Source organism: Micropterus salmoides, unplaced genomic scaffold (genome assembly GCF_014851395.1).
Source record: "Micropterus salmoides isolate LMB-PRFRI ecotype aquatic unplaced genomic scaffold, ASM1485139v1 Ms_hic_scaffold_10, whole genome shotgun sequence".
Classification (NCBI taxonomy): Eukaryota; Metazoa; Chordata; class Actinopteri; order Centrarchiformes; family Centrarchidae; genus Micropterus; species Micropterus salmoides.
The window spans coordinates 5,938,873-6,010,961 of NW_024040041.1; the positions used below are offsets into that span (position 1 = coordinate 5,938,873).

Here is a 72,089-nt window from a genome sequence, read left to right on the forward strand (position 1 = left end):
TTGGGAGAAATCCTGGTTCGCAAGACAATGTCCTGGTACGCCAAAGATTAAGATGTCAAGATCAAGGGCACCGCCAGGAATTTTGGGCCCCATGACAAACAAAATCAAATTGGGTGCTGCTGACTCATTTGTTGTTAGGTCTGCTACAAAGGGCAGGGACAATGATTTAATATGAATATTTTGCTAAACGTTTCCTTGCACTGATTAAATGTTGATGAAATGTAGGCTAACATTAGTCTGTAGCTAGCTAGCTTATTTCAATATGGACATTAAGCCAACAGGTCAACACCACTCACAGACTAAAGGTTGCCCACCTTGCTTGTTGAAAAACTGGGTTCCAGATCCTCTCAGTCTTTTCTCTCTTTCCTTTTTTGAAAACCAGATTTTGGTTTACTAGCCAACATTGTGATCACTGTTTCTGGTGCATCTATTGACTGCATCTACACACCATCACTGATCAGTGTGCTAAGGCAGGACCAAACCATTTCATGTCATGTCAATATGGAGATTTACTTTTTGATTAATGGGGATATTTAACTTTTATTGCCAAAAACTAGTACAAATAAAATAAAGAGATCATATATGTGTGTGTGTGTGTGTGTGTATATATATATTTTTAAGTTAGGGCTGCACGATATTACAAAAAACTGACATTGCAATATATTGCGATATGAAAAAATACAGGAATTTTCACCAGATGACTTAAATAGCAATATCTGGAATTAATTAAAATCCTAGAATTATTGGGGGTGATTTTTGTATGGGAAATGTATAGGAAATAAAAAATAAACAGACTTTTTTGATTTCACCATCCTTTCTCTGTAATGCAATAAACATATTTTAAACAAAATTATTGTCAAGTGCATTCACTTTAGTGAAGTTCAACCCTGCAGTTTCCCCCACTTGATAGGGTATGCTTGCCTCTGAAGGTTTGGACTGGATTTTACTCAATGACCAGGAATCAATTCTTTCTTTTCCTTCTTTTATTTGAAAGTTGTCGTAGCCATAAGCAGGTAAAAAACCTTAAATACAAACACAAGTAAATCAATGAAACACATAATAAACTCAGGTAACCATAATAAACATCACCATCCAACATCAAAATACTTATTTTAAATCACTGCTCACATAATTTAACTTTAAATCCTAACAACTTTAACCCTCTACAAACACAATCCTACACTTACAGTTTTTCCCTTTTAAACTTTACAATACATTACTTTTAACCATGCTTCAAATCTCCATGATGTTAAATGTACAACACTTTAGCTTACAATTCAAACACATGGTTTTATACAAACATTTTTTTCCTAAGTATAATTACATGATTCACTTTAATATTAAAATCCACCACATTTCACAAACAAACAAACGCTCACCGACTCCTTCCTCGTTCAGACAAGCTTTAGTCCTGCAGTCTCTTTTTTTTCCAGTTCCTCAACACATCTTCCCAGCCTGCTTTCTATCCTGTGAATGACTCCAAATCTCCTAATTACCAGATCCCTCCCACCTGGTGACTAACTAGCTGACTGCAGCTAGGCACCACAACCAGGGAAAAAAGGGCGTGGTCTGCAGCTCAGCTTGATAGAAAATAAAAAAATAGAGCAGCTATACACCAGCCCCCTGAGATGTTTTAAAAAAAACATAAAAACAAAGTGTTGGTCATAATGGTTGAACAAATTAAGGTAAAATTAAACTTATCTATTGTATAAAATCTGGTTTGGTTTTCACGTAGACATCTTTTAACAAAATTATAAAACTAAAAGAGCAGCAGCACGACCAGTCTTCTGAGTGGTTTACAAACATAAAACGTAAGATAAATATATATTTTACTGCAATAAATAACAGTATCAACTAATAAATATCAATATAAAACCATTTTTTTCACAAACTATTTTTAAATCAACTTTTCTTAGCAACAAAGGGAAAAGTGTTGGGCACATTGTTCAAACAAAGAGAATCTGCTTTCCTAGCAGCTAAACAAGTGTTAACTGTCATTTCACTTTCTCTTAAGCATCTGTATGCATTGCTCATTCAAGCTGAGAGGTTTTTAGCCAAGAATACCAGTCTGTACACCATTGCAGGCTTGAGACAAGAGCGTTGACAAGTGATGATGTTGCCACTTGCACTGAAAATCCTCTCTGAGGGGGAGCTTGTAGCAGGAATGCACAGATACTTGCGGGCAAGCTTGGCAAGTCGTGGAAAGCTAACTCTGTGAGTTTTCTACCATGCAAGTGGATCTTCCTCTTTCTGTGAAACGTGTCAGCAGGTAGTTGTTTAACTCTGCTTCCACAGCATTCTTAAGGGTCAGAGAGGAATCACCCTTTACTGCAGCTCCGCTTTGTTTAAAGAAACTTCCCAAGGACTTCTTGGCTTTCTTTGTCTGTGATGTGTCAGGATCTTTTGGCTCAACTTCAGTGCTCCAGCTTGGTGTCTCCTGGCATCCCATCATCTCTGATGCCACTCTGGCCGTGACTTGGGCCTTGTTATCTGCATTGATGACATCCATCTTGAACCGGGGGTCCAAACAAGAGGCCATGTCTAGCAGCTCCTGAGTAGATTCATCTTCATATTTCACGTTGATGTAGTCCAACATCTCGTTCTTCAGCTTCTTGGTCAGGTCTGTGTCTTCCTCTTGCATTAGCAGGATTGAAGTGTTGAAGAGGTGAAGAACTGGCTTCACACAGGAGACACTAACGTAGTCTACCCCTGAAAGTGCATCTGTGAAATCCAGCAGTTGGCCCAGTGACTTGCTGACAGATTCCAGGACATCTATATCTTGCCAGGTTGGAATTAGATGCCTTCTTGTCTGCAGAGAGGACCTGAGTTAAAGCCTTCTGCTGCTCTAGTATCCTGCTGATCATCATCTGCCTGGAACCCCATCTTGTTTGGCATTCTGATACAAGGGGATGTGATAGTATATTGAGTTCCTTCTGGGCTTTTTCAAGAGCACATCTGGCCTTCCAGCTGTGAGAGAAGTGACCCACCAGCTTCTTGCTGCACGGTCAAGGTGTTCATCTTTTTTCAATGGAATTTCTAAGGGAAAAAACATTAACAAAACAAAGTACATATTCATTCATTTACACAATTAAATTTTGAACTAAAAGTGATTATGAAATTATGTTTTGCATTAATTAAAGATGTTGTGTCTAATTTCTGAATGTTTTTTCAAAAAATGAAACTTTTGTCTCATGGGTTTCACATTAGGAGTGTGTGTGTATGTGCCCTCCAGTTAAGATATTAGTATGCCTTTAAAAGTATTTGCTCATAATACTTACATTTATGAAACTGATTAGGCTACACTTTAGAAGACTGTGGTTAGAATGCAGAACAAGTTAAGTCAAACAGTAAAAAAAATATAGCATGGGCATAAGCATAATTTACCAACTGCAAGATGCCATCTGTGGCCAAAGCACTGCAGCCTGGTCCACTTGTTCAGGGCGGCAGCTTTTACCATGTTCGCCGCATTGTCTGTTATACAGACTTGATGTCTCATCTAGTACCCAAGCAGCCACCGCTTCTCTCATCCCCATTGCAATGCTCTCACTCCTCCGGGAAAAATGCCATTTGCAAACAGCAACTTTTGAGTTGGAAGTCCTCATTAATAAAGTGGACGGTCAGACTAATGTAGGGCTCTGTTGTCCGGCTAATCCGTGGTAGCGGCATAATATTCCATGCGTGACAGCTCAGTTTCAACTTGTGTCTTGCTATTGTCGTAGAGCTCTGGGATGGCAACTTGAGAAAAATAGATGCGTGATGGTATTTTATATCAAGCGTCTGGATCATGTTTTTGAAACCCTCTTTGATTACTGTATTGATTTGTGCCATTTCTTTAGCGAGGTGCAAAGTTATTGCATCAGTAATTTCTCTCTGCCGTTTGGAACCTTAGTCGTACAGTGCAACACTGGCAAAAGCATCCGAAATACTTTGCTGCTTTGGATGGCCTTCACTTCTCGCTTTGCCCTGGTCATACTGAGGTTTGTGGTGCCGATTTAAGTGATGGAACAAATTAGTCATGTTGCCTCGTGTTGTGGCAACAACTACAAGTCACTGGCGACAAAGTACCTGGGTTTGGTTAATTTCGTCCTTTCTGTAGCCAAAACACTTCCAAACCACTGAAGTTGCTTTTCGTTTTGGCACCAAATCCACTTTTTCGTTGGTTTTCTCCTGTTCCCCACTCATTTTCAAGTTGTCTGTAAATAGCAGGGGCGGTGCCTGCTTTGATAAACTGATCAAGATATTGTGATTGGAGGTGAGCTGTGCAGAGCCTGCTTGTCACTCACTAGCAACAAACTCCGTGTATCGGAGTAAATTCTGTCACATCAGAGAGACTTGTAGATTAGTTGTGCAAAAACTTTGCCAGTATTCCTGTTGTATCAAGCAGCAAAAATATTCTACATTTGTGGAGGCTAGTTCAATGACTCTCCTCAGGAAGTCCACCAGTCTGTCCTGTCATTGGTGCCTGTATGAATGATGATGTGGCTAGGTGAGCCTAGTTCAGGCACTGTTAACAGCTCCAGGGCTCTCCTGGTGTTGGGGCACCAGATCTTCTCCGTTCTGTGCCTTGGGAATACGGTCTTTTCATCCAGGAACTTTCCATTAGAGTCCATGAGGAGGATACAAGGAAGGAGAAGGAACAACTCGAGGCTGTGTTGTCCTTCAGCAGGTGTAGTGGGAGTTTGGCTGGATGTGGTCTGGATCTGAGAGGTGCCCCAATTTGTGTAATAACACATGATTGGAGGTGTCTGGCATGTGTGCTACTTGACACAGTCTGACAGAGAGCTTGCACCCCAGGAACTGGAATTTCCTGCCATTCATCATCTGGTGTTGTGCTATCATGTGGACGCCAGTACAGTGTCAATGTTCTGGTGGCCGGGTCTATATTTCAGGCTGAAGTTGTAGGTGGACCCGTGGCATGCAGTTTAGCTGATGTCAGGACGTATGTCAGCGGATTGTTATCTGTTCTGACTTGTACATTTGCACCGTAAAGATAGTCATGGAGCTTTTCCACAATTACCCACATAAGAGCCAGAAACTCCAGTTTGTGCGCTGGATAGTTTCTCTCAGATGGCGAAAGACTTCTGCTGAGGAATGCAACTGGGCGCAGATCATCATCATGCTCATGCACATTACTGCGCATGTGCATTACTCTGACCCAAACCTCCAGCAGACTTCCGCAAGCATTCCATAACAAGTAAATAACCTTAGTTGCCAGTGTTACGGTAAGTGGTGGTAAGGCAGGATGGAGGACCCAAACGCAGGACGCAAGGCAGAGGAGGTACAGTTCAACGGGGGTTTTTTGAGGGAAAACAAACAAAAGGCGAGCACACTTACTGACAGAGTGGCTGGTAGCAGAGTCCAAAAAACAAGATAATCCCAACAGAAATCCAAATTCCAAAGGAAACAAGGTGACAAGACGAGCAAGGCAGACAACAGAAGATGGAGCGTATCCACATGACAGACAAGGGGTAACTCGAACAATGACCGGACCAGGGCCGAACAGAAAGACCACACATATATACCAGGGATAACGAGCAGGGCGGGAGCAACACAGGTGACAGACATGAGGCTAACGAGGGAGGCAGAGAGACAGCAGGAAAACAGAGAGGCAGGCAGGCAGAGACAACAGGGGTAACAGAGAGAACACTTAGACAAGCAGACATGGGTGAATAACCAAGAATGCACAAGTACGAGCTAAACAGAACCAGTAAATGAACAAGGGAATTTACAAAACTAAACAGGGAACACAAGACCAGGAGTAAACACAAAACATATTAACTAATGTACAGGACTAGGAACTAACTGAACAAGACTACACAGAGAAACACAAAACCAAAAACAGACTTAAACAGGAAAGACATGAACACAAAAACCACATTCCTAACAGGCAGTCGAAGAAAAGAATCGTTACTTGGCCAAACTGAAATGTGGTATGGTCACACTACCAGACCCGTTGAACAAAAATTTGAGACAAGAATGTGTTACTACCGACCTGTCTGATTTACCACAGTGTTTCCCCCAGAATGACAGCGTAACTGTGGCAAGCGCGGCAGGGGGGGATCTCAGACATTGATGTTGGATAGATTTGTGCAGCTATGTTCATGTGTTCATGATACTAACCATTCAATACAGACTGGTCTGCTGTCATTGTGTTTGCGGGAGAGAGAGAGAGAAGGGGGGGGGGGGGGTGCTGAGCCAATATGCGTATGCAGCTCTGCAATTAAATACGTTTTCCCATCTTAAATAGTAAAAAAAAATGGAAATCAATATGTGGCGGTCAGCCACAAATAAATGAATGTATGGGAAACACTACTGGATATCACTCACCGTTTTTGCCAGTAAACGCAAACCCAGTGATAAACAAACAGAACGGAAGTTAACTTTGGGCCGGGTGCGTCACCCTGGTCAAGATGCAGATACTGTGTACTGGTGCATACCGGCCCACTTCAAGCACTGCTTCTGATGAGATTCTGATTGAACTAATATGATCATAATTATAAAATCCTTCGTGAAGTGGGGGAGACCAGGGGCAGTTTTTTTACCTTTCCCTTCACAACTCACATTTAATTGTAATCTAGTGGTACCTGGATTTATTATTGACAAACCACTACAAAGCTGAGTAAGTGCAAGTGGACCAATGTACTCACTGACTCTAGACTGATTAATGGACTGAATATTAATTTGCTGAATTGAGAACTGGCCTTTGTAAAATGCTTTAGGTGATGTACTAAGTACATAACTGCATTTCTGCTGACATGTGAGATGGCATTAAACTGCAAGATTTGTGAATGGAGTTTGGTGCAGTAATTCATAAACAGCATACAGGTATCAGCCATAACATTATGACCAGTGACAGGTGAAGTAAAGAACACTGATTATCTTGTTACCATGGCACCTGTAGTGCGTGGGATATATTAGAGAGCAAGTGGAGATTTTGCCCTCAAAGTTAATGTGTTTAAAGCAGAAAAAATGGGCAAGTGTAAGGAATTGATCGACTCTGACAAAGGCCAGAGCATCTCCAAAACTGCAGCTCTTTTGGGGTCTTCTCGGTCTGCAGTGGTCAGTACCTATCAAAAGTGGTCCAAGGAAGGAAAAGCGGTGAACCAGCAACAGGGTCACGGGCGGACAAGGTTTACTGAAGCATGTGGGGAGCTTTGAACTGAACTGGACCATGGAGCAATGGATGAAGGTTGCTGGTCCGATGAATCACATTATCTTTTACATGTTTGGTGCCAGATACCACAGTACACCTTCAGACGGGTCAGGGCCGTTTTGGTGGCAAAAGGGGGACCTACACAATATTAGGCAGGTGGTCATAGGGTTATAACTGATCGGTGTAAGATTTGTCTTTGTCAAGGGTTGAATAAGTGCAATATAAATAAACTAGAAATATTTATTATTAATAATCTTCAAGAAGTTCCCTAAAATAACTATGTACAGGTAATATCACACAAACTGTACAAAAAGATAGGAATGTCCTCCAAAGAAAAGCCAAATTTAAACTCAAGTATAATTTATTTATTATTTATGTGTTATTGGAAACATTACTCTCTGTGGTTATGGATATGTTTACACTTGCCTCAAGAAAATGTTCCATTCCAAGTTAAATAGTTATTTTGAGGAGATTTCTCAAAAATTTGGCAAGATGGCAAGTGTATAAAAGAACAACATGTCAGTAACTTGATTGATTGTGCTTAAATCTCACAAAAACATAAGGTCACAATGTGCATGTGTGTCTTAGTGTACATTGAAAACCTTTTCTTCAGAATAATCTGCACTTACCAACACTTTATAATAGTAGCTAATGAATTATGCATACATAAATATTTTTCCCTACATTAGTGTATCCATCTGTTAATCTAAGTGGGAATGAACACGCACTTGTCAGGAGAGAATGGCATTAACCCTTTCATAGATGGTATCCACATTTGTTATTTTAACTCCGTTTTGGGTTATATATCATGGTTATGTTCTTCAAGCCACTTGAGGGCAGTGTTAGTTGATTGATAGCAACAATAGATGCATTTGACTTCATGAGGCGGTGCGCAGTGTTGCCTTAACGTGATGCATGTTGGACTTAAAATAAGGAAAGCTGCAAAACATCACCATGTCACATGACATTAAAACCGTGTGGGAGCAAGGCGGCTGCTTTTCTCCGACAGCACAAAATTGGAATATGCTACTAAGTAGACAATGTCAATTTCAGGGACGGCCTCGTTTATTTAAGCAAGACAAAGCCAAACCACTTTCTGCACTAATTACAACAGCATGGCTCCATAGTAAAAGAGTCTGGGTGCTAAACTGGCCTGCCTACAGTCCCCAGCAGGGGTCATTAACACGTCGATTGCAAGTTAGAGTGTTTCCCTTACAAAGCTTTATCAACTTGCCACCTGTATATAACAGATATTTCATCCCACTTGAACATTCCCACGTTTCTACTACTGAAACTTCCAAAAGTTGGAAACATCTGAAGAGAATAGCACCAGAAATACCAGAGCTGATGAAGGGTGAGGTTGGACTCACTCATCTTCAGCAACATCTTTTTCTGGGTAATTATACCCACCCATTAAAGTAAGATAGAAGTATTTTGCACTCGAAAATGAAAAATAGCATCCCTCAGCTGCCAACTTCATCAGAAAAAATGTCTATGTTGATGATGGCCTCATTTGTGTAGAATCTGTGGAGACAACCATCAAACTAGTGAGAGAAGCAAAATGAGTGCAAAAGGGAGATTACACCTCCAGAAATGAATCTCAAACATCTTGGAGTCAATTCCTGACAGTGAACGAGCCAGTGGAGATCAGGATGTAGAGCTTCATTATGATGAACTCTCTGTATGAACAGTGACACCTTCTCCTTTAAAGTTGCCCCAGGTGAAAAACCAACAACACAGTGGGGAATCCTCTCAACTGTAGCATCTGTACATGCCCAACAAGGCTTCCTGGCTCCATTCCTCTTGCTGGGAAAGAGAAAATCCAGATTACAAGATGCTTTGCTCCTGAAACTCAATGAAACATCCAGAGAACTGAACTGCATCACTTTTTGGATACGAGTTGCCATGGTACTCACGGTCAGCAAATTAAGCAAGGCCCCTCGTCACTCTCATGTCAAGAGAGTCAAAAGAAGAGTAAAAACTCAATGAGAGTAAATTGCGGAAACAACAACCGGCTAAACTTGTCTGTGTTATTTTATGCAAAGAGTCAATAATTACTGTGTTAGTAAGTTTGATGTCATTGAATAAGAGTAATGTTAAGTTGTAGGTTGCAGTGAATCTCACTGTAGTCTGTCACTGACAGGCAACAGTTTTTATAAAGTACAGTTTAGAAAAGATAACCCCGTTGCTCGAGAACATGTGTTCATTTGCGCATGCACGAAATAAAACCTGCGCATTCCAGCAGTGACTCCTTGTGGACCAGTCCAGGCAATGTCTGGACGTGATGGCACTCCTCATTTTAACTAATGCAAGATGGAAAGCAATGGATTGACATTGATTATTGATTATTAAAATGTGATTAGCAAGGCAAACAGGGCAAAATAGATGCACATAAATCAGTAAATAATAACCAAAGCGTATTCAGCCCAACCATATTTTACATTTGAAAATGTAAAATAAAAACTAAATTAAAACTGAATTAAAACTGAAATGAAAACCTGCAGCTGATAACAAAAATATCTAGCTAGTATTGTTATCTATAATACACAGGGCCTATGCTATAGTTTTTCAGCAGTAAATGCTGGATCATCAGTCAGTAGACTCCACCCAGTACAGTTGATCCATTTCCAGCCTCAGCCAACACCAGCACAGACCCAGTACAAATGTCTTACATCTGTACTACAAGTCTAGCAAGTCACACAGACCCAGGTGAAGTATAAGCAGCCTCAGCCAGTGTGAGCACAGCCAGCGATGTAGAGCCAGCATCAGATTAAAGCAGCTCAGACCCTAATGGAACAGTTGCTGCTCCACCAAATGACCCAGTAGATTGGCTCCCAATCTTGACAAACCAGCTCTGGATTTTTCTTAAACCCAAAGGCAAGTCTAGAAGACGTTTCCTTTCAGGTTTATTATAGAGAGGGACGATTGTAGTGAGACCTCTACAGTGTCAGGTGTGACTGTACAACAATGACAAATTGTTTACATGAGTCCGGTAGGAGGGCCCCATAGCAGAATCTTGCTTGTTGGCCCCAGGGAGGTCAGGATCAGATGTGACTATCAGTGCTCATACATGTTGGTTGTCAGTGAAGACAAAGTGCATTGCTCCTTATTCATAGTTAAGGTAAACGTTGCACCCACAAAAGTTGTTACCGTACCATGGCTGGAGCTGACGGCAGCAGTGAAAAGACTCACAGACCGAGAATAACCATTTGCACTGTAATTGACTTTCTCATGTTTAACTTTGTGCCTTTACATGGAAAATGTCAAACCTTTCAGATTTTTTCTGATTTCATCAAATTTCAGTTGTGCTAATATGTTTGGGCCTGTTTATCAATGGACGCTAACTTGAGAGAGTTTAAAATGTCTTTTATTTTCTTGTACTTTTTTAATATTCTACTGATGAAAGAGAAAGAAAAAAACATTATATTTATCTTGCAAAAGACAACAATTCTTGCCAAACTCTTCAAACTCTTAAAACTTGTATTTTTGGAACAAAACAGTACACCCAAATGCACACAAAGCAGCAACTACAAATAAAAATGAAAAAAACACTTTTGCTTTTGCTCATTCTGTGTGAAGGCATAGACCGGTGTTTACAGTTTTGCTAGACGTGTGTTACTGAATTGCAGAGTGTAAAGCAGTAAGTGTGTTTACGGTATTTCAAAAATATTATATTATATAAATAAAATAACGTATTATTGTTATTAAATTATAAACTGAATGTAGGGCGTGCATTCAGTTTGGCACACTTGGTTAATGCATTGGCTATAAGTGGTAATAGTTTCAGAAGTAGTGCCTCAAGAATCAGGATCCAAAGACAGAATCAGAATGTTAGTGTTTAAGCATTCAGGGAAAAAAACTGTAACATACAGGTGCTGGATCTCCAGACCTTACTGAAAGCAAGGTTAAACAGCAGTGACTCCTGGGGCATTAAACAGTAACACATTTCTTCTTCTTTTGCACAGAATCGTAGGACCTTTGTGAAATGGCTTTTTTCGAGCTGTTTAAATGTTTTATACTTGCATACCTTGCACTGTAATACTAGTGTTTCATTTTAAAGAAGATTTCAACTTTTCAAAAGTTTTGTTTTGTATTAGGCTACATAAATTGACCCAGCCTAAATGAGAATATGACCTTTAAAAAGGGTTTTATGCAAAAGTTCTTAGGTTTGTATCAACATACACATAAACCTTTAGTAAGAACAGGATTAATATGAAATCCTACTCTTTTTATGTATTACTTTACCTTTTATCATTTTGATAGAATGAAGCTGTTATGAGCTTAGTTTTGGGTTATATTTGTGTGTTGTACTTTTCCCTGTGTGTTTCTGGTTTTGCCATTGTTTCATATGTCTATATCTATTTGCCTTCAGTTCTTCTTGCCTTAGTTCTTAGTTCTGTGCTTTAGTTCATGTTAATGTTATTCCTGGTCTGTGTGTTTCTGTGTTTCATTATTTGATGAAGTTTAGTTTTGTGTTCATTCGCATGTTTAAGTTTTCTTAGTATCTGTCCTGTCTTTTATCTTAGCTCTTAGTCCTGTGTCCCCATGTAGTCCTGTCTCCTGTTTGGTCCCGTCCATGCTCTGATTTTGCGGTCTTTCCATGTTTGTGTTTTACTTTGGTAGATCTAACTTTCTGTTTTATTTTGTAATCTTCTGTGCCTGGTGTTGTCTAGCTTTGCTTCCTGTTCTGATCTCCTTGATGTGATCCACCTGTTTTATGTTCCCACCCCAGTCGTTTGGCTCACTACTTAATGCCTGTGTTCTGTTCAGTCTGTGTTGGTCCAGTGTTGAGTGTATCCCGTGTTGGTCTGTTGTCTGAGTTGGTTCCTGCTGTTTCTGGACCTCTGTTTCATTTACACCCCTTTGGATTCTATTTGGACTTAGCCACAGTTTGCAAGTGCACTCTCTTTTTGTTAATAAGTCTTTGGACTATATCTGCTCAGTTCTGGTGTCATGCACTTGGGTTCTCAACCTGCTCCACCACCACTGCTTATAACAGAAGGCTGTATTTACTGGCTTAAATGTTGGTTAAAGAGGTGGTATTATGCTCATTTTCAGGTTCAAAATCCTATTTAAGGATTGCACTAGAGCAGGTTTACATGATTTAAAAAGGTGGTAATATGCTTTTTGGCTTTTCCCCTCTCCTTTTGAGTTATATCTTTTTTGTGCATGTAACGGTAAGTCCAGCCCTAAGGGAGTTCCCATCTCCCACAGAAAACTTTGCCTGAAAACAACTTGTTTGTAGTCCAGTCGTTTCCCTTCCTTCACTGTGATGTCACAATGAAAACGCCTCATAAAGCTTACCAAGCAGCTAGCGGGGTCAGGCACGCCCTCAAACCAAGCTAGTCTGAGCAGAGGCCCTTTGGCTCGACTCGCCTTTGTTTGGTTTTCCATTGTAGAAATGTTGCACCTGTACCTGCTTCCAGGTACTTTTTTTCACATCACCTCACCTCCATCGAGGTTCCAAGCGAGCTGATGGATACTAAAATGTAACGTGAAAACACGACAGACTGCTGACTGGTCAGAGAGAATATTCACTATTCACTGCATCATCACTGCACCAGACAGAGGCCAGCAACAGAAAGTTTTATATTTTACAGTTTTCATGTGTAATTCCATCACTAAATCAACTTCTGAGAAGTTTTCAGGTGAGAAATCAGCTGTGTAGATTTCCAATATTGACAGTTTTTTTGTGCTTGAATATTTTCGGAGTTCAGGAACTCCGCAAGTGGCTGCGGGGGAAGCCTGTGCCAACCCGCGGGAGGAGCGTGTGAGGCCGGTCAGTGTAAAACGGAGCAGGGCCAAGTAGAGTCAACCAATTTTTATGTAAAATTGAGTTGAAATATTGATTTGATATGATGTGAATATGCAGTATTAGAAAATATGGTATTTTTTGAAAATTAAACCATGTAAACTTGTTTTGGTACAACCCCTAAGATTTTGAACCTGAGAATGAGCATAATACCACCTCTTTAATTTTCAAAAAACACCTTGTTTTTTTTTCATACTGCACATTGCTGTAGCTCCTCTTTTCACCCTGTGTTGAAGGCTTCATTTTAGCTATGGAGTGATACATCTCGTCTCTGAATGATCTTTGTTGGGAGTTGCACATGCGCAGTTCCTAGTTAAGAACTACTAGCCAATCAGAAGCAGAGAAGGGCGGGTCAGTGAGAAGCCGGTAAACCGCTTCGATTCAGCTGTAGGCATGGACTGGAGCAAGAGTTTCAGAGTGGAGAATTATTAATCTGTAACAAAAGTATCTTTCATCCATAAAGTTTTAACTGAGCTCTGTCTCTACATCACAGTAACAACTTTATGTCCACTGACTGCCTGGAGGGTAGCTAGTGAGAGGAGAGGTGTGCAGCTCAGTGTTTTTTCCACCGGCGTTTTTGAGGGCGTGACGGAGTAGCTGCTTGGCAAGCGTTATATGAGGCACTTTCAGCTTTCATGCCTGTGTCGTCAGGACACAGGCAAGAAAGGGAAACGGCTGGACTACAAACAAGCTGTTTTCGAGTTTTCTGTGTGAGATGGGAACTCCCATTGGGCTGGACTTTGGGCTTTTTCACTTTTCAAACCTGTTACATGCACAAAAGATATATAACTAAATGAAGGAGAGGGAAAAAGCATAATACCACCTCTTTAAAAAAAATAAATCAGTAAATTTGAGTGCATTTGATTCAGTTTATTTAAATCCAATATCTTAATATTTCATTGGTGGCACCTTTGTCATTATACTACATTACAATATTGTTATTACAGCAACTTCTAAAATCATAATGTTCTTTTTTGGGTTATTAAATAATGTGAATAAAGTCAATAGGTACAACCAGTGACTTCAATGTCTTCCAGTTGTGTTCTATCCATATCGGATACACTTGAGGTTGTTTTTGAAGAAGTGAAGCTGCAGTTTGAACTCTGAGTCACTGTGTGAAGGATTTCTGAAGCTGGCGTAGCGAGCTGCATCCTTTTTGTTGGCTGTTTTGGGCTGATGGCCAATGGACACATGGTCACAGCTGGCAACCAGTAAGGAGCCCAGGCCATCCATAAAGAACTCTAGAGTCAGAGACAGATATTAGAAAAACACATCTTTGTATCATGGCCAACAAAAACTGAAAGAATATGGGCTTAAGGCCACTTGGAATCTAAATTCTGTCTGGCTCTAGACCTACCTGAATGCGCTACCCTCTGGAGCTTGGGGACTAATCCCACCCTCTGTACAGCATCTGTACGAGCCAGGAAGAAGTTGACCACCCCACTGGCCAGAGAGCATTGTGGGTACCCAGGAAGTGAGTGGAACTTTGCATTAGACTTCCTGTACAGGCAGCCGCCCTCCATTTCCTCTCCTTCCTCATATTGAAGAGAGAAGTAAAACCGGTTCCCTTGTACTGACCCGCCAAGCTGTTAAGAACAAAGAGACCAGAGAACTGGTTAGGGTCAAGGAGCTGAAGATATAGGGTGTTGGGGTTGAAGTATGCTGGGTCATGCTCATTGTAAATCGGTTGGACTAAGTTCGTGTATAAAATCCAAAAATTATCAAAAATCAAAACAGCTGACTTCCTGTTGGGTGTCGGGCATCGATCCCAGAGGCTTTTTTGTACATCTGGACATGATACACGTACCACAGAAATTTCATACACGTAGGTGTAATTTTGTCCAGGGGCTGCTCTGTAGGGTGCGCTAGGGAGCCATTTTGCCATGCCCAAGCGCGAAACCCATAAAATACAAAATTTTTCACCGTGCCTCAATTATGTGCAAAATTTGAGTATGTTTAGGGCCCCAAAATTGAGGTTACTTTGCAGGAAAACAAGAAAAATAATCCCTCACACGTTTCGTGCTCAGGTCCTAATTAATCAAATCGAAGATTAAATACAGGTGGCAAATTGGCTCTTCGTTAAGATACCAATATTTAACATTCTTTCTGCAACACATTGAAATAGTATGTCCATATTGATTAAGAAATAATTACATAAATATACTGACACATTATGTTTCATTGGTTTCAAATATAATAATAAAAATGTAAAAAAAATTGTAATTTGATAATTGTTATGCCTTTCTTTTTTGTAGGCGTGGCTTCACTCTGGGCACCTGGGGGAATGGCAAACCTATTACCAATCAACTGATAAACACTGAAATCGGGTTTATCAAACTTTGAGCCTAACCATGAGCTCTGAGTGAAAAACGTCAGTTCAGTCCTTGCTTGAACCGGATGTTGTTCTGATCCGCCGTCTTGCAGACTGCCCGAAAGCTCTTATTTTTGCTCCAAGGAGTGAAAGGGCCTTTCTCACTTCCCAAATTTCTGTCTCCTCAACTCCTCAATCCTCGAGCGTGTGACCCGGAAATCGATCTCAGCACACCATCTTGAACGACATCTCAATTCTTAAAATGCACATCGAGGAGGCTTGCTGGAGGAGCTATAAGAGGATCCACCGGTGTATCCTTTGCGGAAGTCTTTTCAGCCGCTGTGATGTTTACAAGAGGCGTGACAAGCATAGCCGGAGCAGGACGCTGCAGTGTTTTGTATTAGTTAAGCCTATTAAAAATAATCAAGTGCGCGATCGAACTTTCTGCCCTTCATCGTTTGTGTAACACCTCCATATAGGGGCGGCTGTGGCTCAGGAGGTAGAGCGGGTTGGCCGTTAATCGGAAGGCGGTTCAATCCCTGGCTGCCCCTGGTTGCGTGTCGAAGTGTCCTTGGGCAAGATACTGAACCCCGATTTGCCCCTTTGTTCCGCCAGTGTATGAATGAGTGTGAATGCTAGTTCCTGTTTGAGCACTTAGGCTCAGTGTATGAATGTGTGTGACTGGTGAATGCAGATGTAGTGTAAAAGCGCTTTGAGTGGTCGAAAAGACTAGAAAGGCGCTATACATTTACATAAAGCGCTGTTCTAACCGCATTCCTTAATGTCATTTCACTTTGATATCACTGATGTTGTTGTTGAATGTGATGTGTGGATGGTGAGCAGGGTTGTAAAAATTAACATTAAATAGCGGCTGTATGAAGCGTCTCCCCAGTGACACTGCGCATTTACCCACGAGCCACAGTAACATAATTTAATAATAAAAAATCTCCCGACAGAATCTGTCAAAATCTGATGTTAATTCATGTTCTGTGTTCTTCACATCCAAAAGGTTTCTCACAGTCCAGTTTCATACAATAAAACTGTTAGCCGTCCTCCTGATCAATGCTGAGCTCCATCAGTCTAAACATGGATTATAGAAGCCTGAAGTTTAATTCTGTTTCCTCTGTTTTCTCTGTCTGTCCTGTCAAGTTTATTACAGTTTTTTTTTTGTTTTGTCTTGTGATATTTGCTGTGACATTACTGCATGGATGGAAACGTTTAAATGACTGACAGCAGCCTCTCTGATTAGCAAAGTAAATCATTAAAGATAAAACTCATAGTAGCTACAACACACAAGAAATCACCTGGAAAGCTACAGAGACCGGTGGAGGTGGGGGTAAAACGTCCATGCAGATGCTGGTCTCTAAATATGATAATTAAATAAATAATAAAATATATGATAAATAATTATTTGGTGGGGGGGCAGGTGGATGACTTATGCGGATAGGCCTATATGAGTTCCGTTAATATCTGAGCCGATCCGCGCACAACACAAATTCAGCTCCAGTCCTGTGGTGACAGTTTTAATTAGGGCTATATGAGATGAATGTTACGGTGTCATTTTGTAAAGGTACTGATGATGAAACTCTTACCTCATCAGGCTGAGAGTTGAAATAATCTCCTCTTTACAAGCAAAAGGTGCATCGCAAAAACAGAAGTAGCCTACTGTGTACCCCAGTGAATGATTAGGCTGCTGTAATCTGACTGTTTTCAACAGATGTTATAATGTTTATTGGAATAATAAATAATGTTAACAGACATGTTTCTGGATTGTGAAGATCTGATCTGTAGCCTTTAGTGCCAAATGCAGGTCTGCTGCTCTGACAGAGATCACAGCTCAAACAGTGGACAGATGATGCAGCTGTGCAACAGGTCATATTTAATTGACGTCGCTTTAAAATGATTGCTCCGAGGAAAGGGCATTTCATTAAATGCCTGTTTCCTCGACTCCTCTCTCCTCGCGTCTCCTCCTCGACTCCTTGAGCTCACATCTTGGGTGGGAGGGACTAAGAGGAGGTGGAAATTTAGGGAAATGAGAAAGGCCTGAAGTCTTTTACTGAATGACATTCCCCCTTATTGGACGCTGCAGCTGATTGAACTGATCTGATACACCACAACACTACAGTTTCATACGGACGTGTAGACAGATCAAAGACAAACCGTGAATAAAACCAGCTGATTATTATGTTTATTAAAATGGGCTGTTGTATTTATATGATGGAACGCAGTGATCGATCAGTGACAAGTCATGTGACTTTCAAATAAATTGTATGGAGTAGGCTGGAGTTAAAGGATATCAGAAAATAAATGAATAGGAAGCTTAAAACTGAGCGTCGGCTTTGATATGAGTTCCATCATTTCAATTTCCCCTTGAAACATCTAATGAATCTAAAGACACCATGATCATATTCTGGTTTATTCAACAAATGTTAACAATCACAAATCAATCAATTAATAATAGAAGCATTGTGCCAGTAGAACTGATTCTGTGCCTCTGAGCAGGACACAGTATAATTGTGAAAAAGCAGGTGTTTGTAAAACACTACAGAGGGAAAACATGCTGCTCTGCAATGAGACTTTATTAGTATCAGCACAGTGCATGTGTGCAAACCCATCAAAGTTATCCAAGATGAAATTATGGATCAAACAGAAGACACAGTTTACTCATTGACCTGTTGTTGTAACAAATGACATTATTGTTCATTGATCACTTACACCTTCATACAGATTAGTTTGACTTAAACTGATTACTGCAGTAATGCAGCCCACGCTAAATGTTTCAGTGCAAATGTTGCCAACCTGACAGCTGCCTTAATGTCCACAGAGTCACAGTGTTATAAAGGACAACGTAGGCCATAGATTTTTTTCTGAGCTGAGGTGCTTTCATCGATGACACATGGATCATAAAAGTGGTCATGTTAAAGATCATGTTTGGGTATAATACTAATATCTAACCGGGATTTTGATATCTCTGAAGATGTAAACTTCTGCAAATGAATGTTTTTCATTCCGTAGGTGCTTTAGAGAGAAACAAATGAGTGGAAGGGGGGGGGGCACAGGTAGACAACAAAGAAAGAATGGTTGAGGGTATTTATGATAAAGGATAAAGGAAATGGTAATGAGTGGATCAGTATCAAACCTATATTTCTTTTAATAAACAGATCTGATTGTTTTCTTTAGGGAAAGTTGTCCGCATTGTTTGTATATTCAAATGCCTAAACACACACATGATGTGGTGTACTGCCTCAAAGGTGCATGCATGAATGAGGCAGTAAAATAGTTTGTCAGACAGCTGCTTAGGCTACCAGGATGGGAGTAGTCAGAGAGAAACTCAGTTTGTTCAAGTAAAAGTCCTCCTGAACAGGTTAGCTTCTGATCTGGGGTTTATCTGAACTCGATCTCTCAATGGATAACCCAGTTTCCCTCATCTTGGTTTGTTTTTCATATCTCAGGGCTCCCGTCTGTTTCCTCTGCGTCTCTCTCAAACAGCCTCAGCCACCTTCACCCTGACTGCTCCATCTCAAGCCTGTATGTCTCTTGCTCTAGTCAGCCCCACAAGCCACCACTTCTTCAGTACGTTTGTTAATAAAGACTTAACTTTTACCTCACCTGCTGTGTTCTCTGTGACGGCAGAAAATTGTTTTCTTCTTACACTTATAATCTTTTATGCAAGTACTTATAAGAGTGTTATTATTCTCCTTATATATTGTTTTAAATCTTTAACCTGTTCCCTCTTTATTATTGTTCATGTCTGTCCACATGTGTGGGGTTTAGGTCAGGGATGTGGCGTTTTTGTTTTGTTTTTTCTCCCTCACTCCCTCACACTTCCTTGACTGGGACCAGTAAAGGATCTTTTGTTCCCCAAAATAATAGATGCTCAGACTGTGTAAATGATCATGCAGCCCTTTGAGGCTCTGGTCCAGCTGATTTATATCTCATGCCTGAGTGATTTACAGGACCCTCTATCTGCTTGTAAACTGACAAGTGGTTGCTGTGTACCCGAATACAGACTAGCTAGAGAGAGAGACAATGGGGAAGTGTCAGAGTAAAGTGAAGACTGGGTGGGAAACCACTTCACTATTATCCTCACCAAAAATGGATGACTGAAAAACATGCAAACTCAATGGGACAATTTGATAAGTGGGTTGAATTTGGGTTCCCAGCAATGGGGGGAGCTTTAGTCTACATCAATTGCGGCAACTGAAGATACGTTTAGAGGTGGAGGAAAGGATGGTGGCGGAGAAACATGCAGCCTTGTCCTCCTCCCTACAATCCAGCTTTGAACCAAGCGCAAGATCCAAACCAGCAGCTCCAAGTAGCGCACTTTTGAAACCCGGAAGAGACTGAAACCAAAGCCGCAAAAGCTGTGGCTGCGGGAGGGCCAGTAACACTTCAAGTCGCAACAAAGACTGAGGGAGTGGGCCCTGGAGGTGTTTGCAGAGGTACAGACAGGAAGCCGAGGGCACTATCTATAGAGCGACCGCGATACGCGCTGAGAGTAAAACGGATGACCAAGTGAACATGGAAATGCCAATGATGGAAGCTGCAGGGCACGCAGGCCCGGTGCTAGTTTTCCGTCCCTGGGCTGAACCAGATATTGCAGACGCAATGGTTCATGTGACCAGTCCCAGCCTTGAAAATTTTGAGAAACAGATGGATCAGTTTGTCAGATGACTGAGCTAAAGCGTATGATGAGCAAAATGCTCAAGATGGACTATTACAAGATCGCATCCTACTCTGCTGGTAGAGGTAGTTTACAGCCATGCAGATAATTACAGAGACTGTCACTGGAGTAATTGCCGACTGCAAGGCTGCTTTTCCGATGCAGATGAATCTGTCAATTATCACCTCGGTGGCGCAGGAGCCAACGAAGACCTGTCAGGCTTACCTAGCCCGTCTGACAGTGGCATTCAATCTTCAAAGCGGAATGACACTGGGCCAGATGGGGGCTGTTCCATTAATAATAATAATAATAATAATAATAATAATAATCCTTATTTGTAGAGCACTTTTCAAAAACAAGTTACAAAGTGCTTTAACAAGTGTAAAGAATAATACTAAAAAACAAGTTAAGAGCATGAAAAATTTATATAAAATTAGTAAAATACAATAAAATAAAAGGGATAAAGTAAAGTCAAATGGGATCGGGAAAAGCTCTCCTATAAAAGTATGTTTTAAGAAGGGACTTAAAAGAGTTCACTGATTCAGCCGACCTGATTTCCTCGGGCAGGCTGTTCCAGAGCCTCGGGGCACTGACAGCAAACGCTCTGTCCCCTTTAGTTTTCAGTTGAGACTCTGGAACAGACAACAGACCTCTGCCCGAGGATCTCAAGGTACGTGCTGCTGCGTATGGGACTAAAAGGTCAGAAATATAACAAGGCGAGAGGCCATGAAGAGCTTTAAAAGTGATCAATAGAATTTTAAAGTCAATTCTAAAACATACTGGGAGCCAGTGTAATGAAGCTAAAATAGGGGTAATGTGGTCATATTTCTTTGTTCTGGTTAAAAGCCTGGCAGCTGAGTTCTGGACAGTCTGGAGTCGATCAATAGATTTTTGGGTTAAGCAGGTGAAAAGGCTGTTGCAATAATCCAGGCGTGATGAGATGAAGGCGTGTAAAATGGTCTCGGTGTCCTTAAAAGTTAACATAGATCGAATTTTTGCTATATTTCTAAGTTGATAAAAACATGATTGAACAAGCTTTGTGGTGTGCTGCTCGAAATTTAAATTACTATCAAACCAAACACCAAGGTTCTTTGCCACATGCTTAATGTGATTTACTAGGGAACCAGCAGATGGCAGTATTTGCCATCTGCTGATATTTGCCATCTGCTGAGACCCGATGACCAGGATTTCTGTTTTGTCTGAGTTCAGCTGGAGGAAATTATTTGACATCCATTTTTTTACTTCACAAAGGCAGTTGTTAAGTGAACTCAGCATTCCAGGGTCTGTGGATCTGACGGGCAAGTATATTTGTGTGTCATCAGCATAAATATGAAAAGAAATGCCATGTTTATGGATAATATGTCCAAGGGAAAGCAGATACAAGGAAAACAAAATGGGTCCTAAGACCGACCCCTGAGGCACACCATATTTAACAGGACAGAATGAGGAGACATAGTTGTTTACAGACACACAAAACTGCCTATTTGACAGGTAGGATGAAAACCATTCTAGGGCAGTACCAGAGATCCCCACCCAGTGCCTCAGTCTGTCTAACATGATGTTGTGATCAATGGTGTCAAAAGCAGCGCTAAGGTCCAGGAGTACCAGGACTGAGCACATGCCTTCATCAGCAGACATTAAAAGGTCATTGGTGACTTTAAGCAGGGCAGTCTCAGTGCTGTGGTAAATCCTAAAACCAGACTGAAACTTTTCAAATAATTTGTTATTTTCCAGTACAGTGAGCTGCTGTTTGGACACAATTCTTTCTAGAATCTTTGCAATAAAAGGCAGTTTTGAAATTGGTCTAAAATTATGTGGGAGGGAGGGATCTAAACCAGGTTTCTTTAAAAGTGGGTTCACGCAAGCCATTTTAAAATAATCAGGGACACAACCAGTAGATAGGGAGCTGTTGAAAACAGAGGGGGCCCAACAGAATCTATTACTTTCAGTAAAAATTTTGTAGGTATTACATCAAGTGGGCTGGAGGACACTCATTTGTGATACTGTTTTTAAAAGCTCAGACAAGTCGATGGGTTAAAACTGGTTAAAACTCTGTTGTTGCTGGTGAGGGACCTCTGAGTAAGAGGCCGCGGGGGTAATAGAGGCTCTGATTGACACCACCTTATTGGTAAAATAAGATAAAAACAATTCACAGTCATCATTACTTCCAGCTGAGGCACAAGGAGGGCTTGGGTTTACCAGCTGATCCACATTCTTAAACAGAAACCTGGGATTGTGTTTATGTGTAGTAATGAGTTCAGAAAAATAGTGTGTTCTGTGTGCTCGCAACCTTAACCATGTCATTGTAGTTAATTAATAAATCCTTCAGACTGAGGTAATGGACTTGGAGACTGGATTTTTTCCATCTGTGCTCTGCTTTCCTGCATTCCCTTTTGAGGCTGCGAATGCTGTCATTTATCCAGGGTTGCTTACTAGCTTTAGACGTAGGCCTAACCTTTAGAGGAGCAGTAATACAGTGGGGGAAATAAGTATTTGACCCCTTGCTGATTTTGCAGGTTTGCCCACTTACAAAGAATGCAACAATCTACAATTTTAATCATATGTACATTCTAACAGTGAAAGACAGAATCCCAAAGAAAATTCCAGAAAATCACATCATATGAATTTATAAAAATTGATAACCATCTGATGAGGAAAAACAAGTATATGACCCCCTACCAAACAGCAAGTATTCTGGCTCCTACAAGCCAGTTAGTCTTTCTTTAAGACACAGCCCCAATCCCAACCAATTATCTACATCAAATACACCTGCCTCACCTCGTTACCTGTATAAAAGACACCTGTCAACACCCAAACAACCAGCATCCAACATCACCACCATGGGCAAGACCAAAGAGCTTTCTACGGACATCAGGGACAAGATTGTTGATCTGCACAAGGCTGGGATGGGCTACAAGAGAATCGGAAAGCAACTTGGAGAGAAAAGATCAACTGTCGGTGCAGTTATCAGGAAATGGAAGAAGCACCACACCACCGCCAACCTCCCTCGGTCTGGGCCTCCACACAAGATCTCGCCTCGTGGGGTGTCCCTGATCATGCGAACGGTGAGGAATCATCCCAAAACCACAAGGGGGAAACTGATGAATCAACTGAAGGCAGCTGGGACCACAGTTACAAAAGAAACGGTTGGTAACACACTACGCCGTCATGGATTGAAATCCTGCAGCGCACGCAAGGTCCCCCTGCTCAAGAAGAAACATGTACAGGCCCGCATGAAGTTCGCCATTCACCACCTGGACGACTCAGAAGAGGCCTGGAAGAAGGTGATGTGGTCAGATGAGACCAAAATAGAACTTTTTGGCCTCAACTCAACTCGTCGTGTTTGGAGGGCAAAGAACACCGAGTACAACCCAAAGAACACCATCCCCACCGTCAAGCATGGTGGTGGCAACATCATGCTTTGGGGGTGCTTTTCAGCCAAGGGGACGGGACAACTCCATCGTATTGAGGGGAGGATGGACGGGGCCATGTATCGTGGAATTCTGGACCAACATCTCCTTCCCTCAGTGACAGAGCTGAAGATGGGTCGAGGATGGGTGTTTCAGCACGACAACGACCCTAAGCACACCGCCAAAGCAACAAAAGAGTGGCTGAAGAAGAAGCACATCAAGGTTCTGCAGTGGTCTAGCCAGTCTCCAGACCTGAATCCAATTGAAAATCTTTGGAGGGAGCTTAAAATTCGAGTTGCCAGGCGACAACCTCGGAACCTGAATGATTTGGAGGCTGTCTGCAGGGAGGAGTGGGCCAACATCCCTGCCGAAATGTGCACAAACCTTGTCACCAACTATAAAAACCGTTTGACATCTGTGCTGGCCAATAATGGCTTTTCTACAAAATATTAACATGCTGTTTGTCCAGGGGGTCAAATACTTGTTTTTCCTCATCAGATGGTTATCAATTTTAATAAATTCATATGATGTGATTTTCTGGAATTTTCTTTGTGATTCTGTCTTTCACTGTTAGAATGTACATATGATTAAAATTATAGATCGTTGCATTCTTTGTAAGTGGGCAAACCTGCAAAATCAGCAAGGGGTCAAATACTTTTTTCCCCCACTGTATTTAGTGACGACAAGCAGATATGATTGAAGTGATCGACCAGATTGTTGGTGTTGGCTTTGGCTCTGAAAGAATGCGCAAAACTTTGAAACACTTTGTTCAAGGAGTTAAATTCATCACAGCGTACTTGATAACATTTAAAATTTTTCCTATACACGCTCACTAACCCACCACCACGACCACTGACCCTCGGTTGACTAAAACAATCATATTGAGGCGGACACAGTTCAGCTAGCTGGCTATAGTCATTCATTTGCAACCAGGATTCAGTTAAAAACATAAAATCTAGATTTGCAGACAAGATAAAATCATTTAAGATAAAAGTCTTACTTGAAAGTGATCTCACATTGAAGAGAGCCATTTTAAATGAGTTTGTTCTGGGTGCTGGAGTTGGTGCAGTTGTCCTAATCCTTAAGAGATTACTAATATTTCTGTGTGGGATGTGCACATTTCGGTTTACTGGTCTATGCGTGATGATGACAGGAATAGAAGTCTTTGGAACAGCGCTGGGAGCAGACGGCTTTACATGCCAGCAGGTGGAGACAGTTGTTTGTGGCAGTGAGGCAGAGCTCTGTTCAGTGAGCGGTGGTGCGTCCAGGTGTGCTGCATGAATGATTAGTCATTCATGTAAGTCATGTGTGGACCGCACCACATGCTGTATGTGAGCAGCTAACATATATATATATGTTATATATATATATAACAGAAAATATTAAAGTTATCCACATAACACACACGGTGAGCCCTGCAGGTGGACTGGAGCCAGTCGTGGAGGCCAAGGAGTCTACTGAAGCGGCCAGCACCGCGACCAACTGTGGGAATGGGACCAGAGACAAAAACAGACTTTCCACACTGCTTTAAAAAGTTAAGAAGACGGTTAAAAACTGATTTTGTCAGCTCAGACTGCTGAAGAGCTGTGTCATTTGTTCCGACATGGACTATCACTCTTGTGATGGAGGACGGGAGCGACGGCATCAGGTCCTGGAGTTTTTTTTAAATGACAGCCGTGGTGGCACCGGGGAAGCAGTGAGTGGTAGCGTTAAAGAAACGGAGGTTTCTGGTTATGGAGTCACCAATTATTAGTGTGGTTGGGGAGAAAAGAGGACGAGGAGATGCCGGTTGTGGGGTTCCAGAGCAGGACTGAGCAGAATCTGCTTCTACACTGTGTGCGGACTGAGGATGGAGTGTGTGAGCTGCCGAGTGTTGTATTAGAGTAGCAGAAACAGACCTGAGAGAAGGGCTACCCGACAGTGCAGGGTAGAGCGTCGGGAAGCAGAGGTTTTTGACCGGGATGACGGCCGCCGATCAGGCCCGGTGGCAGACTGGCGGCCCAGTGCAGGAGATGTAGCCGGTGGAGGAGATGCAACAGTGTCGGCAGGCACTGTGTGCTGAAAGAGATCCGTATCAGGGAGACTCGAAGCCGCAGGTGCATCCGCTGGATGGACCGGAGTGTCGTTAGACAAGGCTGCATAGCGGTTGGAGAGGCCGATGTGCGGAGGAGAGGCAGCCCCATCCGAGCCTCTCTTGCAGCCACGGACCACCACTTCAGCCCAGGTTGGCTGATGCTTCGGAGTCGAGCAGGATGAAAGCCTGGGAAGACTAGAGGGGTCCCAAAACACGGTGTCCTGGATGTTAGCGGTTGCGCTAAGAGAAACAATCTGTTTGGTTTGTACTGAAGCCACATCCATAAAAGCAGTCAGCAGGGAATCTTTCTCTTTGAGTTCCTCTGAAAGTCGTCGGATGTCTTCCATAAGGTCAGCAATCTTCTTGTTCGCTTTCTTAAGGAGTGTGCAGTCCTCATGGGGCAGAGTAATTTCGGCTAGCATAGTCACCGGAGCTTTGTTGCGATCAGTAGCGTTGATCGCGTTTTTACGGTCTAGCTTAAAATCCATGTCAGATGGCTGAAATCCTTAAGCCACGTAAAACTTAAATTAAATAAAAGGGATATAAAAAAAACAAAAAAAGAGTGGATTAAAACTGGATAAGAGTTCCGTTTAAGACGGAGCTTCCGACAGGTGGCTACAGACGCCAACGCATGCATAGAGTGCAGATTACTCCCGTATGAAGTGCATCTCAGCATTTCATGACCCAGTTGAGGCCAGAAATCGCTGCAGCAGTGAGACGAAGATACGTCTTTTCGAAAACAGTGCCACTTTCAATGATATTAGACTACGCTGGCCACGCGGAGGGAGAGCTTGGGGAGAAAGAAGAGAGCAGAGGGAAAGAGCAGCAGAAGAAGCTGGTGGACGCGCAGTTGTCTGCTTAACTCCATCAACACTACGAGCCAAAAGAAAGAGTCCTCCCGTGGAGGAAAGGGGGGGCCTCGCTCGAACCGGCAGAAAAAAAGAGGGGGCCGGGGAAGAGGTTGCAAGAATGACCGGCAAAGTGTCAGCGACCCAGAAGTTTGTTGGAACTGTGGGGAAACCGGACATTGGCAAGATGAATGCAAAAAAGAAAAAAAGAGGTTATGTGAAATTGGACTGAAATGAGGGAGTGGAGGCGAAGCGGACCCTTGGGACAGACTGGCCTGCGACACACACGTCAATGGGTGAGTCTGAAACTACAACAGACTATGACAAAATAATGATGGCAATAACATACATTGAAACTAAGAAAGACATTGATAAACTTGACTGTTTGACTTTTTTTTTTTTGTTTTAAACATAGCAGGACACCCTGTGGTGTTTTTAGTCAACTCCGGGGCCACCATATCGGTTTAGAAAAATATCGGCTTTACCAACTTTACAACAACCAAGGAGAAGTGGTCGATTTAGCAAAATTGTAGGGTCAGGAAGAATCCCTATTTAAGAACCATACACGACACCACTGTCATGTGCACTGGATGACGCCATAACCAAACACTCATTTTTGTTGTCAGAGAATTGTTCCATTAACATAATGGGACAAGATCTCATGATTCATTTTGGTATTGTTTTAACCTCACATCCCGAGGGGTTGAAAGTGACCACGACAGAAATTTCCACTTCAAATGATAAAATACATTCCAGAGGCATTGAACGTTGTTTGATTGGGCTTTGGCGCCCTCTAGTGTGTCTGCTGTGTTACCACAACTGAGAATATTCATAAATGAACACTGTACTCAGGCCTCTGAATTTCAACCAGATGACTCCTTGCACTGCACAGCACACTGTTCTGAAGGACAGGATGAGGGATTTGAGAAATTATCGAACAGGAACAGTCAAAAGGTAGAAATGTTGCATTTACAGCATGTTTAGTGGACAAGCAGGGCTGCTGTTTCTGTGTCTCTCTCCTCTGCTCAATCTCAGTTGTTCCAGGGAGAGTTTTGCCCGCATGTGACGTAGGCTAAGCCTGCTGATTGGAGATGGAGGGATCTGGGGAGGTGGATTCACACTCAGAGTCGGCTGACTACAAGCCCCTTTGAAGGGGATCCGAGAACACTTTACAGTAAAGAGGGTGATGTATAAGTAAGTCTAGTATCAAGATTCTCCCGCACCATGGTTGCGCGCACACACACAGGTGGACATGGCTGAACTTTTTTTTTTGAATTTTTCCAGTAAACAAAATCCGGGAAGTGGGTCAACCTACAGAATGGAGGTTTGTCCGAGACCTGCAGGCAGTGAACGCAGCTGTGCATCAGCAAGCACCAGAAGTGGCAAATCCACATACATACTGATGTCAGTCGGTCCTCCGACAAGGTATGGGGGGCCAGGGTTTGCCGGACCACCAACAGAGCATGAGTCGGCAAGACCACCGACAGGGGTTGATGTCTGTCGATCTACCAACAGAGCACGAGGAGCAGGTGTTGGCTGGACCACCGGCGGGGCTGATGTCGGTCGGTCCTCCGATAAGGTATGGGGGGCCGGGGTTGGCCAGACCACCAACAGGGCATGAGGAGCAGGGGTCGGCCGCGAGGAGTTGGATCACCGGCGGGGTAGTAACCAATCGACCCATCAGGGCTCGAGGGGCAGGAGTCGGCCGGACCATGCTGGAGGCTAGCTGTGCTGGCAGGGACAGGCAGGGGACTAGCAGGCCGGGGGACAGGCTGGGGGCTAGTGGCGCGCAAAGGCTTCTGAGAGACTTTTACCTGGCCAAAAGTCAGAAGAGCCCTCTTGTAGCCCACATGACTCGACTCCCTCCACTTCTCCTCCAACTCCAACAACTCCATGCAGAGTTGATTTGCTGCCTCCTGGAATGTGGTTTCAGGGTCCATTTGTTGCTTGATCGTTCTGTTATGATGTGGCGACAGAGTGGACACAAACGCAACACTCGGGAAGAACAGGCTTTATTGAAGGGGAAAAGGGGTTGAGGGAGTGGAGGTGAGGGAGAGGTGGATGCCGGGGAAACACGGGCATGGGGAACCGAGGAGACTGAGACAAAGGAGCCTGGGGACTGAGGAGGTAAGGAGGCATGGGGAGGAACCAGGAGGGTGCCCTGGAAGAGGTCTGAGGGGAGAGGGCAGGGTGGCGAGTCCAGCTGACGGAACGAAGGACAGAGGTGAGCGAACCTGGAGGGGAGACGGACAGACAGACAGGGTTAGACACTGGGGAAAACAGAGTACAGGGAAACCGAAATGAGGCAGAATACTCAGAGCTTGAGTGGTGAAGTGGCACCGGGTAAAGAGCAACGACGACGAAGCAGGGGTTGACTGGAGAACCGGGGAGAGAGAGAGAGCACGCGGGGGAGGAGACACAGGGAGGCAGGCAGAGTACAGGAAAACACCAGGGGACAACAGAATCACAAGCAAAAAGAGAAATAAACAGGACACTCACATTCAGCTGGGCTGCCACCACAACAGGTTTTCTGTTTTTGCCTAGGACACTTGCAAGAAATGTATGGTTTGTGCAGGTAACAATGCAGCAGGGGCTATTCACATGCCGCCGGCTGGTCATCCACCGCCAGGTAAGCCTTTTGGTCACCTTGTGATGAACTTCATTCAACTTTCAGCATACAAATTCTAAATGGGTTGAGGTGTTTGCACCTGACAAGCAGGATGCCAGTGCAGTGGCAACAGCCTTACTTATCAGCAGTGAAAATGGACCAGGGTTTGTAAACAAGGCCCTTTCAGAGGTTTCAAAATACCTTGGGTTTGACATGCGCCATCATTGTTCTTATCACCCCCAGAGTGCAGGGGTTGTAGAACGCAAGAATAGGCACTTATGTCCAAATTAGCAAAGTGTTGCGATGAGAGAGGACTCTCATGGGTGCAGGCACTCCCACTAGTACTTTTCCACATGTGCACACGGATGAGAAACAAATGGGGTCTGAGCCCATTTGAAACCCTATTTGGCAGACCCCCACGGACAGGAATAGGGCCAGAGAGGCACTCTATACCAACCACAACAAGTTGTGATGATGAAATGTTGAGATACTGTGCTAATTTGTCTTCTTTTTCGGCTCTGTACTCCCAAGTGAAAAGTGCATTGCCCTCGGTGGCCACGGCTACTCTCCACAACCTGAAACCTGGAGACTGGGTATTCATCAAGGACCCAAGGAGAAAGCACTGGAAGCAACGGCGTTTCCGGGGTCCATTCCAAGATCTTCTAACCACCGAAACCACAGTGAAAGTCACAGGACGGGATACCTGGGTCCACGCCAGCCACTGTAAGCCTATCCCGGAGCCCTGCGACAACGTCGAGCCCTCCATCCACATCCCAACCCAACCAGCTCAAGCTCAGCGGACCAGACGTGCTAAGGACAGCACACCAGAAGGGGGGGGGGCAGGCAGCCAAACACTTCACTACACGTATTTGAACTACAGAGTGACCAACAAGGAATTGATGATTGAATCCAGCTCCACCGTCATTCCCTGTATCCGTCATAGGCAGGACTGTCAACACAGCTCTCGCCCACCAGATGTTGTCCCTAGCTGAGCATCTCGCAGATACTGACTGGGTCCCCCCTTTTCAGGATGTTGATTGTTTTGACTAGATAGTTTAGATCAAACTGTTTTTTTCCAACATTTTTGCTTGCTCATAACTCCAGGATGTCTGTGTTCTACAAAAACAGCTAAGGCTAGTTTTCGTATTGTCAATTGATGATGCGTTTGTTTAAACAGTAAACATTCGTTGATGTACTGACAATTTTCTATACTTAGAATGTCCATATATGGACAAAGGGAGGATTGTGACAGCAGAAAATTGTTTTCTTCTGACACTTATAATCTTTTATGCAAGTTTATAAGAGTGCTATTTTTCTCCTTTATCATGTCTTATATATTGTTTTAAACCTTTAACCTGTTCCCTCTTTATTATTGTTCTTGTTATTCCAGTCTGTCCACATGTGTGGGGTTTAGTTCAGTGATGTGGCGTTGTTGATTGTTTTCCTCACTAGCTATTCTTCTCCTTCCTTGACTGGGACTTTTGTTCCCCAAAACATAGATGCTCAGACTGTGTAAATGATCATGCATCCCTTTGCTCTGGTCCAGCTGATTTTGTTGTAGTACTTCTGTTTTCTTGTCTTTTGTTAAATAAATTCTTCAAAGACAACGGTTCATTGTAACTCAATTATTTGCTCAACCTCTCACCGGGAATATAATTTCCACGACATTCTCTGTCCCCTGCTGAGTGGGGGTTCACTTATGACACAGACCAGTAGGAGAATGAAGTAGAACGAAAATGGTGAAATAATAAATGAGCTACTAGAAATAGAAAATAAATCCTGCACACCACCTGCAAAGTGTCTGTCTTTCTGAAGAAGAAACACTGCAATATAATGATAATGATTATTCCTAAAGCACATAATGAAACACTAATGAACATAATCTTTACAACATAAAGAAATATTTGGGCAATGACATAGTTGTTGAATGAAGTAGGATAAACCTACATATAGAGGGAGTGTTATGGTTTTGGTATTTCCAGTTTTAGTGTAATCATCACTTCCTGTCTCAGTGTTGTCATTCTCTTTCCTTGTTCGTTTTCTTTGTCAGTTATGCATTTGTTTTCTGTTTTATTTTGTAGTATACTGCCTCTTGTGTCTTGTCAAGCTATGTTTCCTGTCAGTGTTAATTTTCCCTGATGTTCTACAATGAGTTCAAAGAGTGAAGCTGAGCAAAGCCTTCATGGATGGTTCTATGTTACATGACCCTGCGACATCCCATCACACGAACGATATAACGTATTGTTTAGCTAAGATGCTCATCAGGAATTTAAAAAACCTATTTGGCCATCAGTGACGTTACGCTGGTATTTGACAAGCAAGAGTTGTAGGTCGGCTAATTAAACAGTCACAATCCCCGCTGAGCCAAAATACCTTTTGGTGCCAATAGGAAGTAGCCATGTAGTAAAACTAAATAGTACCAATATTAGCTTAAAGGCTTGCAAGTGTCTGGTAGTCTTCTTGTAGTTACATTTTACTAGCACAATATACTAGCAATATTAGTACTAGCACAATATTTACTGCTGGTGATTTGTACAAGCAGGTCTGCATGTACATGACTATTTGCTTCTCAAATAAATTGCCCTTCATGATGGGAATAATAAATTCTGTATCTATAGATTTAATTAACTTCTTTAATCTTTCTTGGAGATAAATTCCAAAAAAATTGGACAGTGTGTGCACCAGGCTGCTACAGATGTTCTACCAGTCTGTAGTGGCCACTGTCATCTTCTTCACTGTGGTGTGCTGGGGAGGTGGCATCAGGACTTGTGGTATCAACAAACTGAGCAAGTTGGTGTGGAAGGCCAGCTCGGTGGTGTGGATGGAACTGGACAGTGTGGAGGCAGTGACAGAGAGAGAAGCTGAAAACCATCATGGAAAATCCCTCTCATCCACACTACCCTGAGCTGAGGCAGTTTATGAGCTCCTCCTGCATCTGTTGTTTTACATTTCTTAGTGCTGCTATGTCGACTGAAATTTCCCCTACGGGGGATTAATAAAGTTATGTCTTATCTTTACTTTCATTAAGACTTAAAGTTAAGATCCATTAAGGCCTTTATGTTGTCAAGACACTTAACGGAGAGACTGGTGTTCCCCTGTATTCAGCACACCACCGCTGCAGAAGGAATAACCACCCCACTAAAATGTCACACAATCTTTAATATCATTGTGCAAGTAATGATTTTAACTCTAAACTGTAACTGTAAGGCCGAGTGAATGAGAGAGAGCGAGCAGCAGAATATGATGGTGAAAGTTAGCGGAGAAAAATACTAGCCGTAAGTTTTTGTCTCGTAGTAAATGTGCAGTTTAGGTCACAGTGTGTCTGATAATAAAAGTCTGTAGTTTCCCCAACAGCTGGAAAAGTGAAGGCGGTTAGCGCTAACTAACATCTCCCCTCTACAGCACGTTGTTTGGCTGTTATGTAACGTCAGTGAAATTAGTAACGAAGCAATGTTCATTAGCTCTTCTGTATGTCATTACTTACTTAACGTTACTTGTCAAGGGTTGACAACATCTGGTACAAGCTTAGACTAAACTGGTGTACAGCTCTGTCCTGTATACATACTGTACATCCTGATAATTAACTTATAATATTTCAGTTTTCAGGAGTCTGGCTGTTAAAGAAATGAGGGACCATGGAGCTGAGGTTGAAGTAAATTAGGGATTGAAGGATTTTTTTACAGAAAGGTTAGTTTGGGGATATGCCTGAAATTATCAATGAAAGACTACTATTTAAAACTGCAAGAATAGATGGCCCTATAGTAGGGAAAACCTCCTTAAAAAGTTAAGGAGGGATAGTATCATTTGGAGAACCCGACAACTTCAAATGACCAACAATCTTCTGTAACACAGACAAAGTCACAAGTTCAAACTTGTCAAAGATAGCAGAGCAGAAGACACGGACTGAGGGGTCATAAGCAGAAGGTGAGATTTGAGCCCTGCTGGTAGTGATATTATCAATAAAAAAAGGAAGAAATTTTTCACAAAAAGCGTGGGAGGCATCAAAACAGACAGTTTGAGGGACAATTGAGTCAATACTTTTAAACAAAACACAAGGTTTGTTACAGTTGTTCAGCGAAATATTTCCTTTTAGCTTCTTTCATAGTTGTCTGATAATAACGCCAGCAGTCCCTTAACATTTGAAAAGACACATGCAGTTTATTTATACCATTTAACTGGAGATGGTCAAATTTCAACTCTTGGTGGATCAATTTTGATGGCATTTTTTTAATTTTGATTAAGTTTTTGGGTTTATTTTGAGGTTATTTATATGCTTATAATCAGTGTCATTGGTGCAATATAGTAGGAGTCCAAGACAAATTTAATTCATGGTAATTAATACATCAATAGTTAGTGTCACCACAACTACCCAAAAAAGGTAAGCTCATCATTTGGAATGCCTAACAGTAAAGCTGATGATACATGGGGCAACTTTTTGAGCAATGTTTCTGGGCAATCTTGCTAGTGGCAAGCCCGTTTTGAATGGATAGCGATATGGATCGATACACTTAATGTACTGAGACATAATGTATAGTTACCGGGTGAAATGTAGTGACACATAGTGGACACAAGAAGTGGCTCTATCTCATGTCGGGCTTGTACCCTGCCTTCATGTGGATTTTTGGATATTCTGTTAGGATTACCTGAAGCCTATTTCTGTTTATTGACTTTGTCTCGTTTGGGTTATCTGCCTTACTCCGTGTCTTGCATTTGGGTCCTCAACCTCCTCCACATTGACCAAACCCTGACAGGAGCAGCAATGATAGAAACATTGTTCAACCTATCCTAAGTCACTGCACCATCAAACAATTTTGAAGCAATTTACTTGCTTTAAAAAACATCTCCTGATTTTCTTGGAAGTATTGCCTTGTGATCGCATGACTAACCTCATGTCTCCTTGTGTTCACGTGTCACTAATCGCCTGCATACTCTGTCTTACTCTGGTACAGAACTCTTTTATTATAATATTGTGTGAGGGACTGATTAAAGCCAAACCTCAAACCACCCAGGACCGTTCCTCCCTCTTGCTCTGACGAGCTCAACCACTTCTATGCTCACCCTGACAGAGGAAACAAGGAGGTCACCACAAGTGTCTCTGAATTGCCTGCAGTTACAAACATCCCTGAAACTATTCTGTAGATATTCTGTAGGTAAACATGTCTAAATTTCAGACTAGTTATGCAATTGAAACATACAGTACAAAAGCACCCAGTTTAAAAAGCACTAAAATCACTTGCTCTAAACCCCAAACAAAAAGCCACTTTAGTCAGCGATGCAGTGACTTCCTCAAAATTTAGTGCCTGTTAGGAATGTGGATTTTGTGTTCATGTCTTTCCTGTTTAAGTCTGTCTTTGGTTCTGTGTTTCTCTGTGTAGTTTTGTTCAGTTAGTTCCTAGTCCTGTACATTAGTTAATATGTTTTGTGTTTACTCCTGGTCTTTTGTTCCCTGTTTAGTCTTGTAAATTCCCTTGTTCATTTACTGGTTCTGTTTAGCTCGTACTTGTGCATTCTTGGTTATTCACCCATGTCTGCTTGTCTAAGTGTTCTCTCTGTTACCCCTGTTGTCTCTGCCTGCCTGCCTCTCTGTTTTCCTGCTGTCTCTCTGCCTCCCTCGTTAGCCTCATGTCTGTCACCTGTGTTGCTCCCGCCCTGCTCGTTATCCCTGGTATATATGTGTGGTCTTTCTGTTCAGCCCTGGTCTGGTCATTGTTGGTGTTATTCCCTGTTAGTCGTGGCTTCAGTCTTGTCTTTCTATTTCCTGCTCTTGGTGTTTTGGATTACCTGTGTTGGATTTTGGTTTAGTTTCTCGTTATGGCTTTTTATGGATTCAGCCACTCAGTATGTAAGTGTGCTCGCTTTTTGTTTGTTTAATTAAACCACTGAACTATACCTGCTCCGCTCTGTGTCCTGCGTTTGGGTCCTCCAACCTGCTCAACCCTGCCTCACCACACCACTTACTGTAACAGAGCCTGAGTTGGCATATTCATTTTCAAATTAAAGCTTATAGATAAGCTCTTTTGCCATTGAAACTGTGTGATCATTTTAAAAATAACTTTCAAAAATGTAATGCATCCAGTTTAAGCTGTTAATTTTAGGCTAGGTGATGGGCGTCTGTAGCTACCTGTTGGAAGCTCAGTCTTAAACCGGACTTTTATCCAGTTTTAATCCACACTTTTACACTACATTTTTTTTTATATCCTTTTATTTAACTTGAGGTTTTTGGGGTCGGTCTTAGGACCCATTTTGTTTTCCTTGTATCTGCTTCCTCTTGAACATTATCCATAAACATGGTATTTCTTTTCATATTTATACTGATGACACACAAATATTCTTGCCCGTCAGATCCACAGACCCTGGAATGCTGAGTTCACTTAACAACTGCCTTTGTGAAGTTAAAAAATGGATGTCAAATAATTTCCCTCAGCGGAACGCAGACAAAACAGAAATTCTGGTCATCGGATCCCAGCAGATGGCAAAATTACTGCTATCTGCCGGTTCCCTAGTAAATCACATTAAGCCTGTGGCAAAGAACCTTGGTGTTTGGTTTGATAGTAACTTAAATTTCGAGCAGCACACCACAAAGCTTGTTCAATCATGTTTTTATCAACTTAGAAATATAGCAAAATTTCGATCTATGTTAACTTTTAAGGACACCGAGACCATTTTACACACCTTCATCTCATCACGCCTGGATTATTGCAACAGCCTTTTCACCTGTTTAACCCAAAAATCTACTGATCGACTCCAGACTGTCCAGAACTCAGCTGCCAGGCTTTTAACCAGAACAAAGAAATATGACCACATTACCCCTATTTTAGCTTCATTACACTGGCTCCCAGTATGTTTTAGAATTGACTTTAAAATTCTATTGATCACTTTTAAAGCTCTTCATGGCCTCTCGCCTTGTTATATTTCTGACCTTTTAGTCCCATACGCACCAGCACGTACCTTGAGATCCTCGGGCAGAGGTCTGTTGTCTGTTCCAGAGTCTCGACTGAAAACTAAAGGGGACAGAGCGTTTGTTGTCAGGGCCCCGAGGCTCTGGAACAGCCTGCCCGAGAAAATCGGGTCGGCTGAGTCAGTTAAGAAGTCCCTTTTTAAAACATACTTTTATCGAAGAGCCTTTCCGATTTTATTTGACTGACTTATTTTATCCCTTTTATTTTATATTTATCTTAAACGTGTATTTTAGTCTCTTCAGTGTTTTCTTGCTTTTATCTTGTATTTTTGTATTATCGTCTTTACACTTGTTAAAGCACTTTGTAACTTGTTTTTGAAAAGTGCTCTACAAATAAAGATTGTTAAATGAAAAAATTTTACGTTTGTTTTATAAACAATACTAATGAATAAAACCACTTGTTTTCTAATGCCACCTTTTATATTTAATGCTTTACTCATATGCCACAATAGATTTTGTTCAGTTAAAATATCTTTTTGGGGCTTTTCCAAATATTGATATGTTCTTATTTAATATCAGTTAAATATATCTGCCTACAACACATTACCCAGTAAATATTTCTCTAGATCTACCCCTCCAGACATGAGCCATTTCATTCTCACCACGTCAAGTTCGGGGACTGCCTCCATCACCTCCACCAGCTTCTCAATCTTCGTCTCCTTCGTAAACACAAAGTCATCATCCACCCACAGGAAGTATTTGGTGGTTACCTGGGAGACAGCCAAATTCCTCCCAGCAAACCAGCCCTGTCGGAGGGAACATGTTTCACATTTTTAATCCATCCATCGCCAACCGTTTATCCTGCGTACAGGGTCGCAGGGGCCTGGAGCCAATCCCAACTGACATCAGGTGAAAGGCGACGTACACCCTGGACAGGTCGCCAGTCCATCGCAGGGCCACACATAGACAGACAACCACTCATATCCACACCTAAGGACAATTTTGGAGAGACCAATTAACCTAGCCTGCATGTCTTTAGATGGTGGGAGGAAGCCGGAGCACCCGGAACACACGGGGAGAACATGCAAACTCCACACAGAAAGGCCGGGGCAACCGGGGTTTGAACCCACAACCTTTTTGCTGTGGGGCCACCCACATTTTTGTCCAATATTTTGAAATGTTCATTCAACAGACAAATATGAAATAAGTTGTCAATAAAATAAAAATAGTAATTGTAATATTTTTTCCAAATTGTTGTGATGTCATATGTGATAAAACCTGTGAGCATTCTCCAAAATAAATCCCTAATGTATACAGGATAGAAAAAATTCTGTTTTATGATAAATTAAATAACTGAACTGAAATATATCATCACAACAAGAAAGGTCATTTTTAAACAAATGAGGCAACTGAAGGTGTTTAAATGTCTTCACTACCCACAGTTTAGTTCTATGCTATGCTTCGTGTGTTGTATAATAATCATGTCCTTGTTTTTGTTTGTAGGTGTGTATTTTTAATGATCCCTGATTCATATGTCTCAAATATGGTAGAATAGTTCTTTTCTATTAAACATGAATGGTATTAATACTTTACTGACACAATTTAAATGTATCAGTCTGAAATCTGGGGACTTTTCATAGATATTTTAGTCTGATACATCTCTAAACTGACAAACCAAAGCCACTTTAGCCCAACATTTTCTTCTTTTGTGTGATCATATGGATTACATGTGTGGTATATGTGTTAATGTAATACAATACTGCCCAAGTATGTGTGTATACCTGCGCTGGAGGCATGATGTATTGCTTGGTGTGTTCTTCAGTAATGTGTTCTGGTTCTATGCTGTCATCTGCTATGATGACCTCTATGTTGGTATAGAAACGCCGGATGCTACTCAACAACACCTTGAGTTGTGTGTAGCGCAGGAATGTCTTTGTGGCAATGGTGACGTGAGAGCTGATATCTGAAAGACAGAGAGTTACAATAAGCAATAAGACAGAAACACACCTTTTGTCTTTACTATCTACAGTGTTACATGAGCATTTTAAGTTTGCGCTAGTGAACTGGAGACCAGGAGAATTCCAGAGCTCTTCACAGACTTCAGACCACCCAACACTGTTCCTCCCTCTAACTCTGACGAGCTCAACTACTTCTATGCTCGCTTTGACAGAAGAAACAAGGAGGTCACCATTAAAGTGGATCCACCTGAGGCAAGTTTCTCTCAAAACATTTTATTACCGTTTCCGGGTTGAACTCAGCCCTGGTGAGCTGCCTCTCACACAATCCACCTCAGACGTTTTCTCTACTCTGAGCAAGGTGAATGTACAGGAAGCAGCTGGCCTTGATGGAATACGTGGACAGGTGGAGAGCAGTTGACCAAGGCCTTACAGACATTTTCAATCTGTTCGGGGACCAGGCAGTTGTCCCAAGTAGTTTCAAGACTGCCACCATCCTACCAAAGCACTGCTTCTGCCTTTGATGACTTCTGTCTTGTCGCTCTCGTCCCCATCATTGCCAAGTGCTGCGAGAGACTGGTTCTTTCAAACTTCAGATCCTGCTTACCTGACTTTTTTGAGAGCACAAATTGGCAACACATTCTCATCTCAATGAATCATAACTGACATTTTCAGACAGCATGACAAAGTGTAAGGATTTTATGCTAAAGGTACCCTTCAGCGTCCGTATGAAACGCCCCCGTTTGCTAAGTTGCAGCAACACAAGGGAGGCTAACCCTACCTGTTAGCACATTGGCCGTGAGTGTAGGGTTAGCCAGTCGACATGCATAAAGTCAGCGACTTAGGTTTAGGTGCCAACATTTCTGATGGTTGTGGTAAGGGTAGGGGCTTCGGGGGACTGTCAACACCTTTATCACGAATGTAGCTAGCTAGCTAGCTACTGCTAGCTAACTAGCACTTCCAGTATCAACGGAACGCCCCAGAGTGTCTCATAGAGATGCTTCCGGAAGCGTCTCATAAAGTCAAATAACTAAGCTTTGTCACTCTTTATCAAATCATCGGTATACGACGCCCTGAGATGAGGAGAACCACATCTACCTTAAGTAATATACAGCAACGTTGACATCATACATCAGCAAATGTGTCAATGTGGTAATCACTAAGACGTTAAAATCATTCCCCAATCAGAAGGCCTGGATGAATGGAGAGGTGAGGCGATGCGGAGACATCAGCAGAGAATGGAGTGAGACCTCAACACCAACAACACTAATGATATGTGGCAGGAGATCAATAACATCAAGGCTACAAAAGCAGGAGCTCCCTCATCAAGTGTGAGGCCACATCACCAAACACATTTTATTCTCGCTTTGATCTCCTAAAAGAGTCAGCTGTAAAGTCTACTCCACCTCCAGAGGGCCGGCGACTGTCAGTATCCACAGAACAACCTACTGCTCAACATCAGTAGAACCAAGGAGCTGATTGGGTTTTTTCCAGAGAAAGGAGAGAAAATCACACACTCGCTGGTAAAGAAAGCTCAGAAATGGCTGTATTTCTCAAGAGAGGCCAACTGCAGATCTCCACTGTGGAACCACTTCCGGTGCAGGCTCCTCTGTCAGGTAACCTCTATTGTCAGGAAAGGAAATCCATGCAAAAAATACAACATAAAATCGTGCTATTTGACAGTAAACGGGTTCAAAAAGTTAAATTATTTAATCATGTAGACACTTATATGGTTTTGTCATTGATCTATATTTAATTAATTAGTCAACATTGTAAGTAAATACTAGCAGGCTAATTCCTTAAATAGCATAGCATATTGATTTTAGTCTATTGTATTTAGCACTTAACGTGCCAATGTAGCAACAAAGCCGACTGTATTTTGCTTCAATAATTCAGCTAGTAACAGTATCTTTGTTACAGGTACTATTTATTTATTCTGTCAGAAACGGACGTTAACTCCATCCATACAGCCAGCCACGTCAATACACAGAAAAACATAATGTTGTTAATTAAGAGTGTAATTTAGCCTGTCTTCCAGTCTTCTGGAACCGTGTGAACTGGAATACAGTATTAATTTGAGCTGTAATATAACGAACGTTACCAGAGGAGATTTATAAATAATATCAACTACTGTAATAATACTTTTACTCTACTTACACGGTTAGAAAAGGGGTGGGCTGCAGTGACTGATTTGCATTATGCAAAACATTTTTAAAAAGTCTGAATGCATAGGTCTCAGCATGTTCCATCACTATCAATATTTGTAAATCTAAATCACGCAAATTAGGATAGATCTATGGGAAGAGTCCTTTTTTTCTGTGGATAACGTAAACTGTTTATATAACCGTGTGTATTAGATCTCTCACTGCTCCAAAACAGCTGATTCAAACTATCAATTATCTATCTATTCAACTCGTTATGAATCTGGAAGCTGCTTAAACCATCTGTGTTGAAGCAGGGAGAGATTAAATTATGCAGGACAGGGGGTAACCTTCTCCAGAAGAGGGTTGGGATTCACTGTCCTCAATTCAACTTCGATGAATTCATAGAGTTAGCAAAGTCTTCACTCTTTTTAAGTGTGAAAAAGCTACACCAAACGACAAATAACCCAACTTACTTACACGTGTATCTGTAATTTGTGTGACTTAGATGTACAATTTTGACAGCGGTAACTATTTTGATGGCGAACACATACCAAGATCAGTGCATTCAGAGTTTTCTCAATGTTTTGGATAATGCTAACCAGTCACTTACCATTTTCACGACGTGGAGTGTAGCGAAACAACCGAGAATGCATCACGTTACATCCTGTGGGGACGTAAATGTAAATGCTCCGTATTTGTATAGCGCCTTTCTAGTCTTTTCGACCACTCAAAGCTTTTTTTACACTACATCTGCATTCACCGTTCACACACATCCATACACTGGCGGAACAGCCACCAGGGGCAATTAGAGGTTCAGTACCCAGCCAATACCTCTTCACCCTGCTGCCTTCTGCCCAGAGGTACAAAAGCATCTGTTGTTGCACAACCAGACTTCAGAGCAGCTTCTTACCTAAGGCTATGAGACTCCTGTAACCTGTAAACTGTTTGATTTCTATGACTAATTATTTATTCACCACGTACTGTAGAACAGAAAAACCTTTATTGTCATTGTACAAAATATACAATTTACATCTGCGTTAACTTGCCTGTCTGCTTTTCAGTAACTTTACTATTTTTAAAAATAATAATAATAATAATAAAACTTACGCTGCTACAATTATTACTAATCAAATTAGTATTAATGTTCATTTTCTGTACCACCATCTTGATCTCAATGACTAATGATTAAATAAAGATGGTACATATGAATGAAGGAATATCTTGTGGCGGAATCAGTATTCTACATTGTTCCTTTTGTATTCATGAGTTGTGTTAGTTATTTAAGATGATCAAATACACGATCATAGGTGTCACTTGTCCCCGTGTCCACCACTTTTTGAAATAGCTGATTTTGAAAGGAAGTTTTCTGAAAAACTGTTATAAAAATACTAAGTATATGAATAAGGTTTACTTGCACAACAACAACACAGATCTGCCTTGTCCAAAAAAAAAAAAACTTAGGCTAAAGAACCAAGCTACTGGTGACTGCATTATATTGTATAATATTTTTTTATTCTGATTTGTCACTGGCCACCTGAATTTTATTTCCCTTCATATAAATAAAGATTTCCACTATAAATTGGTGCAAAAATGTCTCTAGAATGCAGGAAATTAATTGAGCATTACATTAAGAGTTTAATGGACTAAGTGTTTCATCACACACACCTAAAATGAGCCGTTAAATGTCCCCATCACTTTAACACAAAGTGACGCCCTTGTACACGATCACTGTTTGTGTAGCGCCTTGTAAAACACTGTTCTAGCCGCATTCCTTAATGACATGTCACCTTGATATTACTGATGTTTTTCTTAATATTAACATTGTGAATAGCCGGTGGGTGAAACAGGGCGAGACACTGTGCAGTATTGCACAAGACAGTGCTCTGATGAAGCTCAGCATTGATCAGGAGGACTGCGCCTTTACTCTGAACAGTTTCACTGTATGAACCTGGACTGTGTGTGAGATTATTTGGATGTGTAGAAGAGCAAAGAACATTTGCTAATTAATTATTCCTGACATGTCTTAACATTTAAGAGACTGAGATCGATTTCCAAATCACAGGCAGGAGGACGGAGGAGCGACGAGACGAGGAGGCACAAAATAGAGAAATGAGAAGAGCCTTGAGAAGCAGCACTTTCCTGCCATAAGTAATTGACTATTGACTTGTTTTTTAACCCCCAGACCACCATGATGATTTAATTCCTACCTGTTCCCATGTCGTACAGGACCGGCAGGTGAGGCTGTTTGATGGTAATGGGAAACACGGCTTCATGGTTCTCAAACTGGAAAGATGCTATGTACAGAAAAGGACAGCTGAGTTGTGCATTAGTAGTAATACATTAGTTAATTATGACATTTAGGAAACAAGGTGAACTCAAAGTAACCTGCAGTGAATCTAAGAACACCCAAACATTTTCCACAATAACCAGTTTCACTGATTCTAGCTGAACGTTACACACAGGACATATATTTGTGCACACACAGGTCTGTGCAAAGCATTGACAATTGAACTAATTCCTTTTGATTACATTTTCTGTATCAGGACTTATACATGTCATCGTGTGCATTTAATTTCTGCAACTGCATTTACTGTAAAATTATATATATATATATATATATATATATATATACTGTTATCTAGCTCAGTTCCAATTTCTTACATACATACCAAGGTCTCCAGTGAGTATGTGGTAGATAGTGCTGGTATATGACACTTTAGCCAGCAGGTTGTTGAGGATCACCAGGCTGTTAGACTCCATTATCAGTCTGCTCTCACCATCACCTGTAGTTTACAGTTACAGGATTTTACAACAGTGAAACAGCTGTTAAATCATATTCCTTTTTTGTATGTATAACCTTTGTTTTTGTGAATTGGATAAAGTCAACTACAATTTACTGTCGTTATAAAATCCTGTTTTGTAAAATGAATCAACCTAGTCCTTTCAACAGTCTCAGGTGTTAACACAGGTACTTTTAAGACATTTAACTAACCGCAGTTCTTGTAAAATATTTTTCTATAACTTGATACAAGTTATTCCGATGTGATATCAATAAAAACAACTTATATTGGTTTAGAGTTGATGGAACATTCATTTTTACAACATGTGAAAACGACTTGACAGAGGCTGAGGTCGATGTACAATAGAGTTCAGCGAGTGGAGTTTGTTGTGTAAAACTTTGGATCAGGGTCATTGAACTGTGGAAGCATTATGACACTGTTGTCACAACAGATAAAAACCTCAATGGGTAAATTCAGTGTAGAGATCAATAAAACCAAACAGGCTGTTGGTTTATTGCCGTTTTCAGATTACTTATAGTACTTTATGTGTGAGACTGCATTTCCAAAGCAAGCATGTAACTTTGTCTTTGAAGAAGAAATAACAAAAGATAAAACCTTGGTTCCGGGCGGGTTCGAGTCACTGTTTGAGGACGGTGCGCCCCTAATACACTTGAGTTAGGAATGATGCACTTGATCGCGCTTTTAAATTCACTGATTTTTCTATAAATAAAATGCTACACAACACAAATTATTGTCAACTTTTATTTGCTTAGTTGCTTAACCAAATCAGACTTAGTCACACTCATCCAAGAACTACAACCTATGTGGTATTCGTTCTGGAATCTCAGTAAGAATCTCACCTTGGATCGTCCCCCCTTCAGCTGGAATCTCTGTGGTCAGGACACCTTTGGACACACTCAAGGAGACCTAGTGTAGACACATGTGAATAAACTACAGTGCACATTGCAAACATCTGCATTTATTATTATAACAGAGAAAATGTTCATAGTTTATATTATTGTTATAATTTATATACATTTTTACAATAATTTTCAATGTGACTCTATAGCATCACCCTTACAGTTGCAATAGCCACTTTTATGGGAAATTCTACAGGTTGAAATATACCAGATTGTTGCGTTAAGTTCATTATGTTTTATATGTAGTATATCTAATACTGTGTCATGAATTTGTTAGAATTTCCAAAACATCTACGTAGCAGCTACCTTCATCAAAAAGCCAGAAGCTTCCATTCTACCACCTGCATACAGTGCTAAACATGAATCATAATGACCTCATACTTTCTTACTATCCTGTTATACAAGGAGACACATTCGTTTCAGGCTCTGTTGACTTTCCAGCAGCTAATTTACAAAATGTAAATGATCAAGGAAGAAAATCCCCATCCATCTAACTTTCTCTTTACTAATTGTTCACATGTAATGTTTTTGTTTCCAAAAGAAACCAAAGGAAAATGGTATTTTTGGACACTTAGGGTCCATTTAATTATTTTTTAAATCAGTTCTATAAATGATTACTCTTATTGTTTTTAATTATTAGTATTTATTCATTTCTTAAGCTAAAATGCCAGCCCCACACCAAAGCCACAAATTCAGATCAGAAAGTCTGCAAGTAAAGGATGAGCAGTTGCACCATTGGCCTTGCAGTCAGGTTTCATTTATTAAAGTCTTGGTCATACAGAGCGGCAAATAAGAGTAGTAAATTGGGTGTGTCGCGTTGTCTGTGAGACTAGACCATCGATGTATAATGCTGCCTGGATATAGTGTCGCTGCTCAGCCTTCCAATTTTACCATGTAGCCACTCACAATATGGCAGCGAAATGTTGACCTGCACCCCAAAAATCATTTTCACCTTAGACCATTAAAGAGGTGGTATTATGCTTTTAGGCTTTTCCCCTCTCCTTCATTGAGTTATATCTCTTTTTTGTGCATGTAACAGGTTTGCAAAGTGAAAAAGCCCAAAGTCCAGCCCAAAGGGAGTTCCCATCTCCCACAGAAAACTCTGCTCTGAACCGCTTGCAAAACAGCTCGTTTGTAGTCCAGCCCTTCACTTCCTTTACTTGTGACGTCACAATGAAAACGCCTCATAAAGCTTGCCAAGCGGCTAGCGGGGTCAGGCACGCCCTCAAACCAAGCTAGACTGAGCGGAGGCCCTTTGGCTCGACTCGCCTTTGTTTGGTTTTCCATTGTAGAAATGTTGCACCTGTACCTGCTTCCAGGTACTTTTTTCATATCACCTCACCTCCGTCCAGGTTTCAAGCAAGCTGAGTGATACTAAAATGTAACGTGAAAACACGACAGACTGCTGATTGGTCAGAGAGAATATTCACTATGCACTGCATCATCATTGAACCAGACAGAGGCCAGCAACAGAAAGTTTTATATTTTAAAGTTTTCCTCACCAAATCCACTTCTGAGAAGTTTTGAGGTGACAAATCAGCTGTGAAGAGAAGAAGTGATGGCAGAACGGACTTGAGGAGCTCTGCAAGTGGCTGCGGGGGAAGCCTGCGCCAACCCGCGGGAGGAGCGTGTGAGGCCGGCCAGCCGCCCGCTCACAGAGCCCTCTGCTCCCGCCGTCACACAGACCGCTGCAGCAACAATGGCAGAGGAAAACACAGCTGGAAGGTTTTCATACCGCTTATCTGTCTTTACATTCTGAGGAATGTTGAAACATTTTAACTTAAAAAAGAGAAAGCTGTGTGGATCGCTGGTGTGTGTGTCGCATTGAACAATATGTCGCGGCAGTTGTGTGTGGCGTCGAAGATTTTGAACCTGAAAATGAGCATAATACCACCTCTTTAAAAAGAGACGTCAGTAAAACTGTTGACAGGACACCTCAAACTGCAAACAAGGGAAATTATGATTATTTCTAAGTTTTAAATTTGTAAAATTCTCCTCACTTCAAAAAAGCAATTTAAAAATCTGTGACATCATCACAATGGAAAGTCTACTGGCCGAGAGGGAACTCACAGGTGGGGCCAGTGGGATGAACACTATTGCCATGACATTTTGCTACTTTAAACGCTGGTGTGAGCAAGCCTTTTGAGTTTTTGAAAGATAATGCGAATTACTCAGTCCTGTTCATAGTAGTCAAGTTATGCCATGGTATTCACCAGGGAAAAGTTGTGTTTGCCTGACATTAAGTCAATGATGCAATTATTGGAGAATAATTGCAATAATCCCTATTAGGAAAATTTTACTTTATAATTAATACATTTTTTATAGAAAATTAAAAAGGTACAATAAAACCCACATAACGGCTTTCAAAATCAAACCCATACCCATCTTTTACAGGACCTGTACACCATAGGACCCCATCACCAAGTTTGACACCAAGATGGCTGCTGTACGGAAATAATGTAAAATAAATACATCTGCCTTTACAATATTAGCACAAAGCCAACTAATTATTTCTTTGAAAGCCTGAAAGAACATGTTTTTATCAATACTTAAATTACGTTTATGTGGAAAGTTCACGCAGCTTTCCCCAATGGACATTGTTTTGCATGAGTCCTCAATTCCCCAAATCTCTACAATAAAGGTGGTGAGTGCAAAGAGCTACAGTGTCACAGTGGCCACTTTTATTGGAAACAGCGGCAGGTTGAAATATATATATTTCTCTTCATTATGTTTTATATGGTATATCGTATCAGTAATTTGTTATTGTTGAAAAAATCCAGCAGCCACCTTGTATCAACCACCCAGAAGCTGCCATTCTACCAGACTGATCTGGGTGAGAATGACCAGTTGATCTGTTCATCTATGGGACCAACCAACCTTGTAGCTGCTTCTTTGTCCTGCATGCAGCGCTAAACCTGAAATCAAAATGACCTCATACTTTCATAATATCCTGCTATACACCCAAGGACACACACGATCATCTCAGGCTTTGTTTACTTTTAAACAAGCTTCCTTTCACTGTACTACGGTCGCTCTACCCTGATACTCAACTGTCAGTTCATATTGCTGTCTCATTTGCTGAGGTATTTTTTATTGCTCATCACCATTTTCAGTTACCATATATTTCTATGATCACAGACACCCATGAGTGTGTGTTTTAAGATTACATTACATGACAGTTTATTTCAATATTCCAGTCATGCTGCAATCAAGACTTCATGAAAACACTCTTTATTTAGTTCTGCTGGTTTATCTCCCCAAGTCTGTCATCCAGCATTGTTTTTCACTGTATTTAGTATAATGTAAAAACGTCAAATGCTCTGTGTGACATACCTGGTATGGGAGTGGTGGTCAAAGGTCGTACTATAAGTCCCTGGATGGGATACTGCAGAGGAGAGTTGGGCAAAGCAAACAGCTGTCTGGATAATAAAGACGTTGTCCTGTTGAGTCAGGGACAGATATCACTTTTGTGGACATACCCATAAAATTGGCAAGAACAAACAAGGAACTGGTCCTTGCTGATATTTTTAGCAACCAGCAAAGCTAACAATACAATTGGGCAAGTGAGTGTTCAGACTGAAAACAGTGCTGCATTAATACATTACTGCGCGCATGGAGCTTCAGGTAACCAGTTAGACAATGCAAAATACTTAATACTGAGATGTACGTATTGTAGCATGTCTAACCTAGCTATGAATTTTTATAAATTTATGAGTGTCGGTGCTGATCGGCCAATCCAGTGGAGTGGTTTTGGGGATCAGTGCGTCATTTGGAGGTGGTAATTAAAGCACAGAATCAGGTTTCTCGTTCCTTGATGTATTCAGACAGTGAGATAGGCAGAAGTCATCTCACCTGTGCCCAGATCGTCAAGTTCTAAAAGTCAAGCAGTGGCTCAAAGCGGTTAAGGAGGTCTTTGCCGATGAGTAGAGGAATGGCGTCAAATGATGAGACATACACGTCTCATGAGGTCCATGGGACCGATAGACACGTGGATTAATGTCATGGCTGTCAAATTGAAGTTCTTATGGCCGAGTGGCTGGACCTCAAGTTCACAAGTATGTAGTTTCAGGTCATTGTGGGAGCAGGTCATAGCCTGTAGCTGCCTGAAGAGGGCTGATGACATTACAGTGATGTCTGCGGCTGAATCAAGAAGTGCTTCCTGCACCAGAGTGTTTTCAAGTGTTACAGGCAGGTAGAATTTCCGTGAAACTCCCCTTTCAGTAAGGTGACACAAGAACTGTTGGGAGGGCGGACTGCCCTGAGTGGCTTTGGACTCTGAGAGGATTCTCTCTTGAGTCGGACTGTACCACCAGGAGTGTGCTGGAGGGAGCGGTTCTCTCAGTCCATCTGTGTGAGCGTGACGGTCGTTTTGACAAAGTGTCAGGAGAAGGGGACTTTGGCTTTGCAGCAGCTGCGGCCAAGTGCTCTGCCTTCTTATCTTCCTGTTTGGACAGGGTTTGGATTGGAGCGCTATGATTTCTTCCTTACTAAAAGTGGGTGTGTCAGACTCACCTTCAGTGTCATCGCTATTTGTGTCTCTATAGTGGGATCTCTGGAGTGTAGCTCTGAGATTGCCTGTCCCAATAGTTTTTGGATTTCTGATGCTTGTGTCCCCCTCTCTGTGAAAAGAGGCGGGTTTCACAGCGGTTGGGCGTGTACCTGGGCCGATGGGTTTCAGGCCTCAGATGATTTTGGCTCTTGTCATACCAAGATGGCTCTGAGTGACGTTGACCATGCTCATTTTGCTGAGGCATTCTGCACCTCTGCTTCTGGCTTGGTCTGTAATTCTGGAAGGTGATGCAGGTTGACGCGGTGTTTCAAGACCAGGAGCTCGTTTTGGCTCCACTTGTAGGGAATTGATGGTGAGAGTGAGGACACCATGGGGCTCAGAATGCTTCGTCATGGTGAGTCTCTGCTTTTCTAAGTCTCTGTCAGAGGGGCTTAAGTCATGGTCAACAGTTGGCGGCGGATGTAGCCGAGGGCAGTGAGCCGTCTTCACCTGAGTAAGTGGAGGGCTATTTCTCTGGCGCTCTGTCATATGATCCTGTGGGATCAGTTGTGGGAGTGGTCGTGGAGACCATCCTCCTGAGGCTGGCAAAGGGGAACAAGCCTTGTCTCTCTCTGGTGGGAGTGTTTTGTAGGAGGGAGTGTGTTGGGCTGTCTCACATGAGAGCTGGAACTCTCTTCTGGTATCAGCCCACTCCTCCTTGCTTTCCTGCTGTAGCGGGGATTGGGTTACTCTGTCCCTGTCCTCTAGCTGTCTACGCATTTCTTGCATGCATTTTTGGTCAGCTTGTAATTTTAGGTCTTTAATTTCCCCCACTGCTTGTCTAAGGAGGGTTTCTGATTGGTCAAGGGATTCAGTTGTGTCTTTAAGTTTACTTTTAGTCCACTCTAACTGAAAGAGTGAGTGTTCAAGTTGATTGGTCTTTTCCTGCAGCTCAATTTTCTCCTCGTCGACTCCACCCTCCTGTGGGAGGTGGCGAGGAGCTTGTAGTCCAGTGATGCGTTCTTCCGTTTCACTTAGTGACTGCCTGGTGTTTTCCAGCTGCTGTTTAAGCTGGTGCGTGTGCTTAGACTGGGCAGACATTACAATAGCTACTTTTCCTAGCATCCGGGACAAGGCTTTGTCCTTTGAGGAAGTGGCTAGAGCAGTTGTTACCAGCTCTGCAAAAATTGTTCCAAGGTTCACCGCATCGGTGCCTTGTATTTGGCTTGAGTAGCCAGGTACCAAATTCTCGGTCATGTGTGCCAAGATGGAGTCAAAGTGTTCCAGTGGGTCGCCCCTACTGGCTGCCACTAAGCGTGGGTCTGCCATGTTCAAAGGCAGGTACTCAAGTTGTTTTGGTTAAGGACTTTGGTGTGAATGCAAATCAGACAACAAACAAGTGTGTCAACTCAGAGGATATGCATAAAAATAAAAATAAATAAATGGGTGTTGCTCTATAGCTTCCTGGAGCTGTTGATGTGTTCCTTTAAGTTAATTTGGAAGGTTGGAATCTGAAGAAAAGAAGGATCAAAAATCTATGGACTCTCAGTTATAAAATTTGCTTCAGTACAATCAGAGTCATCAAAAGTTCATGTTACAACTAGCTTGACAATCAAAGCTCAAAGTCCTTAAAGATCAAAGTCCAAAAAAAATCTTTAATTTGAGATTAAAAATAATTAAATTTCTAAAGTCAAAGTCAATGAGAATGAACTCAATGTTCAAAGTTAAATTAACAAAAGTTGATTAGAATGGATCAAATTCAAGATAAAAATCAAAAAATGATTAAACTGAAAGTCTTAATTACCTTATGCTTCAAAATGACAAAGTCAAAATCACGGATATTGCAGCAGTAATGAGAATAAAGCTTTTTATTCAAACACAACTGGATCAAAAATTAGATAAGCGAATCTTTGAATAAAAGATTGCATCAAAATTAATAGAACTACTCAGTGTAATCCTAGGTTAGGGTACAAAATTGGCTCAGTACCTTGTTACAAGCAAACACCCAATAGATCTTTAAAAGTTAGCAGGTATTCAAGGAAAAAAGGAGAGCCTGTGCTCTATCCTACACTTAAGGAGTAACACTCCTTATTAATTTAACCTGAGAGTCAACACAATGGTTTATGTGTCTCAATCAAGTTAACAAAATCGATCACCAGAGTCTGGTTTAATTCACTCGATTCAAACGCTCATCTCTGCCACTAGTGACGCTGAAGTAGATTTAATTTAATGCCAGTAGGGGAGCTGTGGCTCCGCCTAGGGCGCGGCCTATTTTCAATGTTGAAGAAGAAGAAGCGGCTTCCTCTCTGGTCCTCGGACCCAATAGCTGTTAGCTTCAGGCTAACGCAGTTAGCAAACCGTTGTCGCAGCAACTGCAGTAAATCAGGACATTGATGGACTGGACACCAGTCCCGCTCAAAAAGGGGGAAGGATTAGCTCCTTTATGAAAATGATTCAGCTTGCTTTCAAGCTTCGATTTAGCGTTAGCTTAGCTGGGTAAGTACGACGCTACAGGCTAATACTCGGCGTCTTCACGCCTGTGACTCCACTGCCAGGCAGCTGTATTATTGAAGTAGCTAATTTCAACAGAATACCTGATCCACGGCTCAGTGCGTCAGACTGTTATTTATAGCCGCAAACAAATCACATTGGCACAGCGCAACGGTAATCTATCTGCCTCTTATAGGCCTTAAAATTATCTCAATAAATTCACAATATCAGGTTTAGTCCCACGCTAGCTGCCCGATCCTGGCTTTTTGCTAGGGATTCTCCGGGGTTCTCTGTGTCTGATTGAAGAACCTCAAGGGTTGTCCGTCCTCCGTCTGGCAATTCGGCTATTTTCAGGTTTCCTTCGTTGCCGCTGGCGAGACCACGTGGCTTGGTCTGACCTTGGTGAAGTTGGCTCGATGAAAAAGCTAAAAAAAGCACTGGTCTAATTCGTTCCTGAATTAGACCAGTGTAACTTAACGGACTGATAACTTTAACAAAAAAAATGAAAGAAAATAAAACAAGCTGCTGTTAAACGAGGGAAAAATAGATGTCGTGCCACTTCATGTGTAACTTCAAGCGAAACAAAGACTTTGTTGCGCTGGTCGAATTCTTAGGGCGTTGCCGGGAGAGGCACGCCGGAAAACAATCTTTCCTTAGGAACTGGGGAATTTAGTTATTTAGCCTTAAATTCAAGCTGGCAATTAATAGTATAGTATGACATTTCTTTATCATTTCTAAAGGAATTGTGTGAGAAAGTATTGTGAACAAGCATTGGTTACAAGATGAAGGAGTGTCCTTAATCTTGCTGAAAATAAAAACACAGCAAAAGTAACTTATTTAGATTCTTTTCAGCTCTAATATCAACAACAGATAGCAACAACATGGTAAAATAACTACTCAAATAGAGGCAAACGTAATCAAGTAACTAAAAGATTTAATTAAACAGTTAATGCTTTGAGTCTTTGGAGACTGCAGTCTTACACAAAGTTCAGGCTGTCCTGGATTTTGTCACTTAGGCGTGAAGATGGGGTAAGATCCCTTTAATGGGGTAATGAAACACAGAACAAGGTCAGTTTTCACGGTTACATGTGTGTGTGTGGGGGGGGGGGGGGGGGGGGGGGGGCAGTTTAGGGTTTCGTGAGCGTTCCGATAGGCTGTTTGTAATCTCTGGTTAGTTTGTCATTTTAACAATTCAGGCACCGAGAGACTTCTCAGCTGTTGCCAAAGGAGGCCAGTTTTACGATTAGGCTGCTCAGGAATAGCTCTTAGAGAAAGCGACCTTTCCATCCCCATTCTGTTGGGGTCTGAAAGTTGATCTCCACCCCTCCTCCTTCTCTCAGGGATAGTTTTCAGTATATATAAAATATATATAAAATGCACAAATCCACACTGTTGTCCACTACAATATTACTAATATTACTATAACTTATGGTAGTACTCTAATACTTTGTAATGAAACTTAGATCATTTGTAATACTGTTCATTTCTGTAATAGGGTATCCATGAGCCAAAAACATAAGGATAATAATGGGCAAGAATATCTCAAGGTAATTATGGGACAGAGCATCTCAGTAAGAACATTGTACAAATGTGGCAACAAAAAGCTTCTCTGTTCAGTTATCCCCTTTCATCATGATAAGGTTCTCAGTAATAATTGGGTGTATTATCCTTGCAATTAAGAAGTAGCAAGGGGAATTGTGTATATATATATATACATATAGCTATATAGTAGTAGTATATATAGACCTACTGTATATTTAATTTTCACAACATTATGGAGATGCTGTTACTTCAAGAAAATACTATCACTAATAATGTTGGAATTCCTTTTGCCTTGTGTTTCAAAATGCAAACATTAAATTGGGGCTGAGAAATACTATACCACCTGTTTCTTCTTAATTATGTGGTTATTTAAGAGACATTAGAAACACAGAGGGCACTTCCTGTGTATCATCTGTAAATCAGGACTGATCTGGTGAGTTTAACATTTTCATTAATCCATCAACCATTACCTGGCTTTGTGTTGTTGGAGCTCCTTCGCTCGGCGTTGCACCAGCTCCTCATACTGCTCCTTGGGAAGGTGGTTTTTGAGGATCACTGATTTGTCAGGACAAGTGCATGGACCAGGTGAGGGAGAATCCTTAGATGGTGTCAACCAAGTCCTGAAGGGTCACAATTGTTTTTTCTTGGTGAATTTATGATTAAAGAACAACAATAAATATTGTTGCTTGCACAGAATTACTGTAAGTTAAGTACTTAAGTTTATTTAACTCAAACTAACAAACATCTTTAACTAAGTTGATGGCATGGGTAGATATGAGGAACATCAGTCATGTCAGAAGTGTGTGGATGAGTGAGGATGAAGTGTAATGCATGTTGGTGGGTGCAGCAAATTAAACAAAGGAACAAAGGCTGGGGTTGAAACAGAAGGCCAGCAGAGAGAGTGATTTCTAGAAAGACAGCCTTTTTATGCCCTCTAGGAAGCCTAACCCAGATGGGCAGGTAGATGCACTGGACCTTCCCAGCTCTACCAACAAGCCACACCCAGAATCTGCAAAACAGAAGACATACAGGCAGGCAGACTGGGGAAGTCGTCACAGGGTTTGTACCAGAACAGGTTTACATGGTTTAATTTTCAAAAAACACCATATTTTTCTCATACTGCACATTGCTGCAGCTCCTCTTTTCACCCTGTGTTGTACGTGCCGCTCTTGAGCTACAGAGTGATGCATCTTACTTGTACAAAATCTTTGTTGGGAGTTGCACATGCGCAGTTCCCAGGTAAGGACTACTAGCCAATCAGAAGCAGAGAAGGGCGGGTCGTAAGAAACAAGGTAGTGTGATCCAAATGAAAGCCGCTTCAGACTGCGACCGTAACCTAGCAGATGGTATAAGTTACTCTCAAGTCCACAACTACACCCTGCTCCGTTTCCACTGCAGGTAGTACCCGGAGATAGTACGTAGCTTGTCGTCATAGCGACGCCCCACACAACTGCCGCGACATAATGTTCAATGCAACACACACACCAGCGATCCACACAGCTTTCTCTTTTTTAAGTTAAAACGTTTCAATATTCCTCAGAATGTAAAGACAGATAAGCGGTATGAAAACCTTCCAGCTGTGTTTTCCTCTGCCGTTTTTGCTGCAGCGGTCTGCGTGACAGCGGGAGCAGAGGGCTCTGTGAGCGGGCGGATGGCCGGCCTCACACGCTCCTCCCACGGGTTGGCGCAGGCTTCCCGCAGGAGGAGGCTTCAGGCTTCACTTGAGGAGCTCCTGAACTCCGAAAATATTCAAGCACAATTTTGTTCCGCCATCACTTCTCGTAAAACTGTCAATATTCAAAATCTACACTGCTTTTGTCACCTCAAAAGTGGATTTAGTGATGAAATTCCATACGGAAACTGTAAAATATAAAACTTTCTGTTGCTGGCCTCTGTCTGGTGCAGTGATGATGCAGTGAATAGTGAATATTCTCTCTGACCAATCAGCAGTCTGTCGTGTTTTCACGTTACATTTTAGTTTCCCTCAGCTCGCTTGGAACCTGGACGGAGGTGAGGTGAAAAAAAGTACCTGGAAGCAGGTACAGGTGCAACATTTCTACAATGGAAAACCAAACAAAGGCGCGTCGAGCCAAAGGGCCTCCGCTCAGACTAGCTTGGTTTGAGGGCGTGCCTGACCCCGCTAGCCGCTTGGCAAGCTTTATGACGAGTTTTCATTGTGACGTCACAAGTAAAGGAAGTGAAGGGCTGGACTACAAACAAGCTGTTCTGAGGTCAGTGGTCTTTTTAACCAAGTTGAAGCACTTCTCATGCGACTTCTGATCGTTGTCCCTGCTTTGAAGAGGCTGAAGACCTTAGAGCACAATCCAAAGAAGGTTAAAATCAAGGGTAACTCGGCTTGGTTGAAGATACGTTTCGTCCCTCATTCAAGAGACTTCTTCAGTCCCTTGACTTTATCCTTCTTTGGATACTATGACCTGGATGACTGGGAACCTTCACAGACTTAGAGCACAATGCTTCAAAATGGCCTGAATAGGTTAGCAGTCTGTAACACTCACAAAGAAAGACTGGATACAGCGAGCCAGCAAAACATTTGCAGGAGATTATCCTTGCAAATTAGTAATGGAAGCACGTGTGTGGTTGTTTTGTGAGGAGAAGAGAAAGGACAGCATGGATTCATTAAAATGTGTTTGAGGAAGTGAAGAAAGACATGTTCTTTACACTAAATGTTAGATGGATTAATCTTTCTCTGTCATTAAAATCATATATTTTACCTTCTTTAAATGTAAATGTTAAGCACGGAGACATGAATGTAAGAGGGATTATGCTTCTATATAAGCCATTAACATTAGGACAAGAAGAAGGTATAATCATAATGCACTTCTCATAATAAAGATTAGGGGCCTGATTTACTAAACGTTTGCCTGAGCAAAAACATGTGCAAACTTGATATCACCAGCAAATTAGCACGTAAGCTGATCTACTAACGATCTGCACGCAGAATGACGTCTTTCAAAAGTGCAAGATAGCACCTGTTGTTCATTTAGTACTTTTGCCTTAATGAATATGCAATTTGGGGAGTAACATGCAACAGCCTCTGTATTTAGAGCTTGTTCTCATCTCAGGACGTCATATACCGACAATTTGAGAAAGAGTGACAAAGCGTAGTTATTTGATGCTAAAGGTACCCTTTCAGTGTCTGTATGAGCCCCTACCCTTACCACAACCATCAGAAATGTTAGTACCTAAACCTAAGTCACTGAATTTATGCATGTCGACCAGCTTAGCCTCCCTTGTGTTGCTGCAACATAGCAAACGGGGGCGTTTCATACGGACACTGAAGGGTATCTGTAGCGTAAAATCCTTATGCTTTGTCACGCTGTCTGAAAGCGTCAGTTATAAGAATGTGTTTGTATTTAATACATTTGAAAGGAAGCTGCAAACCGCCAAGTGTTGCGCAGAGATGGCTTCTGTTATTTTTTGCCAAAAGTAGACACATCCAAAAGAAAACGTAGAGAAATTAACAATATTAGATCATATTATTCTATATCCAATATATAGAAATACAATTATTTTATTTTATTTATTCGCTGAACTATATGAATTGAATATTTTTGTATTTTTGTATTTTGAATTAACATTCATGCCAATAAAGCAAATTTCATTTCGACCTGTCTTCTCTGAGCATTTAGAAAGTTGCGTGGCGCTGCAGAGAGCCCCCTGCTACAGTAGTGCATGGATAAACAAAATTCATTCAGCCAGAGGGAAAGATCACGGCGCGCCGGTTGTAATAGCGACACAAAGGTATCGGAGAGGGTGTGTACAGGAGATCGCGGGCACGGTGCGTACGGTTGGTGATTGTTCCCTCTGGCTGGATGAAGCACGATCTGCTGGCATTTCCTCACATCTTGTTCATTGCAGCATACTATATTTGTTTCTGCTGGGGTTTCACAAAGCAATTTTTCCAGGTGTGCTGTCCCAAGTACTTGGTACAAGCAAGATGGGCAGGTACATACAATTTCCACATACAAACCAAGGTTGTTACGCTGTGGCTGCTTTCCCTCCTGACTCCCAATGGCGGAAACCATTAAAACATGCAAAACCCTCCCACCTCCACTGTGTTTGCTCCTGTTGTCATCTACGCAATAATTCTTAGTAAATCACCCATAACAGGTACTAAAATTGCACGTGCAATATTTTAGAATGCACACGCAATTTAGCACTCTTTATTCAGGATGTTAGTAAATCGGGCTTGAACATAAATGCACATTAATTTACATGCTATGTAAATAGAGGCTTTACCTCATTTTTTGTGTAGTGGGAACCTTTTCATTGAGCTCTCCTGGATAGTTATAGAATACAATAAAATAGAATGTCAGCAGGATGATCACACACCCAGCAGCAGCCACCTGAAGTGGTGGTCTGTTAGACACAGCCATCTGTAGAGAGAGAAAAATTAGGTCATGGCTAAAGGAACATGATCAATTTATATTTATAGCCATTTGATGCTTTGGTCCATAATTCCTGAACTTCTATATAACTGTCTCCATTACAAACACTCTACATTAGCAGTGGGTACCATCCACGGAAGAGTAGACTGGTTGAACAGCTACTCTGAGCACAAACTGGTTAACAGGTGCCCTGAGGAAACAGTGAACACAGGAATGTCCCATTGGTAAGATCAACACTCACACCCCCGTGACCCTGTACGCAGGATAAGCGGTTGACGATGGATGGATGGATGGATGGATCTCACACATCTCCTGAATAACATGTCATCAGCGCTGCTACTTAAGCGTATATATTCTTCCTATTATCACTTGATTTTCCATCTCAGCGTTTCCTTACAGACATGCAGCAAACCTCTCCCTTAAAAGCGCTCAAGTGACAAAGAGCCAGAGATATGGTGACATCATGCAAATTTAGCATTTAGCCTGCAGTCCTAGACAGGTCTGCCACTTCCCTTTTATTTCAACTCTATCTAAATATGTATACATTACAAATATATTCCACATTTTGCTGAAAGTAGAAGTAAGTCACTTGATAAATGTTGACGATAGCTGTTCTGGATAGCGTATACTGAAACAACGAACACCGAGGTCAATCTAAACATTATGCATTTCCTTAAATAAAGAAAGGAAATAGGAACAAAAGAAAGAAAGAGGAAGCAGCAGAGAGGTGACCATTCTCGCTATTTAGTCATGAAGGATAAATAAAACTCAAAATAGAAGAAAGTTAAATCTAAAACAATTCATCTTTACATATCACAGCTTCAAAATTAAATTTTTATTAAAATTCTGATGATCTGGAAAAAGCAAAATAGCCTGTATCATTTCATTGAATGTATTTTTGTTCAATGACTCAACACAAAATCTAACAATTTTGTGAAACTTTTATGTTAAAAGATAAATGGATGAAATCCAGAAAGTACCAGCAAATAACAATTATACATTCTTTATATCACAGACATATGGAACATTACTTATATTTAATACCTGTGCTATAGGTAACAGAAACTCACCATGAGAACAAAAGCATTAAAGGTTATGGTAATATAGAAATACTACAGTTCTTACCATTTGCTCCAGCCAAGGTTCTGTACTCCTTCTTTCCTCTTAGAGAAATAAGTAACCGTCCCACAATGGGCTGCAGGTAAAGCGGGCAGATTGCAAAATGCTGATGACGTACTTCAAATATGGTAAGAGAGGAAATGGGTAATATTGGTTCAAGGTTCAAGGTTTATGGAGTCTTCATTATTCCAATTTGATGTGCAGCAACATGTAACAAAACAACAGCCAACATCAGTAAGAAGCCGAAATAAATACATACTACACAGAAGTCCACATCTCATATTGAATTATTAAAAAAGTCTATAGCAGCAGGGACAAAAGAGTTTTTGTGTCAGTTTGTCCTGCATTTAGGCAGAATGATTCTGCGGCCAGACGGCAACAAAGTGAAGCAGCTGTTCAGGGGGTGACTTGGGTCAGCCAGGACTGATTGTGCCTTCTTGAGGGTCCTGGTCTCAGAATTTAAGTCAGTCAGAGGGTTGTGGGAAATGTTGCCACACCTTAACTATATATTGCAGCCTGTTTTTTTTTAAGAGTGAGGGACCCAAACCAGCTCACAAGGGCAAAAGAAAGAATAGTTTCACTAAAATAAAACATCCTCATAAAGGTCTTATCAACATTAAAATTGCGAATTTTACAAAAAACATGCGTTGATGTGATTTTTTACAGACAGCGTCAACTTGTGGCTCGAAGGTGAGTTTGTCATCGGTTATAATACCAAGGTATTTGTATTGCTTCACCACTTCGATAGCTTGATCATTAATGAGGGTAGAAGAGAGGGTGGGGGCATTTATTTAGTCTTTGCCACGTTAACGTTAATAAAAGAGGACTTGCTTTCTTACAGTGCAGACACTTTGCTGCTTGCTCTTGCCTCTACTTGCATTGTTTTGCTGAAACTCTCTTTTTTTTTATTCTGAAATTATGAGCAGCTACTCTTGGATACTTTTAAATCATTGGGACTGTCATCTTTTCAGATGAAGTAGGCTATTGCCATACTGTAAACACTTTTATGATGTTAGTGCCACGCGAGTGTGGCCTATCAACAGCACTAGCCTGTACTGCAGTGACTGGAGCTATAGCTAATGCTAATTAGCAACAAGATGCCCCCCTTCTCCACGGACGACTTCCACAAACTTCTTCAGAAAATTGCAGTGCTGGAAACCAAGATCTACAGGTTAGAAGTGAATGTGGAAGTGAATGGACTATTTGGTAATGTCACTACTTTACCATGGACCCAAGAGGACAATAGCATGCTAATACACGGCTAATTAGCACCAACAAGACTACCAAGAAGCAGGAAGCCTGTGTACTGGGTAATAAATCTAAAAGTGGGAGTCCTCCCTGGAACGCTCTTGGTGCAAAGCCTAAGAGTAAATCAACCGATTGATGGCTTTGAACACGTGGCTCTCAACAGCATGTACTGTCCATTCAGTGCATTTCATCGAAAACTTTTACTTTCTGTGGGACCGCAGACATCTTTTTAAGGCAGATGGACTTCGCCTTAACAAGTCAGGAGTAAAATTGTTCAGCTCCAACCTGTTTTACTTTCTGCGTCACTCATCTGTTCCCTCTGCCAAGGACAAGAGGAATCCAAACAAGAAGAAGACATAACACAACACACCAGAAACCTTGAAGGAGAGCCACCTCAGCCCCCGCTGGAAGAGAGCTTTGATCACAGGAGACATCAGAGCCAAGAGGAAGAGCCTCCACCTCCCTCACTGAAAACCAACAGTGAGGATTCAACATCTTTACCCCCCAATCCCCATCTAGGTCACCCTTATCTCCAGACAGCCTTTCACGTCATTCACTTCCTGACCTCTGTCTTCAGTCACCATGGCAACAGAGAGCACATCATCACAGACAATGGTCCACAATTCACTTATGCAGCTTTTGCCTCTTTCCTGCACAACCAAGGTATATCTCATAGTAAGGCATCAGTCTACTACCCAGCTGCTAATGGTGCTATTGAGAGATTCCATCGTGTCCTCAGAAGCTGCATTAAAACTGTGATCCAACAGTGATAAACCTTGAAAGAGACTGTAATGAACTGGCTTCAAGTGTACCATGCAACGCCACACACTACAACTTCCACCTCACTATTTAAAGTCTTTTACGGCAGCAAAATGCATACCAAATTGGACATTCTTCCCCTGCTGTCTGCCAGGTCTCCACTGGATGCTTTTGCTCGTCATTCAGTTCAGAGACGACAAAACAAAATGCCGCGTTACAATCATGCTAAACGTGGCGCACGCAAACCTTCTTTTCGACCAGGAGAGACAGTGAGGATAAGAAATCCTCATCATGTTGCAAAAGCACACCCTGGATTCACTTCCCCTGCAACGGTGAGAAAGTGCATTGGCCCAAACTCCTTTTTACTTAGTGATGGAAAGGTTTGGAATGCCATAAACATTATACCACTAGACAGCACTGTCGTAGTATCATACGGTTTTTACTACTGAATGTAGATACGATGAAGCTACTACGCTCCACATTGTTGTACTACTGTTAGCCTGCTGAAGTAAACCACGTTGGCAAGATCCCCGTGTTCTTTTTGTTCTTCAGCTTACACCACAGTTTCTTACTGACTTCTGTCCTGGTGATCTCACTAGAGACTGCTGTATATAAGCACCAACCATGGAGTCGAACCAAAAATGTTTTCATTTTATCAGGCTGGTTTGGAGAGTGTAATCAGGTGTTGAGTGACTGGGTGTTTTGGGATCCTTCCTGTATCATCAAACTCAAAGATATCAGAAACTCAGAAATCGTTGGTCAGAAAGATCATCAAAATCTTCTGTCTCTCATTGACCAGTGCGTACTACACCCAAAACGAGTTTGAGATTTGGTCTTTTCTAATGCTATTATTGTTTTGTTATGTAAATGATTAGTCTGATGAAAGTGTCAGAATCTCATTTTTAAATGATTTTATGATTATAAGCAAAAGAATATACATCGTTTTAAATGTTAATTTAGAAAAGGATTACGCAGTGTTTATTTTGGGAACTGATTATTTCTATGTAGTAACAGTGTATCCTGCATAATTAAAAATAATCCCGCAGTATACTTTATGTATCCTGCATAATTAAGTGCAGATGTTGTAACTGGAAGAATGACCACATTTAACAGTTAAACAAACTACTGTATTTGTACACTGCAGATAAATGATCATATAAACATGACCTGACCTTTTGATATGAACAAAATATCTCATGATGACGATAAAGAGAGGCAAATAAAGTTGTTTCCTTTGTCTGTCAACTGTATTTTTGTAAATAAAGAATATGAAGTAAATCACATTTTAATCCTCATTGAAATTAAGTGCTTTTATTTTAAAAACATTTGGATGTTGATTTTTGTTTTGCATTAAACAACATACTCAGCAAGAAATTAACAAAAAAACATAGCCTGGTTCGTTCACTGCAAAGATTATCAACCCAAAAACCTTTTCCACATGCTCCAAGTTGAGCACCACAGTGCTGGCTTCATAAATGAACTTATGAATTAAGTTGACATATTACTTCTGCTGGGGCAGCAGTCTCTGCAGGGATAATTTGCCTTCTCTGTGTAGAACAATGTAACATTGTGGGACCTGCAGACCCAAACAGACCCAGGTAGGCCAGTATATGGTCTATTAAAACAGATTAAAATGCAGCCAAGACATGACAATGTCACACCAGTATTTTGTGTCTGTGATCTGAGTTATGAACTGAACAAAGCAAGCAAAATAAATGTATGATTTGCCCACTGGTGTAGTTTGTGTGGATGGTTTGTCCATGCTAATGTTTCTATGTAATTTAAATGAATGTGGATGTTTATGATAGCGATCAACATCTATAAAAAGCCTTTTTGTGAACAAATATGTGTCTTGGGAATACTAGGAATATAATATAAAGACCTTTATTGGCGTGAATTTAAAACAACAATATTGCCAAAGTTACAAATAAATTACAAAAGAAGAATTATTTCCATACAGTTCATTAAATAAAGTAAATAAAACAATAAAAGTGTGTGTTTGTGTGTGTGTGTATGTATATATATATATATAAAAGATATAAAAATCCCAACCATGACCGGTTTGTCAGTCTGGATCTTGAAGTCCCACAGGATCTTAGCTCGGTCATTCTCAACTACCTTAGGAGTTGTGTTCCATTTTGACCTTGGGACTTCCAGCCCATACTCATGGCAGATGTTCCTGTGCACTATGCCAGCTACCTGGTTATGGCGTTCCATGTACGCACTTCCTGCCTGCATCTTACACCCTGCTGTTATGTGCTGTACTGTCTCAGGGGCATCCTTGCACAGTCTGCACCTGGGGTCCTGTGGTAGACCCCAGCCTCTATTGATCTTGTACTTGGTGTTGAAATATTCAGTATTGTATTGTCCCATTTGTGAAATTTATTATTTAGTTTTGGTCCCCAAACTTCGCTGCCATATATAATTATTGGTTCTGGTACAAATTGGAAAATTTAAAGCCAGATTTCAATTAGAATATAGATTTTAATGTTATTGCATAGAAAGCTCTCCTTGTGTTGTCCCTCAGATCTTTCACAGCCATGTTGAGGTTTCCTGTGTATGTAATGTTGAGGCCAAGGTAAGTGTAGTTTTTTGTATGTTGCAATTTAGTATAATGCTTTATTATGATTCTTTTTCACATCTCTTCACAAACAGCAGAGGGCCATTACCATTACATATAATTAATAAAGTGGGTGGTGGGACTTGACCCTAAGCAAAGCCCTAAAACCCCTAACTGCTCCTGCTGCTGGAAGCTACAACCATTAGGAATGTTGTCCTAATTTAGGATGGTTTAAATGCAGATTTACAAATTTCCCTTGTAAAGTATAAGAAAAAAATAAATAATAATATATATATATATATATATATACATTATTAGGAACACCATACTAATACTGTGTTTGACCCCCTTTCGCCTTCAGAACTGCCTTATGTGCTGAAAGCATTCTTTAGAAATGTTGGCCCATATTGATAGGATAGCATCTTGCAGTTGATGGAGATTTGTGGGATGCACATCCAGAAGCTCCCGTTCCACCACATCCCAAAGATGCTCTATTGGGTTGAGATCTGGTGACTGTGGGGGCCATTTTAGTACAGTGAACTCATTGTCATGTTCAAGAAACCAATTTGAAATGATTCGAGCTTTGTGACATGGTGCATTATCCTGCTGGAAGTAGCCATCAGAGGATGGGTACATGGTGGCCATAAAGGGATGGACATGGTCAGAAACAATGCTCAGGTAGGCCGTGGCATTTAAACGATGCCCAATTGGCACTAAGGGGCCTAAAGTGTGCCAAGAAAACATCCCCCACACCATTACACCACCAGCAGCAGCCTGCACAGTGGTAACAAGGCATGATGGATCCATGTTCTCATTCTGTTTACACCAAATTCTGACTCTACCATCTGAATGTCTCAACAGAAATCGAGACTCATCAGACCAGGCAACATTTTTCCAGTCTTCAACTGTCCAATTTTAGTGAGCTCTTGCAAATTGTAGCCTCTTTTTCCTATTTGTAGTGGAGATGAGTAGTACCCGGTGGGGTCTTCTGCTGTTGTAGCCCATCCACCTCAAGGTTGTGTGTGTGTTGTGGCTTCACAAATGCTTTATTGCATACCTCGGTTGTAACAAGTGGTTATTTCAGTCAAAGTTGCTCTTCTATCAGCTTGAATCAGTCGGCCCATTCTCCTCTGACCTCTAGCATCATCAAGGCATTTTCGCCCACGGGACTGCCGCATACTGGATGTTTTTTTCCCTTTTCACACCATTCTTTGTAAACCCTAGAAATGGTTGTGCGTGAAAATCCCAGTAACTGAGCAGATTGTGAAATACTCAGACCGGCCCGTCTGGCACCAACAACCACGCCACGCTCAAAATTGCTTAAATCACCTTTCTTTCCCATTCTGACATTCAGTTTGGAGTTCAGGAGATTGTCTTGACCAGGACCACACCCTTAAATTCACTGAAGCAACTGCCATGTGATTGGTTGATTAGATAATTGCATTAATGAGAAATTGAACAGGTGTTCCTAATAATCCTTTAGGTGAGTGTATATATCTTTTGGTATTATGTTAATAATTTATTTGTGCTTACGTAATAATGTATCAGTGATAATGATCCAATTATAGTCTTATGAAAGCTTACATTACATAGCTGGGAATCATTATACACATTATAAAGTTAGCTAACGTTGATTATTTAGGTAAAAGCTAAATTACATAACAACAAAATGGCTATAAACTACAGCTCAGACAACAGCTGACAGTGAAAGCAAAAGTCTGATCAGTGAGGGAAGAAATCTTTTTAGCCAGATGCCACGATAAAATCTAGCCTGTAATTTTCCCACAACCTTCTAATGCAGTGAGCCCAAGCATTTTCAAAAAAATTATCCAATACTTGCTTAAATTTCTTTATTAACTAAAGCAGTTTAAGTCATAAATTTAATCAATTCAGTGAGTTATGGGGGTTTTATGTTCTTCTAATTTTGTCGGTGACAAAGTGTAAACCAAGTGAAAACCAAGACACAACTGAGGGATGCTTTATTCATCCTTTTTGAAATAACAGGTTTGGTACAGGTGAGAACAGAGATTAGTTTGGGGTATTCTCACATTTAACATGAATAGTAAATTAGTTATTTTAGTGCAGGCTGTGAAAAGAAACATCTCTACTGAAACACAAAACAATTAACTTAGTTTCCATCTATATATATATATATCTCTGTGTATGTCTTCACTTGTAAACCAAACTCCGATGTCAGTCTCTCACGGCCCTAATGCTGCCTCTGAACTGTGGTCCTCAACAGGACCTGCATTTCCACTGTACTCTGCAGTCCTGTCTTCCCTCAACCCCTTCGCACAATGTTACAGCTTGTCTCTCTCAGGGTAATAAATGGGTCAAGGACGGACAGGACCGCAGAGTACTTCCACCTGTTAACTGACCCTGACTGCTCTATTGACTTACATTGTAAAAAAATATATATATATAAAAATAAACATTAGGAAACACCATAATATTTTAAGTAGTAAAAAAGGTAGAAAAAAGTTGAATACAGGAATAAATGTCCTTAAAGAGCTGAACATTTTGATAGTTGAATGGTGTCTGTATTTGAAAGGAAGCACACACACAGTAAACACGCACACACAAACACACACACACACACACACACACACACACACTCTTTTGTTTACATTTGTTTTGTCTCTTGGAACCTGTAAACGGCTTTGATCTTTGTGACACATAGAATCAACGCCTTTGTGACATCATCAAATTCTTGGGTTTTAGAACTGCACACAGACCAGAAAATCCATTCTAGACTTCTCTGTCGAACAATAGAGCCAGCTATTTCGTTGCACTGTTTATATAGAGCTGTTCAAGACACAACTTCAATAATAATCAGTACAGAAGTAGCTTTTCCTGTTTCCAGAAATGTCTAACATATTTGAAGTGAATTCAAGACAGAATTTGTCAAGCGCAACTATGGAAAAAGACTCACCAAGATACCTGCAGTGGAAGCTCTCCAGACTACAAGAAAAGTATAGGAACGAAAGAGAATTCTGGTCAAAGGACTGTATTAAACACAGCAAAGATGTCCAGATTTGGGAAGACACAATCCAGGCTCTCCAATTAGAGTTGGCAGCTATAAAAGAGAGGGAGAGTCAACTAATAAACCAATTAAAGACCAGTGCTGATAACAATGAGAAACTTGTCCTGGAGAAGGCTATCTTGGAAGATTCTTTTCAGATCAAGGAGAATAAAAGTATTGCAATTGAGGCAAGACTCGAGTTGCAGCTACAAAATAACAAGGACAACTATGAGAAAACATTGGCAGAACTTAAACACAAGCGTCAACAAAATAAAACAGTCATGCAAGCTGACTTTGAGCACAGGCTGCAGCAAGTGCAAGAAGAAACAGACGCTCGTTTTAAAGAACTACAACAGGTACATCAGCGTGAGGTGAAAAAATTAAATACCCAGTACCGTGCGATGGAGGAGAAGCACAAAATGGTAGTGGAGAAGTTACAAAACATATTATCAGAAAAAGAAGAAGAACAAAGAAGACATTATGAAGAAGAAGAAACACAAAAGGAAGAAACAAGATGTCAAAATGTTCGCCAACGCAAAAGCCTCGAATTGAAGGTAGAGGCTTTAAAAAGGAGGATTACTGACCTGAAATATAAGGAAGATCTAACTCCAAAGGTGTTGGCATTAGAGAACACTGTAAAAGAAAAAAGCAAAGACATTGGAAACAAAAACAAGGAGATAGCTGCCTTAAAAAAGGACAAACGTGAAGTACAAGAGTATTGGGCCAAAGAACAAGACAACAATGCTATTTTACTTGTGAAGTACAATGAAGTTAAGGACAACTACCAGACTCTAGAGGACGATAAAAAAAAAGAACAGGCCCAGCTCCAAACAACAACAGAAGAGCTAAATAAGGCCTACCGAGAGATTGCCAACCTGACGGAAACTGTTGACCATTTAAAATACAAAGTGAAGACCAGTGAGCCAAACCTCAATAAGCTGAGGGCTGAGGTCAGCAACCTGGTAACATATCAGCAGCGTTTTAAGGCTGATTTACTGTCATGCATGTCTGTGATCACTGAGCCCCAGAAATTAAAAAGAAGAATCATCAATCTCAAAAAACGCTACATAGACGATGAAATGCAAGTGGTGATGGACGAAGAAACTAAATTTGCGTATCAATGTCAAATTGCCTATCTCAGGAACAAGGTGGACTGTTGTATGAGGAGCCAGCAGAATGACTCCAGGACAATCAAAAATGTGCAGCAGCGGCTTGAGAATAATATTGACAATTTAGACCACACCAGCTCAAGCTACATCAAGTTATTAAGTCAAAAGATCATAGAGGTGCACGACTTAAAAAAACTGGTAATGGAAAAGAACAAGCTGCTGGAAAAGGCAACAAAGCCGGCTCAAGAGAGGGTAAAATCGTGGATTACTAAGAAAGTCCTTCGAATTCCCCAAGACGTGACAAAGTGTGTAGAGGAAACACCAACCCCTGTTCCAGACGACTGGCAGCCACCAGGCCTCCCAAATGAAAATATCACATCACCTGTGCAATCCTGTACAGATGATCACGGTATCATACATGTGATACCCTTTGTGGATGATGGTTTCCCACCAGTTGACTCATAAATTTCAACACTAATATGGTAAACTACCTTGTGATGGCCACAGCCATGGCCACACAGCCATCTTAAAAAGTGGTAATCTCACACTTTATTTTCTTTCACTTATTCAGTTCTTTCTCCTTAAGATTGTTTCAAATATTTACTTAGATACATATAATGTACAGGACACCTGGTTTATTTTACAACATATACTTAATTTAGTTGACAGTACATTTCTGTTACATTTCATTTCTCCCCACCCTCAAAGGCTTCATGCAGTTTGCTTTGCAAAAGGGACAGCTTAGTAATGTTTCATTGTTAGTCTCCCCTGTGTGTCAAACCTGGTCTGATCAACCAGTATATGTCCCCTTTGTTTCTTTTGTGGCAAGACAGTTGTATGTTCAGTTTGTTATGTTTAGAGCTTAGCTTAGATAAAGCATATTTTATCTTTATTTTATTACTTAACCTCACTCTCCGACAACTTAAGAGACGCACTCACGACTGAGGCTAGTGCCCATGGGTTTTTGCCTCCTCGTCAGCGCATCTGCCTCCCGTAGTCGAGGTTGCTGGTTCGAATCAGAACCTTGCAATACAACTCCGGGCCGGTTACATTTGTGTCATGACCCGGATGGGAGTGAGTTTTAGGGGAGTGAGAGTAACGCAGGCCAGCGAGGCTGTGCAGTGAGTTAACCTCACTCCCTGACACCTTAAGAAACGCACTCACGACCGACGCTAGTGCCCATGGGTTTTTGCCTCCTCGTCAGTGCGTCCGCCTCCTGTAGATGAGGTTGCTGGTTTGAATCAGAACCTTGCAATACAACTCCGGGCTGGTTACATTTGTGTCATGACCTGGATGGGAGTGAGAGTAATGCAGGCCAGCGAGGCTGTGCGGTGAGTTAACCTCACTCCCTGACACGTTAAGAGATGCACTGGTGACCGATGCTAGTGCCCATGGGTTTTTGCCTCCTCGTCAGTGCGTCTACCTCCTGTACACGAGGTCGCCAGTTCGAGTCAGGACCGGGCTATACAACTAGGGGCCAGTTACATTGGTGCCGTGCCTCACATGTGTGGAATGTCGATCGGAGTGAGATTAACGCAGGCTAGCGAGGCTGTGCAGTGTGTTAACCTCACTCCTTGACACGTTAAGAGACGCACTGGCGACCGATGCTAGTGCCATTGGGTTTTTGCCTTCTCGTCAGTGCGTCCGCCTCCTGTACCCGAGGTCACCGGTTCGAGTCAGGACCGTGCAGTACAGCTCAGGGCTGGTTACACTGGTGTTTATTGTTAGTCTCCCATGTGTGTCAAACCTGGTCTGATCAACCAGTATATGTCCCCTTTGTTGCATGTCAGTTGTATGTTGTTTGTTATGTTTAGAGCTTTATTTATGCTCCGACTTTACATTTTACTTGTGAAGTATAATGAAATTAAGAACAACTACCCGACTCCAGAGGACGGAGAAAAAAAGAAAGAACAGGCCCAGCTCCAAACAACAACAGAAGAGCTAAATAAGGCCTACCGAGAGATTGCCAACCTGACGGAAACTGTCAACCATTTAAAATACAAAGTGAAGACCAGTGAGCCAAACCTCAATAAGCTGAGGGCTGAGGTCAGCAACCTGGTAACATATCAGCAGCGTTTTAAGGCTGATTTACTGTCATGCATGTCTGTGATCACTGAGCCCCAGAAATGAAAAAGAAGAATCATCATCTCAAAAAAACAATATGCAGACCATGATGGGGATGGATGAAGAAACTGAATCGGCATATCAACAGCAAATTGCCTGTCTCAGGAACAAGGTGGACTGTTGTATGAGGAGCCAGCAGAATGACTCCAGGACAATGAAAAATGTCTTGGCTTGACCTCTGAGATGTTGTCCTTATTGTGGATTCATCTGATCCTGATGAAAATTGTGCAGATCCTGCCTGACTCAAAAGGAGCAGTCCGCAACATCCATATCAAGACGAAGACAAGCACGCTGGAGAGAGCCATTACTAAGATCTGCCTCTTGGAGGAGCCAACGCCAGGATTGAAATAAGACTGAATAAGATAAAGTAATGTAATAATGTGTTTTGAATAAATGTGAATATAAATAAATATATAAACAAATATGTATATTTGTCTGTAAGAAATCTATAAGACAAGTTAATGGTTTGTTATAAAGAACATAATGGCTACACTGATAATTGATCAATTGCTAATTGCTTATTAGCATAGTCAATTAGGGGCAGTCTATGTTAGAGTCATTTGTTTATTTTGTGGGCCTATTTACCAAGAATGAGCAGCTCTGTGTTTCCCTGGCTGCCCTTTGCTTAATTGGAACTAAAAACCCAAGTCAAAAAGAAATATACTTAAGTAGCACTTTTTTTGGATGCACTTATCACATTTTAATTGTACTATACTAAGTGTATATTAAATGTGTCATTTTGGAACAACTTAAAGTATGTTAAGTGTCATTTTAGAAATACTTGAAGTCAACTTTAAGATAATTGCAATATATTTTAACGTACTTACTTCTTTAAATTTAACTTATAATACCCTTTTGTGCTATACTTGAAGAACAGTTTAAATATATTTTAAACTTTACATAAATGCGTTCCCTGAACAGGGTACCAAATATGCAACTTTGACAGCAAAGACAAAGAGCCAGGCTCGTTGGTCTGGCAGTCCAAGCGCTTACTCAGCTGTAGTGAAGGTACTCCGTCACAAGCATGCAGTACAAATGATGGAACCAAACTGAAACTGAAAAATGTCACAATCCTTATCCTTGGAGTGGAGGGTCGGTTATCTTTGAGTAGGACTGCAGACTGTGGGATTTGGAAACTGCTTTATCACACAGCATCTGTGGAGGGAAAAGGAAAAAAATTGTCTATATCGAAGCAATATTACCTCTAATTAATTAACAACCATTGTCAGATTTTTTTATTTAGTTTAAAGCTGCTGAAACACAATATGACATCATGTCTAACTGTTCTGATAATGCTAACAGGTGAAATGATTTTCCACAAGGGACCCCTCCCAGTTAATGCTCAGGTCTTCCATAACAACATGATCAAAAACATTACATAAACACTACTATGCATTCAGCCAAGGAGCTGGATGTGATAAAATGTTATTAAACAGGTACAACAAATAACACAAACATTCAGACTTTCTTAACAACTGTCGATGTCATTTCACATCAACACAGAAGTCAATTTGTGAAGTACAAAGGTAGCCAGTTACTTAATGTATAACAATATTTTAAATAAAATACCAAAACCAAACCAAAACTAACCGAATGTATCAAAATGACAACAGCTTTCAAAGACATTTAAGAATCTCTCCGTAAGAATCCCGTTTTACATCCAGATTTTGAGAAACAGTTCATACTGCAGACTGATACCTCTGAGAGGTGTGTGCAGGGACCTGAGGAGGATATGCAGAAAGAATCCTGCATATCGTGGCTGAACATCCTACTGGGAAAAACATCATACTGCACATCGGGACCAGTGATGTTGTGAAGCAACAGTCTGAAGTGTTGCAAAAGGACTTTGATAATCTGTTGACCACAGTCAGCTCTTTGAATGCTGAGGTGTTTATCAGTGGCCCTCTACCGCCAGTCCAAAGAGGAGCTGAGAGATTCAGCAGATTGATGGCATTGAACACGTGGCTCTCAACGGCATGTGCTGTCCATTCAGTGCATTTCATCGAAAACTTTTGCTTTCTGTGGGACCGCAGACATCTTTTTAAGGCAGATGGACTTCGCCTTAGGAATCAAAACAAGAAGAAGACATAACACAACACACCAGAAACCTTGAAGGAGAGCCACCTCAGCCCCCACTGGAAGAGAGCTCTGATCACAGGAGACATCAGAGACAAGCCAGTGCCCAATGTGCTGGTAGTCTTCTCCATCCCTGTCTTGATAGGTAACAGAAAAAGCATGGTGAATGTGTTAAGACAGGAAGCACTCAACAGATCTTGCAAATTTAGTATTAATTCCTCATCAGCCGCAGCCTGTCGAAAAAAGTGGGCCAGATAATGTTTTAAACACTGAAATTAGCTTTGTTAAACATTAGGTCTTTTGCAGGAAATACTTTTAATCAATGATTTTGGGCCTACAATGAATTTGCCTCCTTCTTCATAGACAAAATTCAAACAATTAGACAAGCAATCAGTGCCTCCATGTCAGTAACAGGATATGTCCCTGTGTCCACTTAAAAACAATTCATATAGCATGAGACAATTTGATTCTATTACCCATAAAAACCTGGAGGACATAATACAACATCTGAAATCCTCCTCATGCTGCCTTGATATTGTCACGGTTTGGTGTGGGTGAGGCAGGTTGGAGGACCCAAACGCAGGACGCAAGGCAGGAAGAGACACAGTACCAAAGGGTTTTAATGAACGAACCAAAAGCAAGCACACTTACAGGTGAGTGGCTGAATACAGAGTACAAAAACTAAGGTAGTCCAAACAGAGATCCAAAGGGAGCAGGGTAACACGACAACAGGAGACCTCACAACAACTCCGGGAGACAGCATACAATGACCCAACAAAGACAAGACAGAAACACCAGGTATATATACACACACACACGGACTAACGAGCAGGGCGGGAGCAACACAGGTGAAGGACATGAGACTAACGAGGCAGAGAGAGAGACAGTGAGCAGAGGGAAACAGAGAGACTGACATGCAGGCAGAGTGACAACCGGGGGAACAGACGGAACACAGGTTACTGAACACAAAACAGACCAGAGTGAACACTTGAATTAAGGAACAGGACTGGGAACAAGGACAAAGAACTAAAACGCAGGAACAAGAGTTAAGGCAGTGACTAAGAAACAATATAACAAGTAGACTACCAAACCAAAACAACACAGGACTACGAGCTAGAACACCAGACAAGACATGAACACTAAGGACAAGGAAACAAGAAGAACAGGTAAACAGAAGGACACCAGAAACAAATGGCAAAAGCTACAACTCATGACAGATATTCTGCCAACAGAACACAAAAATGTGTTCAAATGCATGGCCTCAGATCTACTACAAATTGTCAACATGTCTCTCCTCTCAGGTTTTTTCCAGTTTTGTCATTAAGCCACTCTTAAAAAAGAGAAATCTAAATCATTGAAAAAAGCTGTTTTTCAACAGTTTAGTGCTTTCTTGGACTATGATCCCATACGGGTGCTGAGTAACTGTATTGAACTATTGGATGTGCCAGAATTCTCTTCAATTAAACAAGGATAAAACTGAAGTTATTGTTTTTGGAGCCAGGGAGGAACAATTGAAAGTCAGCGCTCGACTTCAATCTGTAACGTTAAGAACCACAAATCAAGCCA

General features: G+C 41.4%; 1 protein-coding gene across 1 annotated transcript; it reads right to left on the minus strand.

The window, feature by feature from the left end:
- Positions 1–13,860: 13,860 nt before the first annotated feature.
- On the minus strand, positions 13,861–56,484 carry b4galnt2.2 (beta-1,4-N-acetyl-galactosaminyl transferase 2, tandem duplicate 2). The gene is made up of 11 exons (XM_038692293.1): positions 56,358–56,484; positions 52,568–52,717; positions 46,910–47,016; positions 46,454–46,491; positions 43,517–43,583; positions 42,546–42,659; positions 42,084–42,170; positions 37,559–37,740; positions 36,440–36,583; positions 14,323–14,551; positions 13,861–14,206 (listed from the first exon to the last, which is right to left on the minus strand). The coding sequence occupies exons 1-11, from the start codon at positions 56,360–56,362 to the stop codon at positions 14,010–14,012; spliced, it is 1,320 nt and encodes a 439-aa protein (XP_038548221.1). The 5' UTR covers positions 56,363–56,484; the 3' UTR covers positions 13,861–14,009.
- Between the last annotated feature and the right edge of the window lie 15,605 nt (positions 56,485–72,089).

What these genes read in the sequence shown, in the direction of transcription:
- b4galnt2.2 (XM_038692293.1), bottom strand. An exon ending in GACCACCACTCCCATACCAG is followed by an intron (nt 46,492 to 46,909) that starts GTATGTCACACA and finishes TTTTGATTTCAG; the next exon opens with GTTTAGCGCTGCATGCAGGA. An exon ending in TGAAGGGGGGACGATCCAAG is followed by an intron (nt 42,660 to 43,516) that starts GTGAGATTCTTA and finishes TGTAAACTACAG; the next exon opens with GTGATGGTGAGAGCAGACTG.